A 56,709-nucleotide genomic window follows, 5' to 3' on the forward strand; every position below is an offset into this window, starting at 1 on the left:
CAGTATACATATAGGTGATGCTATTTTAACTTTTGATTTTGCCTTAACAAGGCAAATCACCTTTTTGCCTCTTTTACCAATTTTAAAGTTGGATCATAAAGTTTATATTCATTCAAGGAATTTGCTATCACTCCTTCATGATTAATATCCTCATTATCTTCCTTAGTTAGTGTGATAACAACTTTGTTAATAACCAAAGGACTTAAAATTGAACAGGGAATGTTTCCTTGTTTATATGCCCTTTCAATAGTTTTGGGCTCTGTTCCATACTTCATCTAATAATCAATTTACAAGGAATATAATATTTGTAATTTTAATACAGTACTCCTCCTTACTTTAAAAAAACAAAACAAAACGAAGTAGCTCAACACAAGCCAAAGCCTTCCCTTGTTTCTGTACCATCATTCTCACTCACCTCCTTCTCTGAGGGTCATCAATCTCTTAACTTGTAGCTGACTTCCGGTTTCTGTTCAAGTGCTACTTTTCACCACTCTGGGGGTAATGGCCGCTGGCAGAATAGAGTCAATAAATGAAGAGGACTAAAGTATCATACAATAGCCAACTTTATTCAGTGCCTCAGACAATTTATACTTTGTGGGTTAAGAAAGGACACATGAGTGGAGTTCTCATGAGTTCAAGCTGTATACATTGTATGGGACAAAAACATGTTTTCCCATACAGTCATCTAAAGGATAGTTTACACATTTAATTGAATAACAGCAGCATCAATACGAAGTAATCTGAAGTCAACTCACTTCTCTGCTATACCTGGGAGGAACATAAACCCATATTCCAAGAACAATCCCATGGTTTGAAGAATCTGAGGTTACAAGATTATTGTCCTGCTTTATTGCAGTGTTAAGAAAAACATTCAGAATTCCCCTCAAATGACTCCTTTCGAGGACCATGTTCTGACAATACACCTAAATTAAATTTATTTTGATTTTAGAAAACAAAAATGTAACATATACAAAGAAAGCTATTTTAAAAATATGGAGTCACACACACACACACACACACACACACACACACACACACACACACACACACACCTTTTGCATACCTGGTGCCCAGAGAAACCAAAAGTGTAACAGATATCCAGGACAAGGCTTTGTAAGTAGTTTTGAGCTGTCTGATGTGGATGCTAGGAACAAAACTTGGGTACCCAACAGTAGCAGTACAATTGAGTCAAATCCCCAATGAAGATGTGCCATTACTCTTTCTGTCTTCTGTCACTTGGCGGTGATGAAATTCCATGATATTTGGTCATTGAAGGACTGAATGGATTTCTATTCCTCTTTGAATGGACTCTGAACATTGCTTCTTATTGCAATTGTTAACACAGTTCTTGTGGGAGCCCGTTCTGGGGTTCCTCGTGGCTTTACCCAGCAGTCCGAATAGAGGATGATCAGGACCACGGGCCTGAGTGCAGGTGTCTGAGATGGCCTGCACTTGGCTGTGCTGGGGGAGGAGGTCTTTTGCTCCACCCCTTGGCGTCTCTATAAAAACCCTGGACCAGAGACAGTCTGGGCCCGTTGGAATAGGTTCCAGGCCCTCTCGAGGCTATCCTTTATTTTCTATCTGTTTATCTCCGCAACATTCTCCGCTATAAATCCTTCTATCTAATATTTCCTGCTGACTGCACTCAAGAAAACTCTGGGAAGCTGTGGGGGTCGTGGGTAAATGCCCCACAAGTTCTCTTGATGTAAATAAAGATAACAAAAGATTTAGTTGAGTAGAGATGAATTCAGATTGTTAGGGAAAGTTCCATAATGTGATATATTCTTTTTTATAATTAATTCATTTTTATTTTACATGCATATATGCTTTGTTTGTATATATGTTTGTGTGAGGGTGTTGGATATCATGGAACAGGACTTACAGACAGTTGTGAATTTCCATGTTGGTTCTGGGAATTGAAACAGTGTCTACTGGAAGAATAGCCAGTGTTTTTAATTTCTGAGCCATCTGTCCACATTCCCTTTTATTGAATGTTTTGAGACAGAATGTCATAGCATTTCAGCAGTGAAACATCATGACCAAAAAGCAAGCTGGGGAGGAAAACCTTTATTTCTGTTCATCATTAAAGGAAGTAAGGACAGAAACCTAATGGGGCAGGAACTGTGAGGCAGGAGCTGATGCAGATGCCATGAAGGGGTGCTAATTATTGGCTTGCTCAGCCTGCTTTCTTATAGAACCTAGGACCCTTCCCAATCAATCACTTAAAAAAATGTCTTGCAGTTGGATTTTATGGAAGCATTTTCTCAATTGAGTTTCCCTTCTTTCAGATAACTCTAGTTTGTGTGTAAGTTGACATAAGATTAGCCAGTACAATTGACTACTTACCAACTTGGCATACAAACTATTAAGTCACAACCACTCCTTTCTTATTTGTTTATAAGAACTCACATTAAGCCACCAGCCACGTGGCAAGGTATAGATTTATAAAAATGGGTTAATTTAAGATAAAAGAACAGTTAGCAAGAAGCCTGCCACGGCCATACAGTTTATAAGTGAAAAAAAAAAAACATAAATAACTTTAATAAACACTCTACAATTTTTACAAATTCAAACACATTAAAAAGTCTTTCAATTATGGCTGTTGTAAAAAAAATTGAAATCAAATACCTTCTTTCTGCAAGAGAGAAGCAGGGCAGTCACAATCTGAAAAAAAGCAAAACCTCACTCCAACAGTAAAACTAACTCAACACCCAGTGACTGTGATTCACTCACAGTCTTCAGAGCTACTACAAAGGGCTTGCTTGGGTCACTGCTCTGGCTATGCCATCTGCAGCACACACAAGTTCTCTTCTAGGCTCTGAATGGTTCCAGTTCAACACTGCTGATGGTCTTGGTGGGCATCTCATGGTACTGGCATCTCCAAAATGGAGTCTTTGCCTGGTGTTCAAAGCTTTGCCTCATTTATTACATTGGCTGGATTTGTCTCTAATATGTATTCTTTCATGATTTTGTAAATGACTGTTACGTGCAAAAGCTTTACCACACTGATTACATTCATAAGGTTTCTCTCCAGTATGACCTCGTTCGTGACTGTGAAGATGATATTTATGTGCAAATGCTTTACCACATTGACTACACTCATAAGGTTTCTCTCCAGTATGACTTCTTTCATGCCTTTGAAGATTACTGCGAGATGAAAAAGCTATACCGCATTGATTACATTCATAGGGTTTCTCTCCAGTATGATTTCTTTCATGCATTTGAAGATAACTGCAACATGAAAAGGCTTTACCACACTGATTACATACATAGGGTTTCTCTCCAGTATGTGTTCTTTTATGCATTTGAAGAGCACTACCAGATGAAAAGGATTTGCCACAATGGTTACATAAATAGGGTTTTTCTCCAGTATGACTTCGTTCATGTCTTTGAAGATTAATGCGATATGAAAAGGCTTTACCACATTGACTACATTCATAGGGTTTCTCTCCTGTATGACTTCTTTCATGCCTTTGAAGATGACTGTTACGTGCAAAAGCTTTACCACACTGACTACATACATAGGGTTTCTCTCCAGTATGACTTCTTTCATGCCTTTGAAGATCACCATTACTTGCAAAGGCTTTACCACATTGATTACATTCATAGGGTTTCTCTCCAGTATGAATTCTTTCATGTTGTTTAAAATTACTGGGATCTGAAAAGGCTTTACCACATTGATTACATACATAGGGTCTCTCCCCAGTATGACTTCTTCCATGTCTTTGAAGATCACCAGTACTTGCAAAGCTTTTACCACATTGATTACATTCATAGGGTTTCTCTCCAGTATGTCTTCTTTCATGTATTTGAAGATAACTGGGACATGCAAAGGTTTTTCCACATTGTTTACATTCATAGGGTTTATCTCCAGTGTGAATTCTTTCATGTATTTGAATATAACTGGGACATGCAAAGGCTTTTCCACATTGCTGACATTTATACTGTTTCTTTCTAGTATGAGTTCTAGATACTTGAAGATAACTGTGACATGCAAAATCTTTACCACCTGGATTATATTCATAAGGTTTTATTTTTAAAGGAGTTCTTTGGTATAATTGCAAAGAGGAATCAGCTCTAAATGTTTTATTATCTTGTTCACATTCATAGGATTCCTCTTCATTATGGGTTCTTTTGTGTGTTTGAAGATACCTATGATGGTTAAAACCTTTAGGACATGGCTCACATTTATAGAATCCTTTTTCCACATGAGTTTTTTTATCTCTTTGAAGAGAACTGGAAGAACTCAGAACCTTGCCACACTGGTAGCATTCATAACATTTTCCTATAACATGAGTCACATTATATGTGCAATGTGAACCAGGACAGACAGAAGAATTTTCATATTTCTTAAATTCATAAGGCTTTTCTCCAGTGTAAGTGTGTTGATGTATTTCCACTGAAGTGTGAAATCCAAGTAATTCTACACTTGTATCATCATCACCATGTCTTCCCATTGTGGGAACTACTGCATAGTTTTTTCCAGGAGAGACAGAGGTACAGTGCTTCTTTCCATATCCATTATGCTCACATGGCTTGTGTCCAGGGTGACAAATGATGTACCTATTAAAGGAAGAATAACAAAAAAATGTTTTCCTGTTGCATTCACATAGTTTAACTTTTTGTTCCTCATAAAGATGTGGTATAGGCATTAAGATTTCTCCATCACAACAACATTCTTAAGTCTCATAAACTGCTCCTATCACTAAATTATGGTAAGTCTATTCAAGTATATGAGTAACATTAGCTTAATTAAGGGACAATTTGCTTATAGAAAGACTTGAACATACCCTAATCCCATAATCAATGTGAATGTCTTTACAATACTTGAATGGAATACAACTAAATGGATGGATAGTGCTACTCAACAACATGGATCTCAGGGAGCTATGATTAATATGGTGACATCTGTTAAGGCATTGTTTCCTTGTCTTGTTTCTTAGAGGAACAGCATGCAAACACATTTCAGCTACCTGAAATTGAGGTATTTGATGTTGTAAGAATTTAATATTCATCACAAGGCTGTGTAATTTACACTGTTAGTTTTCATTAAATAGCAGGACATATTGAAATTTGTTCAGAGGCACAAACATCACCTTGCACAAGAAAATTACCTTTCATGTCTTCTAGAACTTTGACAATGATCTTCAATATTCTGGTCTTCCCATTTGTAGCCTAAAATATAGCATCAGAAATATATTATATATTATTGAGAATTATGCAAGATTTGAATTATCTTCAGTGAACATAGAACCATGCCTGATTCACAACATTATTCCTCTTTCATAGTCAAAATCACAACAGAACACTAATCTCCAAGAAAGACTTATCCCCTTAAGCTATAAAGTGAAGGAAAACTTACATTCATACCTATAGCAGTGAGGTTCTCATAGGTTTCCAACATCACATCTTTGTAAAGACTCTTCTGGGAAGGATCCAGCAAAGCCCACTCTTCCTCATTGAAGTTCACTTGCACATCCCCATAGGTCACTGCATCCTAAAATTTACCATACAAATATGTGATAAAGATGGTGAGACTGAATGCATTGTAAATGTACACTTCATTGAGCATATGTTTACATAATTCTGCACACTCAACAAATTTATTTCATATCATAGAATTTCAAGTGCAATCACCAAGTCATTTTAGAAGTATATGAGTCTCATTTCTGGACCCTCTCAATAGTATATGGCATTGCAAGAGAAATGTTGAATTACAAATAGAAAGAAACATGCAAACAGAGCCAAAGTATTGAGTAAACATCAGAAAAATTGCATCAAAATTACTGCCATCAAAGAAGGATAGACAATATAGACATGGTGATGCACATCTTTAATCCCCAAACTCAGGAGAATAAGACAGGCAAATCTCTGATTTTAAGCTGGCTGAGTCTATGTAGAGTTTTAAAGGACAGCCAAGTCACATACTAAGACACTGCTTCAAACAAAAAAAAAAAATTGAGGGCACACAGGGGCTCACTCTAAACTCCACCAATGATTTGTACATTCCCTCCAGAAACGTACTTTCCTTTCAGAAAATTGGAGTACCTCATTTAAACTCTAAGGCTTCATAATGTTCATATGAAGGAATGCATTTTTCTTTCTTTTTTTTATTTATTTATCATGTATACAGTGAGTGTTCGGCCTGCAGGCCAGAAGAGGGCACCAGATCTCATTGTAGATGGTTGTGAGCCACCATGTGGTTGCTGGGAATTGAACTTAGGACCTCTGGAAGAACAGCCAGTGTTCTTAACCCCTGAGCCATCTCTCCAGCCCTGAAGGAATTTTTAATAAGTTACTGACTGACAGATTAAAAGGGTTCTCAAAAACAGTGAAGTAAAGCTGATGCTAAAAAATAAAAACAAACAAACAAACCCAGTTGAGTATAAAGATGGATCAACAGTTAAGATCACTTATTGCGTTTGCAGAGGACCTGCATCAATCCCCAGCACTCACTTGGACATCCTAACAATTTGTAACTCCAGTTCAAGAGAATTCAGTGCTCTCTTTAGACTTCAGTGAACACTAGGCACACACACAGTACACATGCATATATAAATAGGCAAAAGATTCATGCATACATTTCAAAAAAGAAACCAAATTAAAGCATGTATAAAGATATAGAGAATGTTACACACCTGCAATGCAATCATTCAGAAGATCAGTATTAATGTCATGAATGTATGCCATCTTGGTGGGAAAAAATGATACTTTCTGCCAAAGTTAAAAAGTAAAGAAGTGGGTAAAGCTCAGCACAAAAGCAAATGCTTCACATGTATAAAACCTAATTCCATCAGCCAAAAATATAGAAATAAAAATATCACGCCAGAATAGTGGTTTAGAAAGGAAATGCAATTGCTTCTATTTACTTTAGGTTATTAGGGATGGGTCCTGTTATAATGGCAACAGTGTCCATGCATGAGAAGGAAGAGGGCTGCTAACTTTCAACCACAGAAACAAGACAAGTGTGGTTGGAGTATAAATGCTCAACACCCATCCCCAGAGACTAACCTACTCTAGAAAGGACCCTCATCCTAAAGGTACCATATGCACCTCGATGAAAACCACAAACCAGAGACAAAGTCTCCAATACATCTTTGTGCTTGGGAGATTTTTCATTCAACCCACCACATTTTGACATAGGACAAGACAGCCTCATACTTAACCCATAATGCAAAGTGCATTTATTCTAACCTCAAAGACCCCCATATTCTGTACCAGTCCCAACAAAATTAGAATGTAGAAAATTTCCTCTGACACTCAAGGCAGTCTCTTGATTGTGACATCCTGTGAAAATCAAAAAGCAAATCATATCTACAGAATAAACATTTTCTTTTCAAAGAGGTAAGGACAGATTGGACCACAGCAAGACTGAAAACCTGCAGGGCAAACACCAAACTCTGCAGGTCTGTGTCAGGCACCTGGGGCTTCACTTTCAAAGGGCTTAAATGGCTCTTTCTCTCTGCAACTTTTCACACATTGTGCACTTTTGCTACTTCCACTGCCTATGTGTCACATTTTCTTGAAAGAAGAAAGATAGAAAACTTAAAGGTCATGGGTTCTTCCTCTGTCTCAGTTCAGCTTTCTTGCACCATTTGTTTGGCAGAGTCAGGGACCCAGTGAGGAAACTGTGATAGTTCATTGTATGTGTGAAAATGAAGAGTGGGTTGCATTTTAAGACCACTAGATGTTGAGTTACCCAAGCTTTGAGACACTTGCCATGAATAGCTGCCCATAGGCAGTGGGCACATAGCCAAAGTGCACAAAGTGCACCATGGAGGGGTGCTAATTACTGACTTGCTCAGCCTGCTTTCTTATAGAACCTAGGACCCTTCCCAATCAATCACTGAAAAAATGCCTTGCAGCTGGTTCTTATGGAGGCATTTTCTCAATTGAGTTTCCCTTCTTTCAGATAACTCTAGTTTGTGTGTGAAGTTGACATAAGATTAGCCAGTACAATTGACTACTTATCAACTTGGCACACAAACTATTAAGTCACACCCTTCCTTCCTTCCTTCCTTCCTTCCTTCCTTCCTTCCTTCCTTCCTTCCTTTCTTCTTTCTTTTTTCTTCCTTTCTTTCTTTCTTTCTTTCTTTCTTTCTTTCTTTCTTTCTTTCTTTCTTTCTTTCTTTCTTTTTCTTTCTTTCTTCTTGTTTTTTCAAGATAGGGTTTCTCTGTGTAGTTTTGGTGCCTGTCCTGTAGACCACACTGGCCTTGAACTCACAGAGATCCACCTGACTCTGCCTCCCAAGTGCTGAGATTAAAAGTGCATGCCACCACTGCCTGGCCAATTCCTTTATTTGTTTATAAGAACTCACATTAAAAACATAAATAACTTTGATAAACACTCCATAACTTTTACAAATTAAAAAGTATTTCAACTATGGGTATTTTAAAAAAAAATTGAAATTAAATACCTTCTCCCTACAAGAGAGAAGAAGCCGGGTAGTCACAATCTGAAAAAAAGCAAAAACTCACTCCAACAGTAAAACTAACTCAACACTCAGTGACTGGGATTCATGAAGTCTCAATTTTCCTTTTAGAATCAACTGAAAGACTATTCCATATAAGTGCTGCAGGCTGCAGGAATATATCATAAGAACTCAGCTGGTTATGGCAAAGTTACTACCTGGAGGGATCAGGGAATTCCTCCAGAGGAAGCCAAATTCCAAGGAGTTTTTGGTGTTATTTGGCTTGTTATATATCAGCTGTCTTCTGTTATGAAAATCATGTGTGCCTTCATATTTTTCCCAATTGACTTTTCCCTAAGAAGGGCTAACAGTGTGGAATGATCACTCTTTGGACATATACATTCAAGGTATTTGGAGAACCACCTTAAGAAAGGCTTTTTCTGGAATCAGATATCTTCCTTAGCCACTTTCAAGGACGAGCAGTAATAACAGTCCACATGAAAGTCTCCTGATTTAAGGCAAATTCCACAAGGAGAAACCACCTAGGTCAGGTGGACGTTAAGTAATAGCTTCACACAATTTAGCTCGGACCCTCTTTTCTTACAGCCTTACTAACTTTATAGACCTTTAACTCCTTACCTAACCACTTCTAGGAATATTTAGATAACTTTCTGTGCTGACAGCTATGCTCAGCCAGAACTCCACTTCAAGCCTCCCTGTAATGATCATCATTGGCAGCATTCGGCCAGGTCCATCCCCAGATGAAGGAAAGTACCTTATCAGAGATACCTCCATACTTTCTAAGAACAGACTTAAGCATCCAGACTACCTGTTTGAGAAGGCCTGGCAGATGTGCCAATTAAGTCTAACTTCCTCCTTTTCCAAATCTTACCTCTAGTTCCAGATCTCCCTTTAACTATCACCAGAGGCATCTGTCTGTACACAGGTTTCCTAGTGACTGAGCATATTTTCCCCCACCCTGCAGAAAAATGGCAGATAGCTTGGAGAGATAGGAGCCACAGGAAAAAAGACAGTTTTATTTTCTCCCATTGACCTAGCAACTTATAGATTCTTAACATTTTCTACTAATCACATTTAAGACAATAGTTGAGCACATAAGATTCCCTTTTCTTAGATACTACCCGAATTTAGCCTTTAGTTAATTCATTTCCCCATTGGTCACTTCCCTTTGGGGTTGCAAATGACAATTGACAGTTATTGCCTCTCAATGTGATTCTTATCACCCCTCCGTTTGACCCTGGAAGCCTGGCTTTATATACCAGGACTTCCAGGGCACAAGGGATGGAGAAGAGAAAGGAGAATGGAAGAACTAGACAGGTAAGAACTTGAAACGAACAAACTGAGATGGGGAAGAACTAGATTGAAGGGCTAGAAGAGAGTACTAGAGGAATAAGATGGAAGATGAGGAAGAGTCAGATAGGGAAATACTAGCTGGGTAAGAACAGGATGAAAAGGACATAGATAAGGCAGAGTTAAGATGAGAGAATTAAGATAGAACTTAAGAGGGAGCAGTAGATAAATATAGAGAGAAATCAGGCAAGAAAGGAGCTAGACATGAGAACAGAACTGAAGCTGTGTATAAAGGATGTTATGCCAGAGGAATTAAAGCAAGTGGACTATAGAGCTTGGTGTACTGAGATTCCATTTCCCAAAAAATAGTCCTCGCCGTTAGTAGTTCTCTTTCCTGAGCCCCTGGGATGTATAATATTAAGGCTGGTCTCTCTAATATTATACAAGATATAAGTTTTTAATTTTGCACTGTTTATGTGGTAAAAAGATCCATTCTAAGATAATATCTTCCCTCAGTATTAATATTCCAGTAGGAGAATGCTTAGCGGGTAAAATAACCAGAATGCAATCAAGCTCTGGATCCAAACAATCCATGTGCACATCCTGTAATTTCTTTCCACCAAAGCCAATTCTCTCTCAGCTTCAGTTGATAATTCTCTTAAACTATTTAAGTCCTTGCCAACATTTAAGGTTTTGAATACATTAGTTATTTCTTGATATTCTACTCCAATTGTGGGCTGAAGATGGGAAATGTTTCCTAGCAATCTTTGAAAGTCATTAAGAGTCCGCAGTTGATCTCTCCTAATTTGCATCTTTTTGGGTCTAATTTTTTGTAGACTTACTTTATATCCTAAATAATTAATAGAATTTACTCTTTGTATTTTTGCAGGAGCAATTTATAATCCCCAAGATGATAAAGTTTTCTTTACCTTTTCAAACATTCTTTCCAAAGTATCTACATTTGAATCAGCTAGTAAGATGTTGTCCATGTAATGGTAAACTATAGATTGAGGAAATTGCTTATGAGTCATTTCCAATGGCCCACACAAAATATTGGCACAGGAGAGGGCTATTTAACATTCTCTGTGGGAGAACATTCCATTGATATCTCTTAACAGGCTGAGAATTGTTATAAGTAGGCACCATGAAGGCAAATTTTTCTTGTAAAGGTATAGTGAAGAAACAATCTTTTAAATTGATAACTATAAGAGGCCATTCTTTATGTAACAGAGAAAGCAAAGGAATTACAGACTGTAGAGAGACCATTGGCTGAATCACCTTATTAAAAACTTTTATTAAAATTTTTTCCAATTTTTTTCTTTTGGTCTTTTGAGACAGGGTTTCTCTGTATAGCTTTGCACCTTTCCTGGAACTCTGTAGCCCAGGTGGGCCTCGAACTTACAGAGATCCACCTGCCTCTGCCTACCAAGTGCTGGGATTAAAGGCGTGCACCGCCACCACCCGGCTCCAGATTTCATTTTCACAACAAATACAGAAGAATTCCAAGGGCTGGTTGATTCTTCAACATGCTGACCACTTTGTTACTAGTGTATTAGCTATTCTAAGGCCTGCAGTTTCTCTGATATTAAAGGTCATTGCTCAACCTGTACAGGTTTGTCTGTTAACCATTTTAAAGGTATGGCTGTTGGTGCCTTTGAAAGATCAGCAGCTGTTGTGTCCTGTTCTTGTACAACATGAATGGTCAGTGATTGTTCTTTATAATACCTTCTATTATTTTCCCCAGAAACATACAATAATTGATGATTTGTTTCTCAGATTGGAGAAATGTTAATCTGAGTATTCCATTCCTGTAACAAATCACGTCTCCATAAATTCATTGCTATATTGGCCACATATGGCTTTACTTTTCCTCTCTGTCCTTCTGGGCCTATACATTCAACCCATCTTGGTCTCTGTTTTACCTGAGATAACATTCTAAACCCTAAAAGCTGAACATTTACCTTCTGAAAAGGCCAATTTGGATGCCAAGCTTCTGGTGCAATTTTGTTACATCCATACCTATGTCTACAAGACCTTCAATGACAATGTCATTTATTTATATTTTCAATTTTGGTCTTTGTTAATTTATAGAAGTTTGCCAAAATATTTGCTTTATGGTTTCTCCTGAAATCTTTGTTCTCTCTTCTATAGCTGTTCTATCATTCAGAGTATGACTTCTTACAATAGGCATTAGGTACTTTAATTGCTCTAGGAAGGAGTTTTCTCCATGATGACTGGAAATGACTGAACTGAATTTGACATGGGGCCTGCAAGAGGTCCCCTAGAGGAGTTTCCCAATGGCAAAAGGTAATCTTGACAGTCCCTTGTTGATCTACATTCATTAGTTTAATACCTGCCTTTGCTACATCTTCTACATACTCCAGAAGGGAGGGGTGTTCTGTTGAGATTATTTTTAGAAAAAAACATTGTTTCTAGGAATCCCCTGTTTACAATCCCTTTTTAGGTAACCTTGTTTACCACAATTGAAACACTTGACATTTTGATTTTTCTTCACACCTCTGGAAATTACCTCTCCTATCCAAGCATCATCATAGTTATGAGATTCAATATTGACTGTAACTTGGATCTATTTCTCTAAGGGTGCTGATCTTGCCTTTAATGGCCTAACTACACTTTGGCATTGTGCACTAGCATTTTCAAAAGCCAGAGATTCAAATTATTATTTTTCTATCTTCTGAATTTGGTATCATTCTATTTACTGCTAAAGTCTATCTTTGTAAGAAATCAGTGAAGGTTTTTTTTTATCAGCCCTGTAAAACTTTAGTAAATGAATCAATCAATTTCTTTCCTACTTCTTCAATTCTGTCCCAAGCTTTCAAGGCTGCTGCATAGCATAAAGCCAGGGTGTGGTCATCACATAGAGATTACTTTTCTACATTAGCATAATCTTTCTCTCCAAGAAGTTGCTCTTAGGAGATTTCCATACCTCTAGCCCTACTTTGTTGTTCAATGCCCTTAGCCTCATCTTTCCACCAGGTCCCCCTTTATAACTGAAGACTAGTCTCTAAGACTGCTTTACAAAAGGTGAATGCATGCCATATGAGACTATTGCTTCCTTGAATCTCCTCAAATCTAACATTTACATAGGAGTCCATTCAGCTCTTATACAACCTTGAGGATGTCTATCATTTGGCAGTTCCTGTGGGGTTACTGGATAAACTAAGGTTGGCTGTTCCTCTGTAACCTTATAATGAAATAGTGAGATTGGTTCTCCTTTAAATTCCTCTGTCTGGCTCTAAATATCTCTATGATCTGTTTTAATAAGTTTTTCTAAAACTTTTACCCTGGCACTCATATTAACCAACATTTTTAATGACAAAACAAAAATGATCAAACAGATAATATTTGTAATTGACATTACATAAATCCATCTAAATTAATTATCCTCATTTAATTTTTCCATTGTCAAACCATACATCATGTAATCATACAGAGACCTAACACTCTCCATTGTAATAGTGTTTCCATTTTTTAATGTGGGGAAAAAACCCTCTCTTTTAGCTAATTCCTCCCTTTTAGAATTCCCAATTGTCTCACCAAATCTGCCAATGATAACAATTCAGATGTGAAGCTTACTGCTTCTGTGTAGAAGAGTAGAATTTCAAGGCAGCTATCTAGTGTGGTAGCATCCCCAGGAGGGGGTCCTGGGAGAGCCCACACAACCCATTGGGAGAGAAGAAGTCAAAGAGCCAACCATCTGCACAGGGGGATGTGGGAAAGTGGCTAAGTCCTGTGGTTTTTGGAGTCCAAAAGCTATGGAGTTTGCTGCAGAAAGCCACAACAGAAATTTAGCAGGCAGAGTAGTGACTCCATCCTTGTGCAGCTCCAGCCTGTGCCAGTGGCTACAAAGCCACAGGCAAGCAGTTTCTTTTGTGAATTCATGTTGGGCACCAGATTGGTCTTAATAATTAAAAACTCAGAGCCAGATATTACAAGAATGCTAAGAGATCAGTACTGGAGCCAGTCACTTGAGAGACCTCTTACTTCCCCCAAATCCTCAGCCTGAAAGGGCTGAGTTCCTGTCTCTACCCCACCTTATCACTTCCTCTCTCAGCCCAGCCATATCACTTCCTGTGTCCTCATCCCAAGTGCTAGAATTAAAGGTGTGTGTCACCACACACTTATGTCCAGACAAGCTTTATTTGTGAGAGAACAAACAAAATATCATGACAACCCCTGACCTACATCCCCTGCACTCTGTATTTCATGCATGGTGAGTTAAGTGTTGTACACATGAGGAAGTCAGAGAACAGCTTGTAAGAGTCAGTTTTTACATCATCAGTTTTTCAGTCCTGGAGATTGAATTCAAGTCATGAGGCTCAGAAGCAAGCACCTTACCTACTTGCAGGTATTTTTTTTTCCATTGATTGTGACATCATTTGTTGTTTTGGTGTCAGAGACAAGTGCTGTGAATATCGCTCTGTATACTGTGAATGTGTTGCTCTGGTTGGTTCATAAATAAAATGCTGATTGGCCAATAGCCAGGCAGGAAGTATAGGTAGGACAAGCAGAGAAGAGAATGCTAGGAAACAGAAGGCTGAGTCAGGAGACGCTGCCAGCTGCCACCATGAAAAGCAAGATATAGATACTGAGCCATGTGGCAAGGTATAGATTTATAGAAATAGGTTGATTTAAGATGTAAGATCTAGCTAGCAAGAAGCCAGAGCCATTAGGCCATACAGTTTTAATTAATATAAGCCTCTGTGTGTTTATTTGGGTCTGAGTGGCCTGGGTGGTACTAGAGAAAACTTCAGCTACAGACAAGGTTTCCTCATATAGACCTAACTGGTCTGGAACACTATGTAAACACCAGGTTGAACTTGCTTCCATCCTTCTACATCTGCCTTCTAAGTCCTGGCATTAGATTTATGCACCACCACACACAGCTGATTTTGTTTTGGGAGGATACTGTCTGAAGTAGCCCAGGTTGGCCTCAAGTTCAGTAAATCACTGAGGTTAACCTTGCATTTTTTCCCCTACCAAGCTTCATTTTACAGGTAGTGATATTTAAATAAATGCTGAGGCAGGGCACAGTGCCATATACTTTTAAAATTAGCACTGGGGAGGCAGAGGTGAACCTGTTCTACACAGTAAGTTCCAGGCAAGTGAGCAAGAGTTAGTAAGACCCTTCCTGAAAGAAAAAAATTAGAACATTTTTAGGCTTGATTGTTTCTTAAATATTTAATTACATTTATTTATTGTGGATGTGAATGTGTGCCCTTGTGCACATGGATCATGATGTAAGTGAGTTTGTCACATATTTTGGGTAACAAGTTGCTGTTATAGTCATTACCTGGGCATCTCCCAACAAGAAGATAATGCTCGTGAGTCAGTAAAGGCTGGGAGAAGAACTATTCAATAGAAGAACTCAGAGAGGAGCATCTACTTTATGGCATGTGTGCAACTACTGATTCAGAGGAAGCCTATCAACTATGATTGATTAGCACATTAGCTTGGGTTGAAAAGTGAAGGCTTGCTAGACCTTGGGAGTTCAGCTTGGTGGAAAGAGATCATAGTCCCAAAAAATAGCTCTTCTCCAGCTACAGAAGGTCTGGGTGCTTAATACCTAATGAAACCATGCAGAAACCTTACCTTCTGCCTCAGTTCTTTCTGAAACTCCCTTCTGTATTTCCTGATCAAGACACTGGATTTTAAAAGCTAAGAATTCAGTGTTTTTAGTCTCTGGTCTAATTTGATACCTTCCCCCTTAACATTAATGATAAGTCAGAGCTCTCAGTTTAACCCCAGCATAAGAAAAAAAAAAACATAAAGAAGGGAAAGGGGTGGAGGGGAGAAGGGAAACTCATAGAAATCATTTCCAGATTACTTCTAAATAAGAAATAATTCGTGGGCCCCTTCTCCCAATCACTGGTCATTAATACCCCTTAATATCAATGGACTCAATTTGCCTATAAAAAGACACAGGCTAACAGAATGGATACAAAACCAAGATCCATCCTTCTGCTGAATACAAGAAACATACCTCAACTTCAAAGATAGACACTACCTCAGAGGAAAAGGCTAGGAAAAGACTTTCCAATCAAATGGACTTAAGAAGCAAGCTGTCGTAGCTATCCTAATATCTAATAAAATAGACTTTAAACCAAAATCATTTGAAAGAGATTGGGAAGGACATTACATATTTATCACAGGGAAAATCCGATAAGATGATGTTTCAATTCTGAACATTTATGCCTCAAATAGAAGGGCACCCACATTTGTAAAAGAAAAATTACTAAAGCTTAAATCGCACATCAAACCCCACACACTAGTAGTGGGAGATTCCAACAGCCCACTCTCACCACTGGATAGATCTGCTAGACTGAAACTTAACAGAGAAATAAGGGGCCTAACAGAAGTTATGACTGAAATGGACTTAATAGATACTACAGAACATTCTACCCTAACACAAAAGAATATATCTTCTTCCAGCATTCCATGGAACCTTCTCTAAAACTGACCACATGCTGGATCACAAAGCAAATCTCAACAGATACAAAAAAATTTGTAATAAGCTCCTATATTTTAGTGGACCACCATGGCTTAAAGTTAGATTTCAAAAACTACAAAAATTACAGAAAGCCTACAATCTCATGGAAACTGAATAATGCCCTAATGAATCACCAATGAGTCAAGGAAGAAATAAACAAAGAAATTAAATATTTCCTAGAATTCAGTGAAAATGAAAGTACAATATACCTAAATTTATGGGACACTATGAAAGCAGTGCTAAGAAGAAAATTCATATCTCTAAATGCCCACATAAAGAAAATGGAGAAATCTCACACTAGTGACTTAACAGCCCACTTGAAAGCTCTAGAACAAAAAGAAGCAAACTCACACAGGAGGAATAGGCACCAGGAAATAATCAAATTGAGGGCTCAAATCAATAAAATAGAAACAAAGAGAACAATACAAAGAATCAATGAAACCAAGAGTTGGTTCTTTGAAAGAAATCAACAAGATAGACAAGCCCTTAACAAAGTTAACCAAAAGGCAGAGAGAGAGAGCATCCTAATTAACAAAATCAGAAATGAACAGGGAGATGTAACAACAGACAATGAGGAATTCCAGAGAATCATCAGGTCATACTTCAAAACCCTGTACACCACAAAATTGGAAGATCTGAAAGAAATGGACAATTTTCTGGATAGATACCACATACCAAAGTTAAATCAAGACATGATAAACTATTTAAATAGACCAATAACCCCTATGGAAATAGAAACAGTCATTAAAATCTCCCAACCTGAAACAGCCAAGGACCAGATAGTTTCAATGCAGAATTCTACCAGATTTTCAAACAAGAGCTAATTCTAATACTCTTCAAATTGTTCCACACAATAGAAACAGAAGGAACATTACAAAACTCTTTTTATGAGGCTACACTTACCCTGATAGCCAAACCACATAAAGATGCAACAAAGAAAGAGAATTACAGACCAATCTCCCTCATGAACATTGATGGAAAAATACCCAATAAAATTTTGGCAAACCTGATCGAAGAACACATCAAAAAAATTATCCACTATGACCAAGTAGGCTTCATCCCAGGGATGCAAGGATGGTTCAACATATGAAAATCTGTCAATGTAATACACCATATAAACAAACTGAAAGAAAAAAAAATAAACCATGATCATCTCATTAGATGCTGAAAAAGTCTTTGACAAAATCTAATAGTCCTTCATGATAAAGATCCTAGAGAAAGCAGGAATACAAGGAACATACCTAAACATAATAAAGGTAATTTACAGCAAGCCAACAGCCAATATCAAATTAAATGGAGAGAAACTCAAGGCAATTCCACTAAAATCAGCAACAATACAAGGCTGTCTACTCTCTCCTTATTTATTCAATATAGTACTTGAAGTTCTAGATAAGCAACAAGACAACAAAAGGAGATCAAAAGAATAGAAATTGGACAGGAAGAAGTCAAACTTTCACTATTTGCAGATGATATGATAGTGCACATAAGTGACCCCAAAAATTCTACCAGAGAACTCCTACAGCTGGTAAACTCCTTCAGTAATGTGGCAGGATACAAGATTAACTCAAAAAAATCAATAACCCTCCTATATACAAATGATAAAAGGACTGAGAAAGAAATCAGAGAAACATCGCCCTTTACAATAGCCAGAAATAAAATAAAATACCTTGGGATAACACTAACCAAACAAGTGAAGGACCTGCATGATAAGAACTTTAAATCTCAAGAAAGAAGTCAAAGAAGATATCAGATAATAGAAAGATCTCCCATGCTCATAGAGAAGTAGGATTAACGTAGTAAAAATGGCAATCTTACTAAAAGCAATCTACAGATTCAATGCAATCACCATCAAAATCCCAACATAATTCTTCACAGACTTGAAAAGAACAATACTCAATTTCATATGGAAAAACAAAAAATCCAGGATAGCTAAAACAATCTTGTACAATAAAGCTACCTCTGGGGGCATCACCACCCCTGACTTCAAGCTCTACTTTAGAGCTATAGTAATAAAAACAGCTTGGTACTGGCATAAAAACTGACATGTGGACCAATGGAATCAAATTGAAGAACCTGACATTAATGTGCACACCTGATTTTTGACAAAGAAGCCAAAACTGTACAATGGAAAAAAGAAAGTATCTTAAATAAGTGGTGCTGGCATGACTGGATGTCAACATGTAAAAGATTGCAAATAGATCCATATCTGTCACCATGCACAAAACTCAAGTCCAAGTGGATCAAAGACTCCAACATAAATCCAGTTACACTGAACCTGATAGAAAAGAAAGTAGGAAGTAGTCTTGAATGCATTGGCACACGAGATCACTTCCTAACTATAACACCAATAGCACAGACATTGAGAGCAAAAATTAAAAAAAATGGAACCTCTTGAAACTGAGAAGCTTTTGTAGAGCAAAGGACACAGTCAATAAGACAATGACAGCCTACAGAATGGGAAAAGATCTTCACCTACACCATATCTGACAGAGAGCTGATCTCCAAAATATATAAAGAACTCAAGAAACCTGATATCAAAATACCTAACAATCCAATGAATAAATGGGCTACAGAGCTAAAAAGGTAATTCTCAACAAAAAAAATCTCAAGTGGCCCAAAGACATCTAAGGAATTGCTCAACATCCCTAGTCATCAGGGAAATGCAAATCAAAATGACTCTGAGATACCATCTTACACCTGCCAGAATGGCTACGATAAAAAAACACTGAAGATAGCTTATGTTGGAGAGGATATGGTGCAAGGGGAACACTCCTCCACTATTGGTGGGAATGAAAACTTGTACAGCCTCTTTGGAAACCAGTATGGTGGTTTCTCAGAAAATTGGGAATCTATCTTCCTCAAGACCCAGCTATACTGCTCTTGAGCATATACTCAAGGAATGCTCAATCATACCACAAGGACACATGCTCAGCTATGTTCATAGCAGCATAATTTGTAATAGCCAGAACCTGGAAAAAACCTAGATGCTCCTCAACTGAAGAATGGATTTAAAAAATGTGGTACATATACACAATGGAGTACTACTCAGCAGAGAAAAACAATGACATCATGAAATTTGCAGGCAAATGGATGGAACTAGAAAAAATATCATCCTGAGTGTGGTAACCCAGACTCAGAAAGACAAATGTGGTATGTACTTACTCATAAATGGATACTAGATGTAAATCAAAGAATAACCAGACTGCAAACCACAGCTTCAGGGATGCTAGCTAGCAGGGATAATCCTTGGAAGGATGCACAGATTGCCCAACGAAGGAGAAATAAATGAGTTCTACATGAGCAAACTGGGGATGGAGGTGGTAATGGAGGGCAAGGGATGGGAAATGAGTACATAGGGGAATGGGAAGTTCGAGCTGGAACGAGGACAGAGTGGGAAAGGAAGGAAAGATATACCATGATAAATTAAGACACCTTGGGAATAGGGATAAACAAAGTGCTAGAGAAGTTCCTAGGAATCCACAAGGATGATCCCTCCTTAGACTACTGGCAATAGTCGAGAGAGTACCTGAACTGGCCTATTCTGGTGACCAGATGGCTGAATACCCTAACTGTCATCATAAAGCCCATATCTGTGACTGATGGAAGCAGATGCAGAGATCCATGGCCAAGAGCCAGACTAAGCTCCAGGAGTCCAATCGGTGAGAAAGAGGGATTCTATAAGCAAGGGACATGGAGATCATGATGGGAAAATGTACTCATGAACTGTGGACCAATAGCTGTGGAGCCCCCATGGTACTGGACTAGGTAGGCCCTCTGGATAGGAGAGACAGTTGTTTAGCTTGAACTGTCTGTGGGGGGGGGGGGGCAGTGGGATCAGGATCCATCCCTGGTGCATTAGCTGGCTTTTTCAAGCCCAGTGCCTATGGTGGGACACCTTTCATAGCCTTGATGCAGGGAGGAGGGTCTTAGACCTGCCTCAACTGAATGTACCAGGCTCTGCTGACTCCCCATGGGAAACCTTTCTTTGGAGGAGGTGGGAAGGGGAAGGCTGGGCAGTGGGAGGAGGGAGAAGGGGGGGGGTCTGTGGTAGGTATGTAAAATGAATAGAAAATTTAATAAAAGAAAAAAAAAGTGTAGGCTCACATAACCCACCAAGGTCTCTATGTAGAATTAGCATATAAAAGGACACACGGAATGTGCAGACACATCAGTAGGCAAGCTACTGGCTACCTATGCTACTTTATAATTTAATGTTCTGACTTTAGAGAATATTCAGGAGCATGGTGGGCCATGCTTGTTACTTAGAATTGCACTGTGCCGGGTAGGCCGACCACCAGGATATGCCTGTATTTGCACCTATAGTTACCCCCTCTATATCATTTTGCTTTCCTGAGAGCAGAGCCACATGATCAATGAGCAGAATATACCAACAAATATTACAACTAAAGAGAAACTAGCATAGGTCAAATAAAACTAGTGCCACTGGCAACTAACCTGGCGACAGTTCCCTCAGCACCCTTACTGGAACCCCCTTTACATATATATCCCCCATTTATTGAAAATAACCCTGAAGCATGAGGTGAGGAATTTGATAATGTATCTAATCTTAAATTCCCTGATTTAAGAACTGATAATTAAGGTCTGATTTAATTTCCTGATAAGGACTCATGAGAAGCTATGAAAATGCTACTTTACAAACTAGGCAAGCTAGGACTCAATTCTTTCTCAAATTCATGAGCTGCACTTGGTATTTCCAGTGCTATATCAGCAAAACCAAAATGTCTAATACCTAATTACACACTAACCTATCTATTTAAGATTCTAGAAGGCAAAATGGGAATGAAGAGTCCTTGTATAATATCTTGAGAGGAAAAAAAAACCCACATCTATTTGAATACAGGCTAAAAATGGCTACTCATTTCTATCAGAACTTGGAAAACAGAAGGTGGAGTCACATGCTAATGGTGATTATATAATGGCTGGACAGTTATAGCTCATATAGCTCAGCTGATAGCTCATGAATGGGCCTAAGTTGCATGTGATACTATTGTCACAAGTTGTAAACTACTGCTAAAAAGACCAGAAAGCAGAAGGTTTGTTTTTCAAACTTCTCACATCAGGGTCTCACAGTATTTATTGGCTTTGAACGTTCAGGGGCCAGATTGTCCTCAATTTTAGAATTATATATCTATGCACACCATCTTAAATGTAGTAAATTTGTGCTCATGTTGTATGGTTTCAGGCTGGCCTCTTTTGTCTCAATATATTTTGGAAATCTAAATTAATGCTTACAGCAGTGTGATTGCCAGTTGCTTAGACAAGACTGTGCATAACATTCTTTGCTGTAGAAACTAAGTCACAGAAGGCTGCTGTTGTTGACTATGTGGACCTATGTAATGCTTTTTCACTGGAATAAACTGTGCTATGCTCTTGAATGTCATGTTCTTCCTTTTTGTAAAGCCATCAAATACTTCCAAACCTCTCACTAGGCTATCAAGTTGTATCCATAGGTGTTCACATGACAGACAGTAAGGAGAGTCATGGGAACAGCATCACCTCTGAAGGGAAGGTCATCAGACACAGAAGGTGGACAGGAAACTTCCTCTCATGGTAGGATGGTGGAAGGATGTAGTTTTCTCTCTCTCTCTCTCTCTCTCTCTCTCTCTCTCTCTCTCTCTCTCTCTCTCTCTCTCTCTCTCTCTCTCTGTGTGTGTGTATGTCTACATGCACATGCTACTCTGCAAGCATGGAGGTCAGAGGACACTTCCAGGAACCCACTCTTTCCTTCTACCTTGTGGATAATGGGCATGGAACCTAGGTCCTCAGGTTTGGCTTAGGCATTTTTACTCTGAACCATCTTGCTAACCCTCCCCAATGGTTGTTATTGAATAGCATTATATTCTTTGTGAATTTTCTCAAGTTCATGCATTTGACATAAGTATATAAACGAATAAAGAATGTAATAATGGAAACAGTAGTTAAGCTCTATGTGTAATGGCAGTAACAGTGTGGTGACATGGGCAGTGAATGTATCCACCAGAGTCAGGTAAAAGCAGACACTGGACCCACAGGATGGCTCACCAGGTGAAGACACTTGCCACCAAGCCTGATGACATGAGTTTTATGTCCTGGCCTCATTTGCTGAAGAAGAGAATCCGTTCCTGTGAGCTGTCCCCCGATCACTCCATGTGCACTGTGGTGTGTGCAGGTGTGCATATCCCCACACAAGCAAATTCATAAGTACACAAAGAGAATAACTCCTGCAAGTTATCCCCTGACATTGAAGCATATGAGAGGCATGTGTGCACCTGCATACACAATAAATTAACATAATTTTAAAACAAGAAGGTAAACAGACAAGGAAGCACTATTATATAAGCTACAGTGCACCCACAGTGAGGTCAGACAGTAGAGAAAAACTTTCAGGGGAGTCTGTGATCCTGGTGCCTGGTTTTACAGGAGATTTCTGTGCAGGCCTCCAGGCAGTGTTTCAGTGTCACAGTGTGCTGGTTGTTCATATTTTATCCAGCAGGAAACCTGTGAGAAGCTCCTTTCCAAATTGCTAGGGGGACATCATATCATTTTGCTAAATAATAATAATTAATAATAATAATAATAATAATAATAATTTTTGTTTTTTTGAGACATGGACTCTCTACATAGCCCTGGCTTTCCTGGAACTCATTATATAGATCAGAGCAGCCTTGAACTTGCAGAGAATCTTCTGGCCCTTCTGCCTCTGGAGTGCTGGGATTAAAGGCATGGACTAACACACCCAGATTGAAAAAGAAGTTTTATGGTGTGAATTGTCTCTATATTCTTTTTTAGTTTTAAAAAATTTCATATGCATTGATTTTTTTTGTTGTTGCCTGTATACAGGTCTGGGTACTGTGTCCATGCTCATTGGCCAGGGAGGCCTGAATGGGAGTCAAATACCCGGAACTAGAGTTACACAACAGTTGATACCTACCATGTGGGTCCTGGGCATAGAAGCTGTGTGCTCTAGAAGAGCATCCTGTGCTGTAAACTACTGACCTATTTCTGCAGCCCCATGTTGTCCATTCTTGACTATGTTTCCTGTCCAATGCAGCCTATGTCACTAGGGGTCAGACTGGTGTTGGTTATTAAAGAGACAGACAGTTAACGGGGCTGTTTAGAATGACCTCTTTCTGGTACTACATTGAAGCCGCTATCGCCTTCCTCTGAGCCAGTCTGCTCAGAGGTGAATCAGCCTTGTTCTGAGGTTAGAATAGCACAGCAGAGGTGTTTGTGTCAGAATGGAATCCACAGTTCTGAGATGTGAGTTTTCTGTGATATTTTTTCTGCCGAGAGACCAGCTCTTAGCAGGTCCGGTACCAAAGAGGAAGTGTGGAGTTGGTGGCTAATCACACAATAGACTTCTCTAAGAGAGCAAAACTGAATTCTCTGACACTGGCAAAAAAGAGAACACACACACACACACACACACACACACACACACACACACACACACACACACCTTTAGCACATCACTGTCTGACTTTATTTTTTCCCCACAGCTTATGTCCTTCAACAAAATATTTCAAGTAATAAAGTTACAGTGCAATTACATTCTATTTTTCTTCGAGTGAATGATAACAATGAGTAGAAATTAAAGACACCATATTTCCTAATACCCTTACATGATTAAATGTTTTAGATATTATAGGTGAAAAACAAATCTTCCAAAGGACCCATATACATTCGTGTCTAAGCACATACATTCAAGTCTAAGCAACTTGTTACGTTCAAAGCCAATAAATACTGTGAGACCCTGATGCGAGAAGTTTGAAAAACAAAATATATATTATACACCTTTAGGTTTAACTTTTTCCCTCAATTAATTGATTAATTTAACTTATTTTTTTTTTAGATAAAGCCCCACTATTCCATGTGGGCTGGCCTGGAAAATACTATGTAGGACAAGATGTCCTTGAAATTATAGACATTCATCTACCTCTACCTCCTAAATGCTGGGACTTAAGTATATGCCACCACTACCTGCAACAAATTTTTTTTAACATAGGGTCTCATAGAAATTAGGGCAGTGGTGGCTACATTGACACTATAATAAGGAGGTGTCAATGGTGAAGCAAACAGTTTAAACTGGTGATTTTAACTTGTGTGAATTGTATCTAATAAGGCAAAAATTCCATAATGAATTTCTGATGTTACTATTTCATTTCACCGAAACTCTTTGCTTATAAATCCCAAGAAAAGAAGAAACTTAAAAGTACAATTCCTGTGCCAAGAAGATTCCTTAAAGGTACTTGCAGCCAAGCCTAATGAACTGAGTTCAACTCTTGTAATTCATAGGGTACCAACTCATGGACACTCTCCTCTGACCTCTATATGTGCACTGTTGCAAGTACAGCTATTTCCCACCCTACAACATGTGTGTACACATATATGCCCACCTAGAATAAATTAATAAATATAAATATATAAAATTCTTACCCCTGTACTAATTACTGTCATTAATACTAACATTCCTGAAACATCAACCCCAATGCACCAAGATGAATTCTGAATTCAATGTTCAGAAAGTCTGGATTCTTTTCCTTTTATCCATTTGTTCATTTATTTTTACAAAGGACATCACAGTGTAATCTAAAGTGTCCTGAATTTCCAATATACTCCTGACTGGTTGAATCTCATAGAATCAGCCTGCCTCGGTGTTCTAAGTGGTAAGATTCCAGGCTTGAACCAAAATGTGCAGTTTCCATCTCTTGAAACAAACTAATAGCCTGAGGAAGCATCACTTCTAGATTTTATCATTAAGTATTTCCTAAAAGACCCCAGGTAGTCAATATCAATTTTGGCATGAACCCCTTGACGGCCAAGTGATGTACATTAACATTGTTTCAGCAACAGATGGATGTGCAGAGACAGGCATCATGGCTAACATTTAATATAAGCCATGGGTGGGGGCTGAGGCTCTGCGGTAGACTGCTGGCCTAGGATGCACAGCATCCTCAGTTCTGAGAGACCAGCCTGACTCCATCTTAAGAACGGAAGTACCTTTGTTATATGGTCAGCATAAGTTAATGTGTTAGCAGCAACTTTCCAGTTGACCAAGCTTTAACCTGTTTCTGGAACTTGACATGCTCCCCACTCTATGGACTTTGGCTGACACCTTGATTGTATCCTGATAAAATGTTCTATCAAATAATTTTGGAATGTTCAGCCAAGTTCCTAAGTAACCAAATGCCCCTGGAAATTCCCCAGCCCTTGAACCCCCCACCCCCTGGTCTTGCAGTTTTCTGAACTCCTCCTCCTGTGTTTGATGTTATTTTCTCAAACCCAGCTTTGGGGAGATAGCCCTGTCTAACAGAAAATACAGCTTACTTAATTAGACCAAATAACCTGGGTAATGGTCTTCCCTGTCTTTAGATGGGATTAACAGTTCCATCTCCAGAATGACATAAACTAGGTATGGCAGCGCATGCCTGCCATCCCAACAAGAGGAAACAGCAGTGGGAGGCTTTGAAATTTGAGTTTATCCTGAGTTTGAGGCCACCCTGGGTTACCTCAGACCTGTCTCAGAACAAAGAAGAAAAACCAGTTGGAAGAGAAAGACTGGTAATCTTTCCCCACCAGGACATGTTACACCATGTAACAAACCACACATGTAAAAAAATCCCCACGATAAATGGGAGATGACAGGCATTATGTAAATAACCTATAAAGGACCAGAGCTGGAGGAAAAGCAGGCTCACAGGGAAAACCTTCCTGTGCAAAGCATGAGGCCCTGAGTCCAACACTGAGTAGGCTGAGTAGATCCTGTCCTGGCCCCCATGACCTACCTCCCTGTGACGACTATTCTTGGTTATCAACTTGACTACATCTGGAATTAATAAAATCCAAAAATGGAGGGCACACCTGTGAGGGGTTTTGCCTAATTTGAAATATGTAGATGCACTCATCTTTATCTCTGAGGTAGGAAGACAAATTTTGAATTTTGGCCACATCTTCTGCTGGAAGCCGATATAAAAATAAAGGAAGTTTTTGCTATCTGCCTGCTTATGTTTGCCTTGCTAGCAAGTCAATTTCTTCACATGAATTAAAGCCTACTTCTTTAGAACTCCAGTCTATACTGAAAACCAACTGATATATAGAGCTTTATGAAAGCAAATATTGTATTCTTGGAGACTTTCTGTTTACAGACAGCCATTGTTGGATTAGCTGGAAGTGTAACCTGTAAGAATTTCTAATAAGTTATGTGTGTGTGTGTGTGTGTATTTGTATATAAGAAATATATTTTTAAGTATTATTATATATGTATATGTTATATATAAGCATATATATATATATTCATTATATATTCTGTTCCTCTAAAGAGCTCTGACTAATACATATTTTGGCACCAGAACTAGTTCTAGAATGGTAGTTCTCAACCATAATGCTACAACCCTTTAATACTTCATGTTGTAGTTACCATCCATCTATAAAGTTACTTTTGTTGTTACTTCATAACTATAATTTTGACTATTATAAAATAAATATATTTGGAGACAGAAGTATGTAAAAGTGGTCACAACCCACCGGATGAGAACCACTGTTCTAGAACAACAAAAGTGTAGGGATGAATAGTTTAAGTATCTGGAATAAGCTTTTCAGTTTGCCAACATCTACTATTACTGAAGCCTCCCCAGTTACTGAAACCTCTCCTTGGAGCCTAGAGAGTACTGAAAGCTCTTGGTGTGAACTATATTACAAACTTAAGGAGATAAACACATTTGATTACCCCGATTTACCAATTCTGAGTGGCAAAATGTAGTGGTATTTGCTCCACCCATGACCTTGGGATATAGGGCTCGAAGGAGGCGGTTCTTCCTGCCACTGTACAAGACCTCTTATCAGGGAAGGGAGAAAGGTCACATGTTCCTTCTCCCTGCTCCTACCTGCAAGGTGGATTCGCTCCTGGTCAGATCAGAGGATGACTTCAGCTGTCTGCTCCGTTCTGTATTCGTGAGTGTATTTCCTCAATTTATATCTTAATAAATTCTCTTACCCATTTAATAGACTCACGTGGATTCATCTTAATAGCAGAGTATTTGGTGACACTCTGTATGAAACTTTTGACAGTTTGGGGAAACATAAGGAAAGTGATGATGCAGAGGTCTTAGCATCTCTGGATAAAGGATAGGGATCAATTCTGTAATAACATTAACCAGCTTCTAGCATCTCACCATACAGTGAAGAACAACAATGGACTTAGTAATAAAATTATCCTGTTCCAGATGTGGACAGACAGTTTAAGGTTTCTAAGTGTGCCCAGGAAGAGAAATGACCTTCCAACAGCCACAGAGCTCAAGTTCTGGAAACTCAAACTGAGTTTTCATTGTAAGGGTTGGCTGAATTACAGCAAATATTCAAGTCTCAGCCTCAGAGGTGTAAGCAGATAAAGCCAAGGCATTAATTGTTAAAGAATGGAATCCTGTAACTTGGGATAAGGATGTATAGGAGGACCTTATTGAAGCTGAGAACCTTGAACCCTCAGATTCTCAAGGGAAAATTCTTAACTGAGGAAGTAGTACCCTCAGCCCCATCCCATGAAGTATTGCCCTTTTGTCCTTTGACTGAGATTAATTTTTCACTGTCTGCTAAAGCAGCAATGACTTTCTCTGAAGAAAATGTTAGGCAAGGCAATATTCATGTCTCTCAGGGCCCACCAATAGTTGCCTCAGGACCTCTAACCAGACTTAAGGCAAAGCAGATTTCTAGAGGGGAGTGAGGAGTATTCCATAGGAAATGTATTATACCACTAAAGAGTTTAATGAGTTCGCTGATTCATTCAAGCAGAAGTTTGGAGAATATGTGTGGAAATGGATTTTAAAGGTGTTGGATAATGGTGGAAGGGACATGAAACTTATCAGGTAGAGTTTATTAATATGGGCTAAGAAGAGATTCTAGGTTTAATATGGAAGCTTGTGCAGTTTTCTTTAAAAGGTGTCAAAAGTTTGATTAAATGGTTGGCTGAAACATTTGTCAAAAGATGGCCTACTGAAAAGGAGTTAGAGACTACTGATATCCTGGGGCTTGGTGCTGATGAAGGGATTGTAGAGCTCAGGCAAACTGCAATGCTAGAGTGGTGTACTGTGTGAAACCTAACCCTCCACAATGGGAAGGCCCAGAAGACAAGCCCTTCACTGATCCTCTAAGATGCCAATTGTTGAGCAGAGCACCTGCACATTTGAAGAGTTTTGTCGTCACCCTTTTTCTTGTGCCAGAGCTTAGGTTGTAGATGTTATTGCTCAGCTCATGAGTTAAATGCAATGGGTTTAACTGGGCACCAAGGGAGCAAGGCCCAGGTGGTAGCACTGAATCTCCAAAGGCAAAGTGATCATAGTTACTATAATGGGCAGGACAGACAAAGTAATGTCCATAATGGTCTAGCCCCTAATGGTCAGCACAGGCAAAGTAAATTTCATGGTGACATAACTAATATGGACCTTTGGTGCTGGCTAATCAATCGTGATGTTTCCAGGCATGAAATAGACAACAAGCCTACTGAGCTTTTGTTTGATCTATATAGGCAGTAAAATTCTCAAACAAATGAAAGAAAGGCAACATTTGATTGGGGCAAAATGGAATCTTGGCCCATGAATCAGCTTCCAGGTTGAGCCAGTTTGGAGACCCTAAACCCTTTGTATGAAGGGATGGCCAGCTTCCCTGAGGAAGGACCTTGATAAAAATACTTAAAATTTTACTGTTATTAGCCTACTCCAATTTTTTGCAGAGGGACCTATGACCCTTCAAGAGGACAACTTTACACTGAGGCAAAGGAAACAATCAGACCTTCTGGGATCCATTGAATTAATATTGATTCTAGGAGACCCCAAGAAACATTGCTGCTCTCCAGTTACAGGAGAGGCTTATGGTCAGGTAATCAATGGCATTTTGGCTGAAGTCTGACTCATAGAAGGTCTGATGCAGTGGTTCTCAATCTGTGAGTTGCAACCCTTTGGGGGTCAGATGATCATTTCACAGGGGTCACCTAAGACCATCCTGGATATCAGCTATTTACATTGTGATTTATAACATCAGCAAAATTTACACTTTGAAGTCACAACAAAAATTATTTTCTGATATGGGGTCACTATAACATGAGGGTCACAGCATTAGCAAGGCTGAGAAACACTGGACCAGTGGGTCCCCACACTCATCCTGTTGGTACTTCCCCAGTCCTAAAATGTATACTTAAGATAGACACACTTAGAAGTTGGCAGAATTCTCACACTGGTTCCCTGACCTGTTGTGGAGGGTTACTATGATGGCATAAGCTAAGTGGAAGCCTTTAGAGTTGCTTCTGACAAGAAAATGAATGAATCAAAATCAGTATTGCATCCCTGGAGGAATTGCAGAAATTAGTGGCAACATCAAGGAAAAGATGCAGGAGTGTGGTTCCCAGCACAATTTCCTTTAACTCTCCTATCTACCAGTGCAGAAGACAGATAGATCATGGAGAATGATAGCTGACTATCAACCAGGTAGTGATTTTGATAGCAGCTGCTGTACCACTTGTGCTGTCCTTATTTGAGCAGATGAACACCTCTCCTGTTTCATGGTATGGAGCTATTGATCTGGCAAATGCCTTTTTGTAATTAAAAGAATCAGGAAACTCAATAAAAGGAGAGAAATTCCAGGATTGTGGACTCAATATCTTACCAGTACAGAATTTGAGTTAAAGATTCAATAAAAGTCTAACACAAAGTCTAACGATTTATGCTAAAAAGAACATAAAATTGATAACAAAAGGTCATCATGAATTAAAAAAAAAAAAAGATCAACACAAGACTGAATAAATAGCACACACAGTGACATCATCGGACTTCAAATTTTCTCATACACCTGCGATAAACACTGTACTGTCTGGGAAAGAATAAAGAGAGCGACAAAATCTAATAGAAAATTTGGAAATAAAAACACAATATAGAGTCAATTTTGACACATGAGGCCAGGAAACCGAGTAAGTCTGGCCTTACTGGAACACGTGACCAGACCATCCTGACGTCCACATGCAAATGTGTTAATGACAGATTTTACTCCCTGCATAGAATTAACTGCAGACAGATCCTACACCTGAATGTTCCGTGTCAAGTGCAGAACTTCTACATCACACTGCAGAAACCAGGGCTCTCCAAGTTCAGCAAAATTCACTTCCATGAAAAGAGTAAACACAGCACATGCGTGCTATTTCCTGGTGATTTCAACAAGGATGTTTCTAGCCACAGTCATCCTTCCTCCTCCGAGCCCCACTCCCCATCATGCCCTATGCAGCTGCAGACCTCAGATGGAAGTTATTCAGAGGCACCAGGACCTGGGAGTTGTAGGGACAGCAGGGACCTCGCGGAACTCATGGGACCTCACGGGGCGCCGGTTTCCACAGACCTGGGATCCCACCGATCCTCCACTCGTGGAGGCAGCAGCCCCTCACTCACCATGGCGTAGATTCCGAGCTTGTCGGTTCTCTTCACAGCTCTCGGTAGTGGGTGACAGCTCAGCACACGGAATCACAAGAACCTCCCGAGCCTGCAGCATGGCGGGCCGGAAATGCCCTCCTCACACCGACTGGAGGGTGGCTCTATGGGTGCTGATTTGCTAGTGAGGCCTGAGTGACAGGACCAGCTCCCTTTGGGACAGAGTGCAGTCAAAAGACACAGCACAGTGGTTCCCAGCCCAGGCACAGAACTATCCCAGACCTGCCGAGATTGGCGTTGCAGCAAAACTTGCATCTGGACTGCAAAGTCGTCCCCACGGTATTCTTGCTCATACTGGGCACTTCCCCTTCTTCCTTCTGGGCATATACAGATCTAGCACATACACAGATCATTACTCAATGTGCAGTGGAGTGATCCTCCTGCCTCAAAGTTGAAAGGTCCCCCAGACCACCCAGATCAAATTTAAACCACCTGATTTATATTCACGAGGTATTAGCAATTTCAATAAGGCAGGACTAGGATTGCTCACACCTCTCTCAGCTGCACATTGCTTTCCAAAACAGGAACACTTTCCCAACCTGTATAAGGACTGGAGTGCTTTTACTTTCGATTACTCACTAGTGCTTGTTTCTTTTATTTAATTAAATGTATAAGCCACTATGGAAAAACATGTTTTCCGTATCTGGACTGTACTGTTGATTGTATACATCTTGAACTCATGAGGACTTTACTCATGTGACCTTTCTTAACTCTCCGATTAAGTTGTCTGGGGATACGAATAGAGTTGGCTATTGAATGAGACTTTAGTCCACCTCATTCACCTGCTCCTTGTTTCCCCCACCCCACGCCCACCCCCGTTCCATTGCCTCTAGTGGGGTCACAGGAGTGTGTCAACACAACCTCCAAACTTTTGTTTTAAAAGATAGAGTCTCACAGAATCCAATGCTTTTGGAATTAGAGCACTGGTGGCTATATAAAGTAGTGTCAGTGGTGAACAAAACAGTTTAAGACGGGGACTTTCACTTGTGTGAATTATATTTTAATAAGGCAAAAAAAAAATACCATGATTTGTGAATTGCTGACCTTAATATTTTTTTCACACGAACTCATTGCTCATGAATTTTGAAGTCTTTTTTTTTTCCAGACACATAAGCTTTTAGTTTATTTGTTCTCTCCGAAATTGTCTGTACACCACTGCAGATCAAATCACCGCAGATCTACTCCTTTGGCTTTTTGCCAGCACCAGCGTTGGCTTTTGCCGTGTGCCTGACATTCTTCATTCTGTTCTTGGGCTTCTTCCGCTGTTTCCGGGAGGTCTTCTTCTTCTCATAGAGGCCATGTCTTGCAAGTCTGTGTTTGGGCTCCTTCTTCTTAGCATAATCTAGAGAATCGTAGATCATGCCGAAGCCAGTTGTTTTGTCGCCACCGAAGAGAGTCCTGAATGCGAACACAAAGATGACATCTGGTGTGGTTTTGTACATTTTGGCTAGCTTCTCCCGGATTTCAGTCTTTGGTACTGTTGCCTTCCCAGGGTGAAGGACATCAATAACCATCTGTTTCCTCTGAAGCAGGTGGTTAGTCATGAACTTCCTGGTCCGGATCGTTACTGTGTCTGTCACGATGGCTACAGTGCCCGAGCTGCACAGGAGGAAAAGACGAATTTTGAAGTCTTAACACCTGTGCCAGGAAGAGTTATTGCTTAAAGGCACCTGAATACAGTACCAACTCAAGCACACTCTCCTCTGAACTCCACATGTGCACTGTTGTATACAGAGCCATTTCCCAACCTGCTGCATGTGTGCACACATGTGCCCACCCAGAATAAAAACACATATACATACATGAATGTCAAACTGTCAAGTTTCTAGCCCTGTGTCAGTCATGACAATGCTCTTACTCCAGTTAGTACCAATAGTCTTGACACACCTACCCCAATGCACCAGAATGATACAAATTCTGAGCTCATCATTCAGAAAGGCTGGACTCTTCATTTTACCCACTCGTTCATTTATTTGTACGAAGGTAATCACACTGTAGTAAAAATAAATAAATAAATAAATAAATAAATAAATAAATAAATAAATAATAAACCTGAATTGCAATGTACCGCTGACTGGGCTGTACTTCATGGAATTGTCTTGCCTTATTGTTCTACATAGTGAGATTACAGGCAGGAGTCCTGATGCCAAGTTTTGATCTCCTTTAAAAAAAAAATGGGCCAGGCGGTGGTGGAGCACGCCTTTAATCCCAGCACTCAGGAGGCAGAGCGAGGCAGATCTCTGTGAGTTTGAGGCCAGCCTGGGCTACAGAGTGGGTTCCAGGAAAGGTGCAAAGCTACACAGAAAAACCCTGTCTCGAAAAACCAAAATAAATAAATAAAAAATAAAAATAAATGGACTAATAGCCCGAGGTAGGACTACTTCTAGATATTTTCAATTATGTATTTGAAATTATGTATTCCTAAAAAGAACTTAGAATGTCAATGACAATTTTTTCATAATCCTCTTCCTGGCCAAGTGTGGTACATTAACATTGAGTGAGGAACAGAGGGATATGCAGAGAGAGGCATCAATATTAACATATAAAGAATCCAGGGGCTGGGGTGGAGGCTTAGTTGGTAGACTGCTTGGCTAGGATGTGCAAGGCCATGGGTTCCATTCTCAGTATGGCATAAACCAGGCATGATGGCTGATGCCTTCATCCCAGCACTCAGAAGGCAGCAGTGGGAGGCTGTGGAATTTGATGTCATCCTCAGCTACAAAGAAGAGCTGAATACACCCTGGGTTACATCAGAACCCATCTTAGAACAAAAACAAACAACAAAGAAAAAAAAAACAACCAAGAAATGCCAGTTGCCAGAGAATGACTGGAGACCATTTCCACCTGGACACCATGCAACAAATGGCATGTATAAGAAAGGCCTAGGAGAAAACAGAAATGGTGGGTATTGTGTAAATAAGCTATAAAAGATCAGGAGCTGGGAGATGCTCACAGAGAAAAACACCCTTATTGTTCAAAGCATGACCCCAAGTTCAACATTGTTTCCACTGAGTGAATCCTGATCCAGTCCCTGTGTCTTCCCTCCCTGTGTGGGCTATTATTGGTTGTTCAAGTGAATACATTTGGAATGAACTAAAATACAAAAATGGAGGGCTCACCTGTGAGGGTTTTTTGCTTGATTTGAAGTATGTAGATCCACTCCTAATCTGAATCTTTGAGGTAGGAAAACACAAGTCTTTAATCTGCTTCCTGAACTCAGAAGACACACCTTATTATGGGCCACACCTTCTATGGGAAGCCTATATAAGGACAAGGAGGAAGGAAGCTTTCGCTCTTCACCTGCTTTCCCTCACCTTGGTAGCAATTCAATTCCTTCACTGGCATGTATACTTGTATACTAGCATTAGAGTACTTCTTCCAGATTGAAGAGTTTACTGAAGACCATAAAAGACATAGACAATCATGGACTGAGCAACTTCTGGATTCTTTTTGGACTTTCCACTCACAGCCAGCCATTTTTGGATTAGTTGTACTTTTGCCTAGTCATTCAAATACTGCCCCCCTTTTCTCTGTCTCTCTGACTCTCTCTCTCTGTCTCTGTCTCTGTCTCTGTCTCTGTCTCTGTCTCTCTCTCTCTCTCTCTCTCTCTCTCTCTCTCTGTGTGTGTGTGTGTATGTGTGTATTCATTCTATAAGTTTTATTACTCAATCGAGGCTAATGCAGATTTTGATACTAGAAGTAGTTCTAGAACATCAGAACTATAAGGATGAATCTTTCAAGTATCTTGAATAGGCTTATTCAACCTGCCAGAGCCTATAATTATCAAAGCCTCTCCAGTTACTGAAGCCTCTCCTGGAACCTAAGAATATCGAAACCCCATTATGTGAATGATATTACAAACTTAAGGAAAGAAATTCATTTGATTATCTTGATTCTCCATGGTGATTTGCAGCTCCTTATTTATAAGAGATTATAGACTTAATAATGATGAGAAGGATATGTCTTAAAGAACTTATGGGTAAAGAGCCTGCAGAAATTCTTGTACTATGAAATAAAATGCAGGTTGATTATTTGTTTCATGCAAATAATAATTGGCAGGCTTTATTAGCATGCTATTTGGGATCTAAAGCTAATCATTAGCTAAAAGATCCCTTTTAAGACATTTTTAAAGATAATCCATGGGTATTGCCTAAAGTTACATCTAAAAATCTTTTTAAAAAAAAACATTATTTATTATGTATAGTGTTCTGTCTGCATATACACCTGCAGGCCGGGCACCAGATCTCATTATGGATGGTTGTGAGCTACCATGTGGTTGCTGGGAATTGAACTCAAGACCTCTGGAAGACAAGCCTGTGCTCTTAACCTCTGGGCCTTCTCTCCAGCCCCTAAAAATCTTACATAGAGTGCTGTTAATGTTTTTATAGATGGCTCTTTAAGAATACATGGAGCATACATGTTACATGGAAATTCCACGGGCTGGAGAGTTGGCTCAGAGGTTAAGAGCACTGACTGCTCTTCCAGAGGACCTGAGCAACCATGGTGGCTCACAACCATCTGCAATGAGATCTGGTGCCCTCTTCTGGTCTGCAGTCATATATGCTGTATACATAATAAATAAATAAATCTTAAAAAAAAAAGAAAGGAAAAAAGGAAAAAAGAAAGAAAAAGAAAAAAGTCTACACCTTTTGTTTAAAAAAAGGAAATTCCACATGCTTCACAAAAAAAAAAAAAAGTACACCCCTGGTTGTACAGTTCAACTGTCTGAACTTGCTGTAATCAACAAGCTATCCCCCAACCATTGAATATTTTAATGGACTATGCATATTGCACTCAATCAGTTCCTCTATTAGAAACTGCAAGATCTACCATACTAATAGTGTGACTTCACAATTATTTCTGTCCCTTTAGATATTGATACAAAAATGAACTAAGCATTTTTGCATAACTAATATTCATGCTCATTCTAATTTGCCAGGTTCATTAACATCCATCAATGCTCAATCCAATGGACTGCCCTTTTCCTCAACCCTAGCCTTTTTCTTCCAGGCCACTCAAGAATCTAATGAACTTCCTCATCAAAAAACAAAACCTTTACTGGTAAAATTTTCCTTGGCTTGTGAGCAAGTTCAGCAAATTATCATGCCCCATCCTTCTGTTCTTTTACTCTGCTGTCATCTGCTGGCAGAATTAATCCTCAGGGGTGAAAATACAACATTTGGCAAACAGATATTACTCATATCTTAGAATTTGGTTATGTTCACATAACAACTGATACCTTTCCAAATATGATCATTGCTTCTGCTCACAGATGTGAAACAACCTCAGATGCCATTAGTCATTTATTATACACCTTCCCCTTTTTAGGATTACCACAACAAATAAAAACTGACAATAGCTCTGCTTACAGCAGCAAATACTTTAGAGAATTTTGCAGCTTATGAAATATTAATCATGTTACTCAAATCACTTACAATCCAGAAGGTCAAACTATTGAGGAACTATACCATCAAATACTTAAATGACAAAAACTTAAAATGAAAAGGGTGTATAGATACCCATCAAAATCTCCCACACTATGCTGCATAATGCAAAAAACAGCACCCTTCTGCTGCTGCACAAAACCATTTTGCCCTAAAGGAGATAGAGTCTAAAGAATATGTTAGATGGAAAGACCTAGAGATAAAACAAAGGAATTAACATCAGGGCAAGGTAATGCTTGTGTCTTTCTAGAAAATGAACAAAGTCCCAAATGGCTCCAGTTAGGATGCACCTGACAAGGACTCCTAAAAGAAATTTATTTGGCATAAGAGTCACCCATAAGTACTGTGCACAAATAACACGGGACAATATACAATCCTCCCCTATGTATATGTATAGGGCTTCCCTGATACTCCTGTTAATAGTGTTTTTCTATCACATTGTTATACCTCAAATGTCGTTATATCTTTCCTTATTGCAATTTCACTTCTGTTTACAACCTTCTCTATGGTAAGCAACATATTTTGGATCGACCCTTTAGGGGGGGCGTGGGAGGGGCATTACTTACACTCCCTTCCTGTGGGTTATAAATGTTTATGTGCAATAAGTCATATGACACCCATTTCACTCAGCAAATCTCTGCTCCTATTGTGGCCACTACTTTTTTCTTTAAAATCTTAGAAATGGGGAGATGTAGAATGCACTAGGGCCTTGTATTCACAGAAAGGCACTAATAGAACCAGCAATGTTAATCATTCAGGGGTGTCCCCTCAATGGAGGAGAGGAAATCAAAGACCTGCATTCAGTCCAGAAAGCTGAGAGTGGATTTTGTTAATGACCTGGTGACCCTTTTGCTTTTCATAGAGACAGATCTTACCCTAATTTCCCAGAATGATTATTCCAGACTCTTCCCTTCCTAGACCATTACCCATCCTTAGGGTACTTTATGGCCTGCTGACCCTCTATACTATCAGTCAGAGACCACAATAGATTCTGGGACTTTTAGCTATAGAACCCACCCTCATGGTCACATGGACTTAGAAAAGGGTTTCTATGTAGTCACACCTTAAGGTTCATTGTACACTGGAATTGGAATGATTGTGGAATCATTATTGCCTGGAGACACTTTTCCAAGTTCTATTATATTTAAATAAGGCTAAAATAAAATGCCTGGTGTCTTAGTTAGGGTTTCATTGCTGTGAAGGGACACCAAGATGATAGCGAGTCTTATAAAGAGAAACATTTAACTGCGGTAGCCCCCTGACACTGCAGAGGTTAGTCCATTATGATCATGGCAGGAGGCAAAGCAGTATGCGGGCACATGGTGCTAGAGTAGGAGATGAGTCCTTACATCTAGACTCCCAGGCAGCAGGAGGTGGTCTGAGACACCAGGTGTGGCTTGAGCATATTGAGACCTCAAAGCCTGACTCTATGGTGAAATACTTCCTCCAACAAGGCCATACCTACTCCAGCAGAGCCACACCTCCTAATAGTTCACCTCCCTTTGAGCTTATTGGGGACCAATTGCATTTAAATTACCACACCTGGTATTAGACTCCCCAGAGTCTGATGCAGGTTGACAAAGTCAATCTGAGCCAGGTTTTCACTCTCATCTCTTCCTGTGGTTGGCTTTCCTGACACCTGCAGTGACACCCTCACTAATCTCTATTGTTCACTTCTTTCTTGCTGGACAAAGAACAGATTTTTGTATGTTACTGATTGCACTTTCTCCCAGATATTGTGAAGAACCTGAATTCTGGCCAAGAAAATATTTGTTAGAGTGTAAAGGCAGTATTCTGCCATAACTCTAAATACATCCTCTTGTTTTCAAGGAACTTCTGGCCAGTGCATTGTCCTGGCCTGGTGTCAGTTCAGCAAATCTCCTTCATTTCCCCCTTTTTGAATAGCCAAATTTTACAAAGTTATGTTGAATAGAGCTGCTCGATGTGGAGTCATTTCTTGATGTTGGGAGGTTTTGTTGCAGACTGTTAAAAATAACAAAGGCAAGCAAACAATCAATATAAACATTATAGATAGGAAGGGCTTGAAACTTAAGTTGATGAAATGGATTTAACTTCCCCAAACCATTAGCAATACTCTCTAATATCCATAGCCAGGTAGTCCATGCAATGTTCTGCCAAAATGGGATTATTTCATTTCTTGAGTCATATTACCAAGATTTAATAAATGTTTTCTATCCTTGTCCCATGACAGTACACATGATTAACAGAACTGAGTCACAATCCAATCACATCTTAATGATAATTGTCTTTGTAAGCTAACAATTTCATCACCTAACATAACCACAGCAGATTCTGTATCAGTGAGTTCAGTATGCAATATACTATCTATATGTCTTTGAGTGATCCATAATTTCTTTTTCTAAATTAGAATGCCATCTTTGAATTTAATGTACATTTTGCATGCTTTGATAAAGGACTACGTTTTCTTCATTTAATCCAATACATGATGAAGCATAAACATGGAGAAAGATTCTTCTCAGGCTTGGTCCATCTATACAGCCATTCAAACACCAATTTGGGCTCAAAGTATAAAAATGCTCTGGAAGCTCAAAATGGTAGGAGTACTAACATTTAAACATATATATAAAGAAAAATTGGAACAAGATATATATCCTTAAGATTGATTTCAAGTAGTTTTCCCAATCATAAATAAATAAGGAAGATGAACACATGCCATAGTATTATGAGCTACATTTTTTTGTGCAAGGGAACAGTTTCATTGTTAGAAGTATTTCCCCATAGATTCTCCTTCCAAGCCAAAATCTTACCCAATGCTGATATTAGTTTCCATAGATATTTTTGCATCGCTCCTCCTTCTAAATGAGGAAAGGTGGGGAACATCCTGGCTCTTGCCATACTAACACCTCAGAACCATTACTATGGGTGGTGATGGTATTATTTTTACAGAACCATCTTAATTCTTTGCCTTGCAATTTGGTGTGAGCAGAAACTACAAGGCTCCAACCAATGACACTACCATCAGAAGTATAACAAGAACTTGCACCACTGGTCCCCAACATTGTTCCCGATGTACCTATTCACTTACCTCTGAGACAACAGGAGTCAGGCAAGGGAGAAAATGAGGTGGGATCAAAAGATCTCTAGTAATATTTCCTTTAAACCCTTTAGCTACTAAAATGAACATGGTCTTCTTCCCTTCATTTTTTGTTACATTATGAATAATAGATAACTTTCCACTATATAAAATTCTAAACAATGAACTTCATGCCCAAAAGAAATAGGAAGTCCTTCTATTTCTATATCATAAGATAAAATTAAATTTAAACTCTTCATTGGACAGCAAAGAACCTCCACTGTCATAGGATCCTTGAATCCAATTAGAGTCATTGGTATGAATTGGAAGACTGGAATACACACACACACATACACACATACACACACCAGCGCCCCTGCCAATGCACCACTGGGCTTAAGGGAGGGTTAGAAATAAAAGCCCAGGAAGAAAAAAATCTTGCCTCACTTACTTGAACAGTGGTGATCATAACTAGGCCAAGAACAAGGATTCAGGTGTTTTATTTTGCCTCATATAATGAACCATTTTTTTCTTCTTCATTGGCTAATTTTTTCACCTACCTCCAGGTAGGAAAGATACAATTCATTGTGGAAAGTGATGGTAAGGCAATTGTTTTGAAAGCCTAACCCAAAGTCAGATGAGCCATTTCTTTAGGAGGCAAGTCAGAGTCAAGCATGGCCACTTGCCCATCTCTCAATTTCAGTAGAAACCAACAATCACCGTATCCGTGGAAACAAAATCATACCCTTTTCCTTGTTTATAACACTTCCTTTTTTCCATTGTAGGCATTCGTCTCCTTTATACCAAATAGAATGTAGTACACAATGAACTTCAGCAGGCATAAGATCATTATCATCACAATTCAAAAAAGTTAAATAGTGAGTTGAATATGATGTCCATAGGTAAGGGCTGTATTTCCTCTTTTGGTTTAATTAACATGCTTTCAATGTTCTGTTAGATCTTTCAGTGATGGCCTGACCTTAAGGAGTATAAGGGATATCAATGATATGTTTAATATTTCAATATTGTAAAGTTTTGTTTTGTTTGTTTTTGTTTTTTCGTGAGACAGGGTATCTCTGTGTAGCCTTGGCTGTTCTGAAACTCCCTTTGTAGACCAGGTTGGCCTCAAACTCACAGAGATCCACCTGCCTCTGCCTCCCGAGTGCTAGGATTAAAGGCATGTGCCACCACCACCCAAATGTAAAGTTCTTTAAAATTTTCTGACACATAACTGAAACATTATAAACACAATATAACTGATGAAGCCTTTTATAACTTAATGCAGTGGTCCACTGATATGTTTGTTAAAAATGTATCAATACAATGATGTATATATTGCAACCTATCAAAAACAGGTTTTTTGTTTTCTAGACAGGGCTTTTCCATTTGCCTCTGGCTGTACTAAAACTCATTCTATATACCAGGATGGCCTTGAACTTAGAAATCCACTGCCTCTGCCTCCCAAGCGGTGGAATTAAAGGTGTACTACACCACCTAACTACCAAAAATTTTAATGTGCATTACATCCATTTGCCATATCTCATTTGATATATTGCCTCTCGGGTAGTTACCAGAAGGCAATCGAGGCCTATGAAAAGTAAGAAAAGTTTCACAAAGTAACGTTATTAGTTTTGTGATTTTTGAGTTAAAGCAAATTTTATTTTTAAAGCTCTGCATTTAGCATGTGCATCTGTATGAAACTTAATAGTTTCAGATGAAAAGGTACAAGAATATAATTGATATGCATTGATTAAAGAATCTATGAAATGATTAATATCTACCATAGAGCTAGTGAGTGCTATGATAATAGTAATAAAATGCCATCTGCTGCCAAGTATGTACCAATAGATTCATGGAGGTAGGCAGGGCCTGGGGCATGCAGACCGAGCTTGGGGCAGGACCAGAGGCTTGGTGTGGTTGAAGCCTTGGAAGGGGATAGAAGTGTAAGTGTACCTGTGGAGGGTAGGCACAGTGAGAGGGAGGGACTGTTATCAAGAAAGATGGAGCCAGGCTGGAGAGATGGCTCAGAGGTTAAGAGCACAGACTGCTCCTCCAGAGGTCCTGAGTTCAATTCCCAGCAACTACATGGTGGCTCACAACCATCTGTAATGAGATCTGGTGCCCTCTTCTGGCCTGCAGGGGTACATGCAAACAGAACACTGTATGCATAACAAATAAATCTTTAAAAAAAAAAAAAAAAGAAAGATGGAGCCAGTACTGGATGGGGTGGGGGCAGGTAAGGATGGGCAGGGCCACAATGTGGCAGCAGCAGACAAGGTATGGACTGGGTCAGAGAAAGCAATGGCAAATAGGAAAGTAAGGTGGGTGGAGCCAAGATGATTGGGCATGGCCTGATAAGTGAGGCAGAGTCTCCATCAGTGCCAGACAGACTTTGACATGCAAGAATTTCACACAGGTACCATGGTACATCCACAGCACCTCTGCCACACCAGTCTCTGATAAACTCACATACTCATGAAGACTTCTCCAAACATAACGGAAATTTTGAGGTCCAGCCTCTTCATTTCCTTCCCAAGGGCCCAGAAGAGATGCTACCAACGGTAGCAGAATAAATCTAGATACACCGAACTCTTTTGTTCAACTTTATTTTATTTTAGTTTATTATTTAATTTATTTAGTTTATTTAGTTTATTTATTTAGTTATTTTATTATTTAGTTTATTCATCTACCACCATAATTCTGTCTGGTTCTCTTTGGACTGGTCTATATCTCTCCAAAACCAGCAACAACCTTCATGTTTACAATATAACACAAGAATTACAAGTTCTCCACCAGAAATTTACAGGTTAACCTCATTTGCAACACAAAGCAGAAGAGAACAAGGGTGGAGTTAGATAGGAGCTGGAATAAATCAGAAAGGGAATTTATGTGCTAGGACCTATCCTTACAGTGGCTAAGTGAAAACATTACAAGTCTATCATGAATGTGTTCAAACTACAAACTCACAGTTGCTAGGGTAAGGAAATCTATAAGTCACTAAGATAAAACTGCCACTATTATTCTCTGCTGCTGGTTTTCTGAGAGGGCAGGGGAGGAATACTGACAGCCAGCCAATCTGCATCACAGCTTGAAGCACCTGGTGAGAAGAAAACCCTTTGTTCTAAGAAGTTGCTCTGGGGCATTGTGAAGACGGAAGATCTGAATTTTATTTGCCCAAGAAGCAAACCTTGCACCTAGGAGCCAGGTTGTCTAGAAAAGGGTGTTTTACCTTAGTTCAGGGGATTCAGGTGCCTAGAGGGTGGTCTGATAGCTATTCTATTCCTCCCTTGTCCTTCAATGCTTTGTTTGGATCCCCTTTAGCTACATCCCTGTCTTTGGATGTAGCTAAAGGGGATATTTGCAAAGGCAGATACACAATTCAAATTCTAAAAAGGGAGCAGGGAGCTCAGGGGCAGAAGGCTCTGCCTATGTGACCTTATCCAAGGACTATCCCAAGGAGGAGGCTCACACACACCATTCTAGGGGAAGTATGAGCACAAGAAATTCATAGCAAGCAGCGGCTGAATATTAAAGCTGAATAACACCAAATATTCCTTGATAAATGGCTCTCTCTTGAAGTATACCTTGGTCGATCAAGGTATAGTTTATTATGTACAGCTGGACTCCATATTTCATATTCTTGTGGCCTGTGACACAAAGACACACACATGCAAAGATTGTAGACATGCTAATACATGTATCACACAGACCACACACATATAATTCTACCAATCTACCTACACAGGACTTCCCCACAAATATACACTCACATATTTCTTAAAATGTATAATTAGAGTCAGGAAGTACTTCAGCTGAGAAAGTGGTTTGCTGCCAATACTACTGACTCTTTGCTTCCACATGATGAGAACCAATTCTCAAGTTGTCCTCTGACTGGCACCTGTGCACTGTGGCATGTGTGCAATCCATGCTGATATACATAAATGTGATAAGTTATCTTTACTAGCACATAGTTACAGCTGGTGTTCTCTTACTCTAGGGTTGGGGTACAAGTAGACATTCAGGGGATGGTGGCATCCTCAGGTGTGGAGCCCTGACCTACAATCTCTCAGGGAGGGAATGGGGGTGTCGCTCAATGGGGGAGCCTTTTCTCTGCTGTAGGGGCAATGTGACCTGAAAAAAGGGAATTGATAAATGAGGCAGAGTAAAGTCTGACGCAACAGCCAAGTTGATTCAGAGCCCCAAACAATTTACACTCTGAGGATTAAAAAGGGTCACATAAGTAAAGTTATCATGAGTTCAAGCTGTTTACAATGAGAAGAAGCTGCATATGGCAAAACAAGAATTTTCATAGAGGTACAAATGTTTAATACAAAAGCAAGAAATAACAGATAATCTCAAGTAAACTCCCTTTTATCTGCTACATATGGGAGGAATACAAAAACACATTCCAAGACCAATTCTGTGTGATAAAGAAACTGAGGTAACTAGACTCTTGTCTTGATTTCTTGGGGGATACTCAAAAACACTCAGAAATCTCTCTACAGTAAGTACTACTGCATTCCAGGGATGTTCAGTCATCTCCTCCTTTTGTATTTTTTAAATGCAGGATATCCAGAGTGGTTTTGATTTGAGGTGTTGTAAATAAAATGTAATTGCCATTTCATGCATGAGCATCCTGAAAGCAAGCAAATTAAAACCATAATGAATACTATTAGAGCAGTGAAAGCATTATGTGTAATAATATGCCACAAAGAACAGGGAATCAATATATGTCCAGTACTACTTTGTTACATTACTATATTGATCAGAAAAATATAGAGAATAGCTTGAAAAGACAACCATAGTATAAGTAGTTCAAATATCTCATAAAACTTAAGCTCATATTTGCTTTCAATAAGAAAAAGAATGTTATGATGTCCTATGCAAATGAGAAGTGATCCAAATACCAAGGAAAATTTAAATGCAGTCCCTTTCTCAGATGGATAAATGAGTCCATTATGGTCTCAAGTTCCAGTCATAAACAGTCATTAGTAAAGATAACAGGAGCTGGAAAGACAAGTTCAGAGGCAGTCACCACACACACACAGGTAAAGAAGATAGCATCACCAGAAAGACATTCTGGGGTGACATGGGGCTCTGTGTGTTTCATAGAATAACTTCTCCCTTGGTGTACAGTGTAAGATGAACTGCTAAACGGTCCTGTTAATAAAAAAAAAAATGGAGCCAGATATTGGGGTGAAAACTGAAAGATGAGAGGAATAGGACAAGCCACAGCCAATCTTACCAGCTCCACTTGCTGTGTACTCAGGCCTATATCCTTTCTGTCCCTGCCATCTCACTTCTCTCTGACCAGCTACATCACTTCCTCTTTCTGCCCAGCTCTATAACTTCCTGTCTATCTGTACACACTTTCATACCTCTATGGTTGGAATTATACTAGTGCTGGGAATTAAAGGTGTGTGCCACCACTGAAGGGTTCACAACATGCCCCCACAATTGGGCGTGTTTACATATGCCCGGTGGACCTGGACACGTTGGCCTAGCCAGTAACAGGTCAGGATAGTCATTTCTGGGTCAGGGAGTCTCGCATGACCAGGATCTGTGACTTTGCCTGTTTATGTGAGCGCGCAACGTAGCCATGTGATCTACATGCATGCGTGGAGTAGTGACATTGACCTGTGCACTCCCAGCCTTTAAAAGCCAGCACCATGTTCCCGGTTCTTCTTCTCCACACACGTGTTTCCTACAGGACTGAGCACTCTCTGTCCCTTTTATCTTTAATAAAACTCTTATTAGCGGATTCTGTCATGTTTCGTCACATTTCCTTGCAGGGTAAGAGCACAGCGCCACAAATAACTAACATTGGTGCTGTAACAACCACACCTGGCTCTGTTCCCAGTGTGACCTTGAATTCACAGATATCCAAAAGAATCTCTGCCTCCTGAATGCTAGGATTAAAGGTGTGCGCTGCCATTGCCTGACTTCTATGTTTAATATAGTGACTGGTATTTTCCTCTGATCGCCATGCAAACTTTATTTATTAGAGCACAAATAAAATATCACCACAGTACAGGGCCACAAAACAGACCCAGGTGGGCAGACATGAATTCCGATGATATGGTCCTTTAGCTCTACAGCTGGAGGTTTGCTATCATTCTGGTGATTTCTACTGACTCCTTGCACTCCACCACTGTCCTTAATTGCACGGAGCTGAAGAGGAATTTATAATGTTTCAGTAGATCTATCTGCAACAATAGACAAATACCCCTTCCCAAATATCTTCAGAAAAACAGGCTTCCAAGTCTCAAACTATTTAAATGACATAGGCACATTTAAAAGCCATTCAGAGAATGCGCTGTAGACAAATGTTTTGAGCTCTCGAATATACATCACATTTGAAAATAATGAATTTAAGAGTAAATTAGGAAAGTGTAAGCATACCCCTTAGTGCTCCCCTTTTCATCTATTTAAATTTTTTCTTTTGCTGGGTGTTGGTGGCACATATATTTAATCCAAGTACATGAGAGGCAGAGGCAGGTGGATCTCTGTAAATTCGAGGCCAGCCTGGGCTACAGAGTGAGTTCCAGGATAGGTTCCAAAGCTACACAGAGAAACCCTGTCTTGAAAAACCAAAAATAAATAAATGAATAAATACATAAAAAATTTTTTTTAAATGAAAAAAAAAAGCTTTTTTTTTTTACTTTGTGGACAGTGCTGGTGCTGAATTCACAGAGATCCGCCTGCCTCTGCCTCCCAAGTGCTCAGATTAAAGGTGTACACCACCATGCCCAGCTCCCCTTTTTATTTTTTTAATAATTGTTTTAATGATCTATGAGCTCTTTCAATTTTTCTCTGGCTTTGAGGATTATATAGAATTTCTATACTATCATTGATATTTTTATCTTTCATTTTTTTCAAAAAAAATTATTTATTTATTTATTTATTTATTTATTTATTTATTTATTTATTTTTCACTGTGGCTGCAGTTCGCCCTCCCTTCTGTCCTCCCAGTCCCTGTCTATCATTCACCCTCTTTTCCAAACCCCAATTCACTCCTCCTCTGTTTCTATTCAGGAAATTGCCCTGGCCAGTGGGGTCTTCAATGGGGACCTAAAGGGAAAGCTGGAGAATGAGAGGGACAAGAGACACAAAGAATGAGAGCAAGACAGGACATCTGTCTGATCAAGCTCCAAAATTTTATTTTTCTCTCAAGGCATATATAGGTAGGCAAAGGGGGTTACGAGCAGAAAGGGACTTAATTATGGGGGTTGCAAGCAGGAAGGGACTTAGTAATGGGGGTTGCAAGCAGGAAGGGACTTAGTAATGGGGGTGCAAGCAGGAAGGGACTTAGTAATGGGGGGTGCAAGCAGGAAGGGACTTAATTATGGGCTGTTCGGACAGCAGGAAATGTTGCTCTGAAGGTTATCTATCTACCCTTGTCTAACTGCCTAATTGCTTAATTCACCTGATATCTGAGAAGAGGTTCTGGTATCTGTGAGAAGAGGTTCTGGTGCTATGGAGACTTAAGCAAGGCCTAGATCTAAGAAAAGGGGAGAGAAACCTAAATATGGCAGCATGTGTGTCGAGGGTTGCTTAGGCTTATGGCTCCCGTCAGGAAATAGCAAGTCTCCCATTGAGGATCAGCAAAGCATGGCATATCAAGTTGCCATAATTTTTTACTGCTACAGGCTAGTCCAGTTCCAGTTTTTATACTAGTAGGAATTCCTATAACAGAAAGAGTTGGAGAAGAGAGGAGCATGCTGCAGTACCATTTTTTGAGGATTGAGGTAGAGCCCAAAGAAATTTAGAATGTGTATTAATACATACATAGAGGTATAACATCCAAGGCACAAGAGCAAAGTGAGAGACATCCCTTTGCCATATTTCATTAGCACTTTTACCTCTGGGATTAATTCCAGCTATGTGACTATGACAGTGTCAGGGAGCACAAACAGGACATCCCTGCACTATTTGTCTCACTTCTCTGAATGGGATGTGGCACTGTACATGAAGAAATTGTGGAGAAGTAAAAATAGGGCAGGTTAATGCATCACCCTGCTGATTTCTTTCTGTAACAAAACCAGGGAGGTCACAGTGTTCATGAGAATGAGTAATGAACAAAGGATGTGTGCAGGCTTTAACCAGAGGTAGCAGGAGGAGTGTAACAGAAAGGGAAGATGAAACTGAAGCAGTCTGTACTACTGGAGTGGTCCTACAACATAAGGAGATGGAAAAGTGACATTAAAGAGTTTATGAATTAACCATACTAGATTAATCAAAACAGTTCACCCATTGGACTGAGGGAAAAAAAAAAGAACTAAGAGACTAAAGAATATTTTTTTTTTTTTTTTTTAAAGATTTATTTATTTATTATGTATACAGCATGTATGACTGCAGGCCAGAAGAGGGCACCAGATCTGATCATGGATGGTTGTGAGCCACCATGTGGTTGCTGGGAATTGAACTCAGGACCTCTGGAAGAGCAGTCAGTGCTCTTAACCTCTGAGCCATCTCTCCAGCCCGAGACTAAAGAATATTTTATGGTGATATTTTATTTGTATTCAAATGTTATTTGTATGTTAATAAATAAAGTTGCCCGGGGGTCAGAGCTATTAGCAAGTCATAGGAAAGCAGGACAGTGGTGGCATATGGTTGTAATCCCAGCACTTGGTAGGCAGAGCTAGGTAAGTCTCTGTGTGTTCAGGGATACAGGGATACAGTCAATATTGGATACACCTGCCTTTAATCTCAATACCAATCAATAGAAAACCTGGAGGTCGGGGCTGGAGAGATGGCTCAGAAGGAGCTGGAGAGATGGCTCAGAGGTTAAGAGCACTGCTTGTTCTTCCAAAGGTCCTGAATTCAATTCCCAGCAACCACATGGTGGCTCACAACCATCTGTAATTAGATCTGGTGCCCTCTTCTGGCCTGCAGGCATATGTGCAGACAGAACACTGTATACATAATAAATAAATAAATCTTTAAAAAAAAAAAAAGAAAGAAAGAAAGAAAGAAAGAAAGAAAGAAAGAAAGAAAGAAAGAAAGAAAGAAAGAAAGAAAGGAAACCTGGAGGTCTATACAGACAGGCCGTGACCAGGCGGTCATGTGGTTGGGTTTACAACCAATGAGAAGGCAGAACAGAAACACTATAAAAAAGACAGACACACAGGAATTAGCTCTTAATGACTTTCAAAGATTATTTGGAGACATTTCTCATCTAAGAACTATTGTTGGGGTAAAAAAAAATGATGAACTCAATAATTTGTTCAAAACCTTAGAAGGTGACAAGGACTTAAATAGTTCAAGAGAATTACCACATGAAGCTGAGAAAGAATTGGCCTTGATAGAAAAGAAAGTACAAGAAAGGCATGCAGATCGTATTGATCCAAAGCTAGATTTCATTTTGGTTATTTTACCTTCTAGGCATTCCCCAACAGGAATATTAAGGCAGATGGAAGATATTATATTGGAATGGATATTTTTCCCAAATAAACCAAACAAAAAATTAAAAACTTATGTGGAAAAAATCTGACTTGATTTGGAAAGGAAAATTGAGACTTTGTCAATTAGCAGGAATAGACCCAGCAGAAATTGTCGTACCTTTAACTAAGGAGGACATTGAAAAATTATGGATAGAAAGTGAACCTTGGCAAAAAGCTTGTAGTAATTTTTTGGGAGAAATTAACAGCAAATATCCCAAAAGCGATAGAATTGATCTTTTTTTTTTTTTTTTTTAAAGATTTATTTATTTATTATGTATACAGTATTCTGCCTGCATATATGGCTGCAGGTCACAAGAGGGCACCAGATCTCATTACGGATGGTTGTAAGCCACCATGTGGTTGCTGGGTATTGAACTCAGGACCTTTGGAAGAGCAGTCAGTACTCTTAACTACTGAGCCATCTTTCCAGCCCAGAATTGATCTTATAAAGAGAGCAGATTGGATCTTGCTTCGAATTGTTCTGGGAAAAAAACCCATATCTGGAGTTCATACATTTTATAAAGATGCCAACAAACAAGGAAAGGCAGGTTACAAATCAGAAAATTTAAGTAAATTGGTTCAAAGTCCTTATAATTCAGTTCAAAAATCAGAATTGTATGCTATTATGTTGGTATTAATAGATTTTTCAGAACCTCTCAACACAGTAAATGATTCTCGGTATGTTGAAAGTGTAGTATTACATATTGAGACTGCAGAATTTATCCCTGATGCTTCAGAATTAACTTCACTATTTATTCAATTACAAGATACAATGAGGAAAAGGCGTCATCCTTTATATATAACTCACATCTGATCCCATACTGGTCTGCCAGGCCCTCTAGCACAAGGCAATGATGAGATTGATAAATTATTGATAGGAAATGTATTGGAGGCCTCAGATTTTCGTTAAAAAAAAAAAAATCATGTCAACAGTAAAGGTTTAAAAAAGGATTTTTCCATAACCTGGCAACAAGCCAAAGAAATAGTAAAGAAATGTCCTACTTGTTCCTTCTACAATCAAACGCCATTACCAGCAGGATGTAACCCAAAGGGTACTCAGAGGAATGAAATCTGGCAGATGGACATGTTTTACTTTGCAGAATTTGGAAAATTGAAATATGTACACCACACCATCGATACTTATTCAGGATTTCAATGGGTAACTGCTTTGAGTTCTCAAAAAGCTGATTCTGTAATCACTCATTTGCTAGAAGTTATGGCCATCATGGGTATACCTGCACAAATTAAAACTGACAATGCTCCATCATATGTGTCTGTTAAAATGAAACAGTTTTTTGCTTATTATAATATAAAGCATATTACAGGTATACCACATAATCCTACAGGTCAAGCAGTTATAGAAATATCAAACAGAACTCTAAAGTATATGCTAAATAAACAGAAAGGGGTAACGAAAACTCCCAGAAATAGACTACATAATGGTCTATTAACTTTGAATGTCCTCAATGCCAATGAGAAAGGAACAACAGCTACATTGAGAAATTGGATAATAGAAAAGACTACAGAATTAAATCATCCTATATACTTTAAGGATGTGCTAACCTCAGAATGGAAACCAGGATATGTGTTACATTGGGGACAAGGTTTTGCTTTTATTTCTACAGGAGAAGATAAGCTGTGGGTACCATCAAAAATGATAAAGGTTCAATTTGAACAAGAAAGACTTCTTAATTAGAAGAGGTGATAGTTCATCAACTAGCATGAACATCCAATATAAACTAACTTATACCAGTAACACATGCCTTTTCATTTAATCACATAATAACTTGCCAAAAAGGAACCTCCCCAAAAAATTTTTGGGAAAGGTTTTTGTTTTTGTCTTTTAGGAGAATGAAGGTTAAGGAATTTGAAGAACACTGGACAAATGAGACAACTGAAGAAAAGGGAAAAATCGTCTGTCCCAAGAAACAGAGTGAAATGGCGTATGGGTATATATTATCTAAAAAATTTTATGTCTTCCTAAGTGTTTGTTTCTGCTTTTCTTTAAAGATTTAACACTATTGTTCTTCTAGTAGTCCCAGTTCAATTAAAATTTAAAGCTGACTTTGGATTTGGAGAATGGCTCTCTCCTTCTTTAAACTCAAGCATGTTGTTAAAATGAAAATGCAAACTCCCTGTATCATGCCAGAATAAAAGAGCCATCTTCTGCTATGGGACAGGACAAAAGCCAAATTAATTAAGGGACTATTCTATTACTAATCTCAACTCTTTGATTCTATTCTGATTCTTTAAACTTTTCTTAAAGTATGAATTTTATATCAAAATGTACAAGATATATATATATATATATATATATATATATATATATATATATACATTTTAAACTTTGTTAAGATATGAATGGCCATATAGAGTACTAACTAATTCTAAAAAGAAAAAAGGCAAGACAGGCCCAGTGGCAGAGATAAGCAGACGCAGGTAGGCCTGTGGAGGTGGCCTGCAGAGGTAGACGGGCCTGGCGACGGCAGCCGACAGGGACATTCAGGCTCAGTGGCAGCTGGCAGAGACATTCAGGCCCAGCGGCGGCCCACAAAGGTAGACAGGCCCGGCGGTGGAGATAAGCAGATGCAGGTAGGCCTGTGGCAGCGGCCCACAGAGGTAGACGGGCCCAGCGGCGGCCAACAGGGACATTCAGGCCCGGTGGCAGCTGGCAGAGACATACAGTCCCAGCAGTGGCCCGCAGAGGCAGACAGACCCAGCGGCAGCTGACAGGGACATACAGGCCCGGCAGCGGACCGCAGAGGTACACAGGCCCAGGGACGGAGACACGCAGACACAGCTTGGAACAGGGACGCCACTAACCCCAACACCTGGGGAAGAAGCTATCTGTGGGACGGAACCAGAACGAATCTGAACACTCCGTCTGAGGACAACCCAGGGCCCAGCTGCTGATCCTGTGAAACCCAACAACTTGGAGGTGTTGGTGAGACTACCCTGCTCAGCTGAAACCCATCTGGGAGAGGATTCAGATGCCTACAGTTTGAAGTCTGAAGAAACAAGATCAGCCGAGGAATTGACAAATGAACAAAACGTGACCTGGGAACACAGAAGAAGGCACTACCCAGCCACCAAACCAGATCACCAGAATCATAAGCATATACTTCACCGACTGAAATCAACTGCCCCTGAAGAAATAGTCCAATAGCACCAATTTAACCAAGAACCCCTACTAAACCAAGACTAAAAATTAGAACAAGAGAGGCACTCTCAGACACAGACACCACTTGCACCGCACAGAGGAAGAGATGAGTAGACGCCAGTGCAAAAACACAGGCAACAACATAAAGACCTATATGGCAACATCAGAACTTAGTGATTCTACACCTGCAAGACCTGAACATACCAAGACAAGAGAAACAGAAGAAATCAACCCTAAAAATGACTTTAAGAAGATGATAGAGGCCCTTAAAGAAGAAATAAAACATTCCCTCAAAGAGGAAATAAAAACTTTCCTTAAAGAGGAAATGAAAACTCCATTAAAGAGGAAATAAAAAACTCCCTTAAAGAAATGGAAGAAAAAACGAACAAAAAATGGGAAGAAATCAAAGAAAGCCAAGAAAAAGCAATTAAACAGATGAAAGAAACATTCCAAGATCTGAAAAATGAATTTGAGACAATAAAGAAAACACATGCTGAGGAAATGCTGGAAATAGAAATCCTGACGAAATGAACAGGAACTACAGAAACAAGCATAACCAACCGATTGCAAGAGATGGAACAGAGAATCTCTGACACTGAAGACACGATAGAGAAAATAGATTCGTCAGTCAAAGAAAACATTAAGGACAAAAAAATCATAACAAAAAACGTCCAGGAAATTTGGGACACCATGAAAAGACCAAACCTAAGAATAATAGGGATAGAAGAAGGAGAAGAATAGCAACTCAAAGGCACAGAAAATATATTCAACAAAATCATAGAAGAAAACTTTCCTAACCTAAAGAAAGAAATACCTATGAAGATACGAGAAGCTTACAGAACACCGAATAGGCTGGATCCAAAAAAAAAAAAGTCCCCTCGCCACATAATAATCAAAACACTAAACACACAGAACAAAGAAAAAATATTAAGAGCCGCAAAGGAAAAAGACCAAGTAACATATAAAGGCAAACCCATCAGAATAACACCAGACTACTCAATAGAGACAATGAAAGCTAGAAGATCATGGACAAATCTCATGCAGACACTAAGAGACCACGGATGCCAACCCAGACTATTATACCCAGCAAAACTCTCAATCACCGTAGGCAGAGTAAACAAAATATTCCAGGATAAAACCAGATTTAATCAATACCTGTCCACAAACCCAGCCCTACAGAAAGCACTAGAAGAGAAAATCCAACCCAAAGAAGCTGAAGACATCCATGAAAAATCAAGCAATAGATAATCCTACACCAACATACACCACAGAAGGACAAAACAACACAACCACAAAAAATAACAGGAATTAACAATCACTGATCATTAATATCCATCAATATCAATGGTCTCAACTCACCTATAAAAAGACACAGGCTAACAGAATGGATAAGAAAACAGGACCCATCCATCTGCTGCATACAAGAAACACACCTTAACTTCAAAGACAGACACTACCTCCGAGTAAAGGGCTGGGAAAAGGCTTTCCAAGCAAATGGACCTAAGAAACAAGCTGGTGTAGCTATCCTAATATCTAATAAAATAGACTTCAAACTAAAATCAATCAAAAGAGATCAGGATGGACATTACATACTTATCATGGGAAAAATCCACCAAGATGAAGTCTCGATTCTAAACATTTATGCTCCAAATACAAAAGGACCCACATTCATAAAAGAAACACTACTAAAGTTTAAAATGCACATCAAACCCCACACATTAGGGGTGGGAGATTTTAACACACCACTCTACCAGATCTGAAAGATCTACCAGACTGAAACTTAACAAAGAAATAAAGGATCTAACAGATGTTATGAGTCAAATGGACCTAAAACATATCTACAGAATATTCCATCCTAACATAAAAGAATATACCTTCTTCTCAGCACCCCATGGAACCTTCTCAAAAATTGGTCACATGCTTGGACACAAAACAAATCTCAACAGATACAAAAAAATTGGAATAAACTCCTGTATCTTATCAGACCACCATGCCTTAAAGTTAGACCTCAACAACAACAAAAATTATAGAAAACCCACAAACTCATAGAAACTGAATAATGCCCACCTGAAACATCAATGGGGCAAGGAAGAAATAAAGAAAGAAATTAAAGATTTCCTAGATTTCAATGAAAATGAAAGTACAACATACCCAAACTTATGGGACACTATGAAAGTAGTGCTAAGAGGAAAATTCATAGCTCTAAATGCACACATAAAGAAGATGGAGCAATCCCATACCAATGAATTAATAGCACAACTGAAAGCTCTAGAACAAAAAGAAACAAACTCACCCAGGAGAAATAGACGCCAGGAAATAATCAAATTGAGGGCTGAAATCAACGAAATAGATAACAAGAGAACAATACAAAAAATCAATGAAACAAAGAGTTGGTTCTTTGAAAAAATCAACAAGATAGACAAACCCCTAGCCAAATTAACCAAAAGGCAAAGAGAGAGCACCCAAATTCACAAAATCAGAAATGAAAAGGGAGACATAAAAACAGACAACAAAGAAATCCAGAGAATCATCAGATCATACTTCAAAAACCTGTACTCCACAAAAATGAAAAACCAGGAAGAAATGGACAATTTTCTGGGTAAATACCACATACCAAAATTAAATCAAGACCAGATAAACCATTTAAATAGACCAATAACCCCTAAAGAAATAGAAACAGTCATCAAAAGTCTCCCAACCAAAAAAAGCCCAGGACCAGATGGTTTCAGTGCAGAATTCTACCAGACTTTCAAAGAAGAACTAATACCAATACTCTTCAAAGTGTTCCACACAATAGAAACAAAAGGAACACTACCAAACTCTTTTTATGAGGCTACAATTACCTTGATACCCAAACCACACAAAGATGCAACAAAGAAAGAGAACTACAGACCAATCTCCCTCATGAACATTGATGCAAAAATACTCAACAAAAGACTGGCAAACCGAATCCAAGAATACATCAAAACAATCATCCATCACGACCAAGTAGGATTCATCCCAGAGATGCAAGGATGGTTCAACATACAAAAATCAGTCAATGTAATACACCATATAAACAAACTCAAAGAAAAAACCACATGATCATCTCATTAGATGCTGAAAAAACCTTTGACAAAATCCAACACCCCTTCATGATAAAGGTCGTAGAAAGATCAGGAATACAAGGAACATTTCTAAACATAATAAAAGCAATTTATAGCAAGCCAACAGCAAACATCAAATTAAATGGAGAGAAACTCAAAGTGATACCACTAAATTCAGGAACAAGACAAGGCTGTCCACTCTCCCCATATTTATTCAATATAGTACTAGAAGTTCTAGCTAGAGCAATAAGACAACAAAAGAAGATCAAAGGGATACAAATTGGCAAGGAAGAAGTCAAACTTTCACTATTTGCAGATGATATGATAGTATACATAAGTGACCCCAAAAACTCTACCAGGGAACTTCTACAGCTGATAAACTCCTTCAGTAAAGTGGCAGGATAGAAGATCAACTCAAAAAAATCAGTAGCCCTCCTATACACAAATGATAAAAGGGCTGAGAAAGAAGTCAGAGAAACATCACCCTTTACAATAGCCACAAATAATATAAAATACCTTGGGATAACACTAACTAAACAAGTGAAGGACCTGAATGATAAGAACTTTAAATCTCTAAAGAAAGAAATTGAAGAAGATATCAGAAAATGGAAGGATCTCCCATGTTCATGGATAGGTAGGATTAACATAGTAAAAATGGCAATCTTACCAAAAGCAATCTACAGATACAATACAATCCCCATCAAAATCCCAACACAATTCTTCACAGACTTGGAAAGAAAAATACCCAACTTCATATGGAAAAACAAAAGACCCAGGATAGCTAAAAGAATCCTATACGATAAAGCAACCCTTGGAGGCATCACCATCCCTGACCTCAAACTCTACTATAGAGCTATAGTAATAAAAACAGCTTGGTACTGGTATAAAAACCAACATACAGACCAATGGAATCGAATTGAAGACCCTGACATTAATCCATGCACATATGAACACCTGGTTTTTGACAAAGGAGACAAAACTATACAATGGAAAAAAGAAAGTATCTTCAACAAATGGTGCTGGCATAACTGGATGTCAATATGTAAAAGATTACAAATAGATCCATATCTGTCACCATGCACAAAACTCAAGTCCAAGTGGATCAAAGACCTGAACATAAATCCAGTTACACTAAACTTAATAGAAAAGAAAGTAGGAAGCACTCTTGAACGCATTGGCACCGGAGATCATTTCCTAAATAAAACACCAACAGCACAGACCCTGAGCACAACAATTAATAATTGGGACCTCTCAAAACTGAGAAGCTTTTGCAGGGCAAAAGACACAGTCAATAAGAAAAAAAGACAGTCAAGAGAATGGGAAAAGATCTTCACCAACCCCACATCTGACAGAGGATTGATCTCCACAATATATAAACAACTCAAGAAACTAGACATCAAAGTACTGAACAGTCCCATTAAAAAAATGGGCTAAAGAGCTAAACAGAGAATTCACAAAACAAGAACTACAAATGGCTGAAAGACATTTAAAGAAATGCTCAACATCCTTAATCATCAGAGAAATGCAAATCAAAACGACTCTGAGATACCACCTTACACCTGTTAGAATGGCTACGATCAAAAACACCAATGACAGCCAATGTTGGAGAGGATGTGGAGCAAAGGGAACACTCCTCCACTGTTGGTGGGAATGTAAACTTGTACAACCACTGTGGAAATGAGTATGGCGGTTTCTCAGAAAATTAGGAATCGAACTACCTCAAGACCCAGCCATCCCACTCTTGGGCATATACCCAAGGAATGCTGATTCATACCATAAAGATACATGCTCACCTATGTTCATAGCAGCACTATTTGTAATAGCCA

The 56,709-nt window shown here is 39.1% G+C and overlaps 1 protein-coding gene and 1 pseudogene across 2 annotated transcripts; both read right to left on the minus strand.

Annotated features, from left to right (window-relative positions):
• Nucleotides 1-545: 545 nt before the first annotated feature.
• Nucleotides 546-30,796, minus strand: LOC102927300 (uncharacterized). 2 transcript variants are annotated; one of them, XM_006996692.4, is made up of 5 exons: nt 30,657-30,788; nt 6,639-6,714; nt 5,371-5,497; nt 5,115-5,175; nt 546-4,563 (listed from the first exon to the last, which is right to left on the minus strand). In XM_006996692.4, the coding sequence occupies exons 2-5, from the start codon at nt 6,651-6,653 to the stop codon at nt 2,919-2,921; spliced, it is 1,848 nt and encodes a 615-aa protein (XP_006996754.4). In that variant the 5' UTR covers nt 6,654-6,714; nt 30,657-30,788; the 3' UTR covers nt 546-2,918. The 2 variants fall into 2 exon arrangements, with proteins under 2 accessions (XP_006996754.4, XP_076415170.1); XM_076559055.1 differs by lacking the exon at nt 6,639-6,714 and having other exon boundaries at nt 5,363-5,497; nt 30,657-30,796.
• A 990-nt stretch (nt 30,797-31,786) lies between these two features.
• Nucleotides 31,787-32,276, minus strand: LOC102927001 (small ribosomal subunit protein eS24 pseudogene; annotated as a pseudogene).
• Between the last annotated feature and the right edge of the window lie 24,433 nt (nt 32,277-56,709).

This window comes from Peromyscus maniculatus, chromosome 22 (assembly GCF_049852395.1).
Source record: "Peromyscus maniculatus bairdii isolate BWxNUB_F1_BW_parent chromosome 22, HU_Pman_BW_mat_3.1, whole genome shotgun sequence".
In the NCBI taxonomy this organism is placed as follows: Eukaryota; Metazoa; Chordata; class Mammalia; order Rodentia; family Cricetidae; genus Peromyscus; species Peromyscus maniculatus.

What these genes read in the sequence shown, in the direction of transcription:
- LOC102927300 (XM_006996692.4), bottom strand. An exon ending in TGAGAACCTCACTGCTATAG is followed by an intron (nt 5,176 to 5,370) that starts GTATGAATGTAA and finishes GCTATATTTTAG; the next exon opens with GCTACAAATGGGAAGACCAG. An exon ending in AGTTCTAGAAGACATGAAAG is followed by an intron (nt 4,564 to 5,114) that starts GTAATTTTCTTG and finishes TTCCTTTAATAG; the next exon opens with GTACATCATTTGTCACCCTG.